This window comes from Grammomys surdaster, unplaced genomic scaffold (assembly GCF_004785775.1).
Source record: "Grammomys surdaster isolate TR1022 unplaced genomic scaffold, NIH_TR_1.0 125231, whole genome shotgun sequence".
Classification (NCBI taxonomy): domain Eukaryota; kingdom Metazoa; phylum Chordata; class Mammalia; order Rodentia; family Muridae; genus Grammomys; species Grammomys surdaster.
Window position 1 is genome coordinate 665,027 of NW_021620120.1, and position 51,243 is coordinate 716,269.

General features: G+C 38.6%; 3 protein-coding genes, 1 non-coding gene and 1 pseudogene across 4 annotated transcripts; 1 reads left to right on the forward strand and 4 right to left on the reverse strand.

Annotated features, from left to right (window-relative positions):
* Nucleotides 1-3,844: 3,844 nt before the first annotated feature.
* Nucleotides 3,845-6,540, reverse strand: LOC114637248 (olfactory receptor 12D2-like). The gene is made up of 2 exons (XM_028785466.1): nucleotides 6,348-6,540; nucleotides 3,845-4,773 (listed from the first exon to the last, which is right to left on the reverse strand). The coding sequence occupies exons 1-2, from the start codon at nucleotides 6,538-6,540 to the stop codon at nucleotides 3,845-3,847; spliced, it is 1,122 nt and encodes a 373-aa protein (XP_028641299.1).
* Nucleotides 6,541-15,746: 9,206 nt separating this feature from the next.
* Nucleotides 15,747-16,673, reverse strand: LOC114637237 (olfactory receptor 12D2-like). Its single transcript, XM_028785461.1, has one exon. The coding sequence runs from the start codon at nucleotides 16,671-16,673 to the stop codon at nucleotides 15,747-15,749; it is 927 nt and encodes a 308-aa protein (XP_028641294.1).
* A 7,263-nt stretch (nucleotides 16,674-23,936) lies between these two features.
* LOC114637241 lies at nucleotides 23,937-24,878 on the reverse strand (annotated as a pseudogene).
* An 8,689-nt stretch (nucleotides 24,879-33,567) lies between these two features.
* On the forward strand, nucleotides 33,568-33,709 carry LOC114637266. Its single transcript, XR_003713741.1, has one exon. It is a non-coding gene; the product is annotated as a small nucleolar RNA SNORA48 (small nucleolar RNA).
* Nucleotides 33,710-41,791: 8,082 nt separating this feature from the next.
* On the reverse strand, nucleotides 41,792-42,718 carry LOC114637240 (olfactory receptor 12D2-like). The gene has a single exon (XM_028785462.1). The coding sequence runs from the start codon at nucleotides 42,716-42,718 to the stop codon at nucleotides 41,792-41,794; it is 927 nt and encodes a 308-aa protein (XP_028641295.1).
* Between the last annotated feature and the right edge of the window lie 8,525 nt (nucleotides 42,719-51,243).

Below are 51,243 nucleotides of genomic sequence, written 5' to 3' on the forward strand. Positions count from 1 at the left end.
AGAAGAAGAAGAAGAAGAAGAAGAAGAAGAAGAAGAAGAAGAAGAAGAAGAAGAAGGAGAACAAGAACAAGAAGAAGGAGAACAAGAACAAGAAGAACAAGAAGGAGGCGGAGGAGGAGAAGTAGAAGAAGTAGAAGAACAACAACAACAGCAACAAGAACAACAAGAAGAAGAACAAGAAGAAGGAGACAGAGATGGAGGTGGAGATGAAGACAAAGATGAAGAGGAAGAAGTAGAAGAAAGAAGAGTAGGAGGAAGAAGAGGAGAAGGATCAAGAAGAGAAGGAAGAGGATGAACAAGAATTTCATTTGGCTCACAGTTTCTAAGTGTTCAGGACATTGTTCTTGACTCTGTCATTTCAGCTAAATATCTAACAGGATGGAGAAGGTTCTTATCTCATGCTCCACAAAGAGCAGAAGGAGGTGAGAATGGCGGCTGGAGTGACTACTAAAGGCACTTCTCTCGAAAGGAACTTCTTCAAGCTACATTCTACTTCCCGAAGTTCCACAGTCTCCAAAACACTGCTGCCATTCCTTGAAAATCATGTATTCATGCCCCTGCAGACTACTTTGACTTGAATTTTGATTTCCTCAAAGGCCCCAAAATGGTGGTTTTGCAGTATTAAATTGAGTGTGAGATTTCAGGGGCAAGGGTGGAATATCATGGCTTAAAATGATGTGTGTCAAGTTGACAAGGGATGAACTTGTGATCGTTCATCTTGAGAAGTCTTACAGGCATCACCAGGAAATTCAGAGTCACTCACTGCATGTGTCTGTTATCACCCCACACACCCCACTAGCAGTACCAAACAGGGTATCTTTCTCCTTCTCCCAGAGATTGATATGTTGTTGCCAAGCTGCCTTCAAGCTTCCCTCTGTAGCATAGTCTGCACCTCCAACCACATATAGCTTTATCTGTGAGTCTAAGCCACATCACAGAGAGTTTCCTTGGCTCATCCTGACTTTCAGAGCTACCATTTAGTGAGTGTAGACTCCAAAGACCTCCAAAAAGAAATCCTTGAAGCTTGGAGAGGTAAAAATATAAGGGCTTTTGCCTATCTATCCAGTTGGATCTATCTAATCATGAGAATTCTAATTTTTTTGATCATAGATAGGTCCAAGGATGAGGGCTGTGTCCCCAGCCACTTGAAATGTTGACCAGGAAAGCAATTCATTCAAAGCTTTCCTAAGCAACAGCAATTCCAGGCCAGCTTGGAAAATTTCATAAAACCTTGTCTCAAAAACAAAAAAAAAAGAAAAAAGAAAAAAAGAAAAGAAAAGAAAAAAAGAAATATTTCCAGGCTCTTTCTTTCCCTCTCCCTGGCAAGATTTCTCAAGATGAACCTCTAAAGCAGCAGTGAGCAAGCTGCGAAAAGGGAAGCACCCCTATTCTGTCGCATATTCTTGCTCCATGGATTAGCAAGTTCCTATGAAATGTCAGCTAGTCCCCCTGTGAAGCCCTATGAAAGTTTTTTTTTAATTTTTTTAATTTTTTATTTTTATTTTTTTACTTAAAACCCTACTAATGTAGGGAAATGCACCCTCTCCCATCCTTTTGATTAGCATCCTACTTTGGGTGTTATTTCTTTTACAGATCTTATGTTCAACATTTCTGGGTCAATTTGCTCTCTCCCTCCTGTTCACTGTTGCATCTCATTCCCTTACACCACCCAAACCCTTGATGGTTTGCTTTTATTTGTGAGTATGCAGGAAATTACTTGTCATCTGACATTTTACAATTGTCTTTGCCATTTGTCTCAATTATTTGAGATAACTTGCCTTCTCGTTTGAAAAATAAGAAATTAGGACAAATTTTAATAAATTATCCTTAACTCCTCTTTCAACTTCCAACTATATTTCTAGATGGACATCTGTAGTTGCTTATATTCTAATGCTAATTATGTTCCTCCCAAAACCTGTTTGCACGAGATTGTCTGCTTCTGTAAACCTGTCCTAAGTTGGTTCTAATTGGTAAATAAAGATGCCAACCACGAATAGCCAGAGAGGACAGACAGAAGCAGGATTTTAGGATTTCCAGGCTTAAGATATGGAAAAGGAAGAAGAGAGAGAGAGAGATTCGCCATGCCAAAAGAGTGTGGAGAAGAGGAGAGATACCATACCTGAGAAGAGTTGCTATGTGAAAGCACCAGGAAAGCTTGGCCAAGAGGTCTGCTCAACTGGGTCCAGAGCAGACAAAATGGAACATAGAAATAGTGAGTAATAACTCAGGATTAATCACATGGAGGTTAGGCAGTGGCCCACCTATTGTGCTGTTTAATGCATATTAAAATAAAAAGGCTCTGTTTGTGTCTTTTATTCAGGAAAATAAACCATTGGATGATTAGCGGGACCTGCCTCCAGGCTTTATTAATAATTATTTCAACAGCTAGCAATGGCTTCACATTAAAATCTTCAAAATATAAAGTCATTATAATGTTATCATATTTTAGAGTATATAATTAGTGGCTTTTTATTGTGTTTTATTCTTATGCATATATCATTATACTTTGTTCTTCTTTGCCCTATCCAATCCCCAGAATTACAGTTTCCTGACCCATAGATGAGTCCAATGAGAGGGGCTGTATCCACAGCAACTTGAGAAGTTGACTAGGAAACCAGCACATTCAAAGCATTCCTAAGCGACAGCCAATTCCAGACCAGCCTGGAAAATTTTGTGAAACCTTGTCTCACAAAACAAAACAAAACAAAACAAAACAAAACAAAACAAAACAAAACAAAACAAAACAAAACACAAAACAAAACACACAAAAAACAAAACACACACACAAAAAAACAAAACTCAAAACCAAACCAAACCAAAACAGAACAAGACCTAGGGAGATAGTTCAGTAATATGGTGTAGGCATAGCTTGTGTGAGATAGTGGGTTCAATTCCCAGTGCTGCCTCTTAATATTATTTTATTGATCACATTACAGAATCCTAAACTAAAGTGGCCTTATAGATAAATGTACCTATTAATATTCATCTATTCAAAACATGGGCAAAACAGGCATATTTTGTTATACCTCGTCCACTGTGTGCCATGAGAAAGGAGAGAGAATACACCAGTGGGCTCCTGAAACAGCAAAATCTTTTATTACTTCCACCACATAAACAGAGTTGCTGACCTATCAAGGTCACCAGACAAGGACTCTTGTTTCTTTTGGCAGCACTGAGCAGGGTCCAAGGCAGAGTTTATATGCATAAAACCTGCCAGCAGATGAGTGGTGTTTTTTTATAGTTATAATTTTTGCCAATGAGAACTCAGAGATTAAGGACTTTTACAAGTGTTTTATCATTGTCGGCTGACAGAATGTAAATGGTTTTGCCCAAACAATCAAATGAACTTGTTTCTTTTGTTAGGGGGCATTGTGTTTTGGATAATTATTGTCACTTAGAGACGGAGTTGTTAGCAGGTATGTTTTGGGGGAACTATTGTTGCTTAGAGAGGGAGTTGGCCAACTTAGGTAAAAGGGAGTCTGAAGTCAAAATGGCAGTACTTAAGAAAAGTTCCCTTTATCTGCTCCCAGCAATTTGCATACTTGATTTTTATATACAGACATATATGAAAAGATACCAAGTTGGGTTCGTCAATGGTTATCTCTCAAACAAATTCAGAGTTGAATTTTATAGGGAAAATTGTTCCAATTTCCATCTTATATAGAGATTGCAATTTTAAATATAATTGAGCCACATTTTCACATATATTTATTCTCTTACCTGGTCACCTTTATTATACATATCATACACAATTGTTGAGTCAACTAATTTCACACTTCAGTCAGTATTCACATTAATTGCTTGTGTTTTAATATACAAGAATAGCCTACTGAATTTCTTCAAGTCAAAGTTGTAACCTGATTTTCCTATTCAGAGCACCCTTCACTTCTTTGTTCCTCAGTGTATAGATAAGCGGATTGAGTGCAGGAGTGACCACAGTATACATGACAGCAATGACCCTGTCCTTTTCCAGCGAGCTCCCTGAATCAGGATTGATATAGATGAAGAGAACAGGAGCATAGAAAATAGTAACAACCATGAAGTGAGAGGCACAAGTGGACAGTGCTTTGTGCAGCATGCTGCAGGAACGGGTCTTGAGAAAGAGATAGGTGATGATGTAGAAATAGGAGAGAAATGTCAGAAAGAAGAGGCCAATAGCAACTGTCCCTGTGAAAGTATTGAGCAGCCACCTGTTGAGTTCAGTGTTTCCACAGGCCAGCTCCAATAATGGCTTAACATCACAGAAGAAATGATGGATATGGTTGGAACCACAAAAGTTCAATTGAGACGTCAATATGGAATGAAGCAGAGCTGGAATAAAAGGAATGGCCCAGATGGAAACAGTCAACTGGATGCACACATGACTATTCATGATGGAAGGGTAGTGGAGTGGTCTGCAGATAGCCACAAAGCGGTCAAATGCCATGACTGTCAGCAGCAGGGCCTCTGTGCTACCCAGGAAGTGGAAGAAATAAAGCTGAGTTATGCATCCCAAGTAGGAAATTGCTTTGCTTGTGGAGAAGAAGTTCTCAAGCATCTTTGGCACTGTTACAGTGGAGAAGCAGATATCTACACATGCTAGGTTTCCCAGGAAGAAATACATAGGTGAGTGGAGTCTTGGATCCAAGATGACAATCATTATGATGGCTCCATTCCCAAACACATTGACAAAGTACATGACCAGGAACGTTAGAAAGAGGATAGGATTCAGTTCTTGTATATCTGTCACCCCCAAGAGGAGAAATTCGTTGACTAATGTTTGATTTAATAACACTTAAAAAGAAAAGATAGAATAGTTTGTGGAACACTAACCTTCTTGTTCATCAGTCTTTCTAGGCAATAATTTTCTTGTCAACCCAAACACAGTTTGTGAGAGTAGGTTCTTTAACCCCACAAAGTTCTTGTGAAGATCTTATGTATGTACTTATCAGACCATTAAATATTAAGTCTAAATTTCTGTTGAGAATTCCTATTCAAGTATCTTTTAATTTATTACATTTTTTTACTAATAATGTCTTTTTATTGGAGACTCAGAACAGGTACCATCCTAACATTTTCTTTAGCTGTGAGTATTTACATTTTGATTCAACTTTCTTTTCATCTCTTTTGTTGTCCCTAACTAGGAGGAGCTTTTAAATTATCCCATCAGGCAGAAAGCCTCACAAAAGTAGGAACATTCTTGAAGGATTTTAACATGAAGAAAATATACAGGAATGAATTTGTTTTAATCACAGAGTTAATAAAAAGGACAGACAACTTATCATAACATAGCAACTCCATCTCATCTTAAGAATGTATAATGTGTAGAAACATCTTTCCAGTGATTGGTTTCTTATTCATGACTGAGCCAGATGAGATAAGAAACATGACCACATTAATTTCTGGAGTCTGACCAGATGTGTTGTAGCAAATAATGGGCTTAGGGTCTTCCATTAAAAGCCTTAAAAATAGATCCCTAAGATTTATTTTGGTCTCCAAATATACCCACCATGACCCAAGCACTCTCCTCCCTCAGTTTCTTGACGGCTGGGGTTATAATCATACTGCCATGCTGACCCGAGACACTTTTTACATTATAAATTGTATTTTATGACATTTCTATTCTCCACCTTATACTCAGACTAAAGAAAACCTTACCAGGTCACAGAGAATTCAAAAAAGAAAAATGTCTGTTCTGTGGACCTAGCAGTCTTTCCCTCAACTCATCAGGATCAACTACAAATACCTGTGGCATTAGTCTCTTTGAAATCTTGGCTTCTCTGTTACCTATTTAAGCTCATTCTTCAAATATTGAGGAGGTTTACTTGCCTCTCTGCAAGCATCACTAATGGGACCATGGTAAATAAATCTTGTGTTTTATCTTCCCAAAAGTCAGGCTTCCTTAAATCATCCTATTCTAAAGTTTCCAGGATGGTACATCTCTCCACCATTTTAGACTCTTTCCTCTCTATAAAATTAATCCCTGGCATTCCTTCCTATCAAGTGAAGTCTTGTGTTCTCCTAAAGAAATAAATAACTTTCATTTTACTTGCATAATCAAAAAAAGAAGTGTTTTCAATGACTATTAGATGTTTTGAGAAATAAGACTCAGTGATTGGGCTGTATGAAAGGTAGGCGGAGTGAGGAGTCAGGAGGGGAGAAGGAAGGAAGAGGACGAGCTAGCAAGAAGAGGGGAGAGGTAGCAGCCATGGAGAAATGGATGGATCAAGAGCAGTCCTGGGTAACAATTTATATCTAAAGGTTAGGTATTGAGTAACAATTCTAATTGTGTGGGCATCCTGTTAATTGAGCATTACCAAATATATAAATATTGGATAATCTTTAAGCATTAAGGATCTCGTTTCTACCAGGTACCGCATGGATGATGGTGGGTATCATCAGGGGCTCAGCCACGCTTTGTGGAGACAGTGTGGTGGATTGGCAGAGCCAGCCACCACACTGGTGACTCGTAGGTCTAGTTGTGGGCCTGCTTGGCTTCTGCCTTGGAACATGGTGGGTTGAGCTAAGCAGAGCCGCCCCACTGATTGGATAGCCAGCCATGCTGTGGCTATTCTAAACTTTACCCGTTACAGGAAAAGGTTTCCTATTGAACTGTACACTCAGAATTTACTAAAAAAGGTAACTTTTAAAAGTTACCTTTTAAAAAAATTATTATTATTTTTTATTGGATATTTTATTTACATTTCAGATGTTATCCCCTTACCCCATTTCCCCCCTTCCCCCAGGAACCTTGTATCCCATCCCCCCTCCTCCTGGTTCTATGAGGATGTGCCCCCAGCCAACCCCCACTCCCACCTCCCCATCTTCAAATTCCCCTATACTCAGCGTTCAGCCTTCATGGGACCAAGGATCTCCTCTCCCACCTATGCCCAACAAGACCATCCTCCCCTACATATACAGCTGGAGCCATGGGTCCCTCCCTATGTGCTCCCAGGCTGGTGGTTTAGACTCTCAGAGCTCTATCCTCAATATTAGGAAAGTACCTGAATTGCCTCCCTGAGATAAACTGGTAAGAGCAGACATAGCTGTGAGAAGTAGTTCTTCTGATTCCTTTCATTTAACGATGTGCTGGATTCACTCTGCGTACATAAAAGAAGAATGAGAATCAGTGTGTGGAGAGCCGGTGTTGTTGGGAGGCACAGAGAAAACTCTCTAAACTGCACTGGAGTTAGACAAAGGCTGATACCAGGGAGAGTCCTACAAAAGAGGAACCATACTGGGTGAATATGCAATTTGTACATCTAAAAATACAAAATTAATGAACTGGAGAAAACTTCTTAGGGGCCTGATGGCTTTATAGCTGGAAGTCAGTCTGAGAAATTATGTAATTACTACAGTCCCTCTGTGAAGGTTGACTTCAAACAACTTAGGCATTTTCTTTAATAATCATGAATATTTTTTCTGTCTATTAGCACAACAGTTTGTTCTTTTTATAAATTTAGCTCCTCTGAGACATATTATTTATGAATCTTTTGACCAGAAAACAAAGCAGAATATATATATGTATATATGTGTGTGTTGTGTGTGTGTGTATATGTATACATTTATCTAATTTTTTTTTTTAGGAAAGATAGCATTTGGAATGATCAAAGCTAATGATTCTATTCAGAACTTGCAATATTTGAGGATTTCAGGTTGGCTTTAGAGGGTGTTTAATTAAACATGGTGATAAACTGAGATGAGGTGTGGTAACACAATGCAGAAGCCCAAAAGTCTTCACAATCCTCACACATAGTGAGGAGTTCATCTCAAGACCAACTCTAGGGGAACCAACACTGAACCCTCTGTATTGATGTTTGATGCTGCAGACAGACAATCCTCTAAAGAAAAAATATTACAGAGAAATTTTCAAGTTTACTCTCAATGTATTTGCTTACCTGGCTGATTATTCACACCACAAGTGACAAAGATTCTCAGGTTTATGTACACAAACTGCACAGGTTGTAAAATATTGGAAGTGGCAGTTCATGTTGTGGCTCTAGCTTACATTTCATCTCCAGAATCCCCTTTTGCCATCAACAATTCTCCTGGTGTTTTAATGAGACAGATCTGGAGACATATAAACCCCAAGGGGGCACGTCCCCTGGTACGGAGTTCAATGGGTATGAAAATAAACAAGGTACTTTTCCCCACTTGCAAAAGGAAGGTATAATTTAGGGCAGTTTCTCCATGGTCCTCTGTTTTTCACAAGCTACATGGGCACTTGCCCTATGAGATACATAAGCTAAGTCCCCAGCTTGACTATTGCTTTTAGACACCGTCATGGAATCTTTACTAGTACTTTCAGCATAAGACCCTTCATGGTTATTTTCTCTTAGTCTTCCAAATGTTATAATATTTACATTCGTTACTTGCACAATTTCACATCTGCTATTAAAGTTTAAGTTATCTTTGTATTTGATGACTCAATCAGACACACTGGTCTCTAATCTGTAGCTCTGTTTAACTCATGGATATTTTTTTACACTCTTTCCCCAATGTCATTTATTCACTGAATGTGGAATTAGGCTACATAAGGACCTTTTCATTGAAGTAGGTGATAGCCATTGAACTTCCTCTATTGTACATATTCCTATGTGTCTTTTATTTCTTCTCTGGGACCTCTTCCATTATGTTATCCCCTTTGGTTCCTCTAGAGTCTAGATAGTTTTGCTTCTATTTCAGATCATATATACATACATGATATTCTGTGTCTATATAAAATGTAAATATAATCTAGGAACCCGAACTGCTACTGCCTTAATTCAGTTAATATGTTTATTTCTATTTGCTAGGTTTTCTTTTTTTTGGTGTATAGGATCATTTAATTATGACAAATGACAAAAATTATGACTAGTAGTGTAACAAGCAGTGACTCATATGTAGCAATATATCTATCATTTCTATTTAACAGCAAAATCATCTATGTACCTGCATATTAGGAGGGTGAATGTCCCCAGTGTCTTCAAAAGAGTACAATTTCATTTCTTCACAAAGTGTTCTTCACCAGAAATGAACACAAATCCCTCAGGATCATATTTGTGCAGATGTGTATTCTCTGTGTATATTCTTTTTAAGCCTTATATTATTTATCTATTTATTTAATTATTTTTTTAAAAAATTTCCCATTGGATAATTTATTTATTTACATTTCAGATGCCATCCCCTTTCCCATATCCCCTCCCTAAAACCCTCCATCCCATCCCCCCTTCCTTTTTTTTAAAATATCATTTTAATTACATGCAAGTATTAAGGTCAGTTCTATTTTGAGGAACTAGCAATACAAAAGAAGCAAATAGTCAAGGAACAAGCAAGACAATAAACACAAATAGTTAAAGAACAAGTAAAGCAATAAACAAAATTCTGTGAACACTTCTATGATCACTGTTTTTAAGGGCTTATCAGAATGACCAAAATATCTGAGCCGACTTCCCTGTCCTAGCCCAAAGTCATTTTCATGTCTGAAGCCTACTTTCTTGTTCTAACCTAAGATTTAGATTCCTGTCTGAAATTCCTTTTTTATTCTAGCCTAAGATTTAGATTCCTGCCTGAAATTTCTTCTTTGTTCTAGCCTAATGTCAGATTTCTGCCTGAAGCCCACTTCCTTGTCCTTGGCCAATGTCATATTCCTGCCAAGTATTGCTAGGTCTTCATGCTAACAACATAACTTTGTTTTTACTTATAACTGAAAAGATGTATATGTTTATTTATTTACACTTCTGATGCCATCCCCTTTCCCATTCCATTTCATACTGTGTGTGTGTGTGTGTGTGTGTATGTGTGTGTATTATGTAACATTTTCTTTATCCATTCCTCAGTATACAGACACCTAGGTTTGTTTTATAACTTACGTACTGTGAGTAGTGTACATTTATATGCAAGTGTCTATGTGATATGTTGACTTGGAATTCTTTCAGTCATATTCCTGAGTTGAATTGCTGGAATAATGTAATAAAAATGTTTTCAGTTCACCATTTAGTGATGAGTATTGGGGAGGAGAAGATATGAGCCTGTACTGAGAGTTGGCTCTGGCCTCAATAGCAGCCTCAGGTGGTAGTTCCCATTGCCTCCTACAGTCATGCTTTAGCCCAGTTGCCCTTGTCCAGGGTGGTATGTAAGGCTCTTTATGCACTTGCCTCAGGAAAAAGTGATTAAGGAATTTCAAATTGACTACCTTTCATTTCTCTGATTTAAAGAAATGATTCAAGAAGAAAAATTAAATTGGTTCTTTAGAATTGGAGAAAATTACATTCCGCCCCCCCAGTCTGGTTTGTGAAACTTGAATCTACTGTATTTTCAAGAGTATACATATATAATTCCTTCTTTTTCTCATTTAAAGAGTGTACTCATACAATAATGATTGTATTTTTTAAGTGTTTTATTAAATTTATTTATTTATTTATTGTCCATGTCTTTATATATGTATGTATATATTTGGGTGTACATGAGCTACAACATGTGTAGGTCAGGGAACAAGTTTCAAGAGTTGATTCTCCTCTCCTACCATATGGGTCTCAGAGATTTAACTCAGCTTGGTAGCTTGGTTACAAGTGTCTTTACTTATATCTATATTTTATAGATATTGAGTCACCTGCCTAACCAGGTGTTAAAACTGTTCTAGCTTTAATTGATTCATCGACTGTTGTTTTTCCCATACATATTGATGTGGCTCCTATAGAGGAAATAGTGCATATGAAAAGAAGTAAGTTTTTCTCTGAAAGATGTTCTTTAGGGCTGTGTCTATGGCCTCATTTCTCAGGCTGTTTCTTTCTGGATTGAGTGTTGAGGGAAGAAAAGTGTGAAAAACTAAGAAATAAAGTCTAATGAAGTTGGAGATTTTGAATGAGGGATTAGAAACTCAAAGATACCAGTAGTGATAAACAAAATGACTACAGATACATGGCATAGACAAGTCAAAAAGACACTGGTTCTGCCATCCACAGATGGTATCCTTAGATCAGTAGAGAATATATGCTCATAGGTAAAACTAATAGAGATGAAGTGCCAGCAAGTGGGGAAGCCAGGGATCCAAGCTCACTTACGTGATCACTGGAACAACAGAGTTCCAAAACTAAAAGGACATCACAGAACTGGTGAATGACATTGAGCCCACAGAGTAGATGGACAAGTCACAGCTGTGTGCATAACTCCAAAGATGATTCCACATGACACTGGCCCAGACAGCTAACACCTCATGCATACATGAGCTGACCCTTATGATAACTTTGTAGCACACAACCACAAAACAGACTTAGGACATGACTGTGAGTATGGCCATAGCAGTATAACTACAGGTTGTGAATGCAAAACCATAATGTGCACTCTATGGGGAAATGTAGGCACTGTGCGTAAATGAGTTACAGATGGACTTTAGCACCATCATGGAAATGTAGCAAAGATTCAAGTAGGAGAGATGGTTCAAGAGGAAATGCTTAAGTGAACAGAGATGATATTCTAGAGAAATAACAGCAACAATGAAGACATTACCAACTAAAACCACCAAGTTTAAAGCCAAAACAACTATTTCTACCTCAAGCTTTCTGGAAAACCCCATGAGAAAAAATTCAGTCATTGTAGTGAAATTAGCCACATTCCTTCTTGATCTCTGAGAGCAGGATGAACCATAAGGACAGACATTTCTAAAGTTATAATTCGTGTCATTTACAAATCTGATGCACTTGGTGAAGTCAATTCATGAAGGCAGGACCACTAATCCATTATCACAAAGTGTGATTTTTCTTCTTATGCTAAAAACCAATTCAGTAATTTTAACTGTCTTTCAAGCCACGTAAATGATGATTTTTAGACTGTATACTTTATTATCATCCATTCTAATAACAAAAAGTAAAATTACAACTGATTTAAAGCAACGTTTAAAAGCTTTTATACGCATCAAAAGTTCATTCACTATACATGTACACATGAAATTATTGTTAAAGAAGTTGTGAAATGCATGCTTTTTTTTTACCCACACTCCTGTATTTGAAAGTTTTTTTTTATCTAGTAATACATAATAATTGTGATTTCTATGGAGTGCATTGTGATATTTCAATAAGTATATAAGATGTATAATGTGTTACCAATTTCTTACAATGTCACTATGTAAATCTATTATTAGAAGTCTATAGTCATTTTACTATGATGAAAAAAATCTTAGTTTTCCCCTGTGTGTTCTTTTACAAAGCATAAAATTAACAGTGCATACTATGTTGATCATAGCTGTGCAACAATTATGAAGAGTCCGTGGTCATTATGCTAAATGTATAAATTGCATAGAAAGTTCTAAGTTTTCTTTAGAAATATGAGGAAAATCTATATTTTTTCTGGCTATATGTTACAAACAGAAATAAAATATCTACTAAGCATAGTCACTTAATCTAATTTTCAATTAAATAAACTTAAAACTATCCCTATTTTTCTTATACCTGGAGCAAGCATTTAACACTGGGATGTGAAAAAAATAATACTGTAAAAAATGGTTATATTACTAAAAGCAAACTAGATATTTAGTGAAATCCAAATCAAAGTTTTAAAACATTTATTCACAGAAATAGAAAGAAAAAATCTTAAAAGGAATATCAAAGCACAAAAGATCCGTAATGGACAAAGCAGTTCTAAGCAGAAAATAACATTGCTGGTCATACCACCATACTTGATTTCAAGTTACACTACAGAACTATAACAATAAAAGCTGCATGATACTGACACAAGACCAGATAGTTAAATCAAACAGTATAAAATAGAAGTTTCTGATATAAATCCGATTTTTTTTTTTTTGTTTTTTCGAGACAGGGTTTCTCTGTGTAGCCCTGGCTGTCCTGGAACTCACTCTGTAGACCAGGCTGGCCTCGAACTTAGAAATCCGCCTGCCTCTGCCTCCCAAGTGCTGGGATTAAAGGCGTGGGCCACCACCGCCCAGCCGATGTTTTTTTTCAAACATGTCAAAACTACACATTGGACAAAAGATACCCGGGTGTTTGGAAAACTAGATATCCATATGTAGAATAAAATTACACTCTATATCTTACCTTTAAAAACAAACTCCAAATGTATCAAGACTTCAATATAAGACCTGAAACTTTGAAAGAATTAGGGAGAAATTAGGGAAAACACTTTAGGGTACAAGTTGTCTTACTTTTGTTTTCAAAAATAACTTAAAGGATAAAGGATTTATTCCAGCTCACAATTTAAGGATATGACCTAGTCTTTTGGGTATACAAGGCAGCAGCAGCACATAGAAAGACATCCATACTGCCTCTATAGCCATGAAATAGAGAATGATGAATTCCTGTGTTCTGAATTTTCTGATTTCACTGTGGACCCAGGTTTGCCATATGATGTTTCTCTGGAACTGTCTTATGAAAGGATATATATATATATATATATATATATATATATATATATATATTTTGCGAAGAACTCTTTTTTAAATTAATTTTTTATTGGATATTTTATTTACATTTCAGATGTTATCCCTTTCCCCCCTTTCCCCAACCCCTCAGAAGTCCCCTATCCCATCTCCCTTCCTCCTGCTTCTATGAGGATGTGCTCCCACCCACCCACCCACTCCCACCTCCCCGCCCTTGAATCTCCCTACACTGAGGTATCCAGTCTTCACAGTACCAAGGACTTCCTCTCCCACTTATGCCTGATAAGGCCATCCTCCCCTACATATACAGCTGGAGCCATGGGTCCCTCCATATGTGCTCCCAGGCTGGTGGATATTTTTGCTGAAGCAGATACATGGGAGGATCTTTTGCTGAGAACAGACATGTGATGTTTTTCTGTAGGCAGCCTGGAAAAAGGGCATGCGATGTATTCACTTATTTGTGGATATTAGCCATTAAATAAGTAATAACCAACTTACATTCCAGAGAGTTTAGGTATAGAGGAAGGGATTGGGGCAGGGAGACATGGCTTTCTCCCTTGAGGCAGAAATAGAATAGATTTTATGGACTGAATGGGAGTGAGTGGGGATGGGAACTGGAGGATAAGGTGAGGAGAAGGAAGGGAAGTAGGGTTGAGGGAGGGAATGTGAGGAGAGACAACTGGAACTGAAATCTAGTGCAATGGAAACTTCCAAAGTATATGAAAGCAATCCTAATGAGGTTTCTTAATAATAAGGGAGATGGAATCTCAATGGGGCATCTCGTGTTATCAAATAATGTTTCTGATGGTGGGGCTGGGTTGCAGGCGATTGATTTATTGGCCAAGAAGTTCTCATGGAAATCCCAAAACAACCCAGGCTTTTGAAAAAACAATAGGTTGCTCTCCATAAACTGACATCAGAGTCCCATTGCCCAGGATAACACCCACACAAGTTATTGACTATTGAGAAGTCCAGCTGGTGCCTATTTGGAGACTTCATCCCACGTCTAGTCTTTAGTACAGGAATGTACTCTGTTGGCTACCAAAAGAGAAATGTAAACAACAAACCAGACACAAAACCTTAACATCTGTCCTGGCTGCAAGATATGATAAGGCAATAATAGTCCAGAACTTGTGTGAGTAGCCAACCATTGTCTGATTTGATTTAAGGTCACTCCATGAGACAGAACCTATACCTGACACTGATTTGGTGATGAAGAACCAGAGACTAGATAGCTCAGACCTAGGGTAAAACCAAACAATACTGCTACAAATAAACAAACAAATGAATGAACAAACAAACAAATGAATAAACAAATAGATAGTATCTATAAAGTGATTCCTAATAATATTCCGCTATACTTATAGATCAGTGCCTAAATAGTCATCATCAGAGAAGCTGCATTCTGCAGCAGACAGAAAAAGATGCTGAGACCCATAGCCAGACATTACTCAGGGAAAGAATCCTTGGAATGCATAGATCTAAATGGGATGTCTTCATCAAACCTCTCCCATCAGAGCTCAGAGAACACCTTAGAAGAGGAAGCATAAGAGCATTAGGGAATGGAAGACACCAGAACAAAACTCTCTGAATCAACTAAGCAAGGCTTATATGAACTCACAGATATGGAAGCAGCAAGCATGAAGCCTACACAGGTCTGCAAGAGGTCCTCTGCATACTTATTATAACTTCCAGCTTAGTATTTTTATGGGGCTTTTGAGTGTGTGAATGAGTGGGTCTCTGCTTCATGTCACTTCTCTTGGGACTTTTCTTTTTTTTCCTTTTTGGGTTGCCTTGTCCAGCTTTGATCTGATGAATCTTGTTTTATCCTATTATATTTTATTTTGTCATGTTTGGTTGTTAACACTTAGAAATCTACTATTTTTTTAGTGGAAAACAGAAAGGAAGTAGATTTGGAGGGGAGGTGAGTTAGGGAGAAACTGAGAGGAGAAGAGGACAGGGAAAATACAATGTAAGAGAAAAGAGAAAAAGCATAATAACTTTATTCCCTTCACTAAATGTATTAACCAAAAGGTACAAACAGTTAAACAAACAATTACTATTAATTTATCTTAAAAATGGATGGTACATACATATTTCTTAGTCTAATGACATGCAATAAAACATTAGAATAGATCTAAGATAAGCAAAAGTGATAAACTGATATCCTCAAAAACACTCAGGAAAAGGATTCTGGGCCTAGTGTCCTACATGTTCAAGTATCCTGCATTATCTGAGAAAACATCAGTTTATATCACCAGATACATTTTCTATATATTTTTCATTTTCCAATTTTCTCTATAACATACATTAGTAAAACTGTCAAATCTAGCTGTTTCTAAACTTATTCACTCCCTGGTTATTTATGCCTGAGACGAGCTCTGTAGATTTTTTCAAGTCAGAGCCATCTGCTCATCTTCCTATTCAATGCACTCCTCACTTCCTTGTTTCTCAAAGTGTAGATGAGTGGATTGAGAGCAGGAGTGACCACACTGTACATGATGGCAATGATTCGCTCCTGATCCAGAGAGCTGCCTGAGGCAGGACGGATGTAGATAAAAAGAACGGGCGCATAGAACAGAATAACAACCATGAAATGAGAGACACAAGTAGACAGTGCTTTGTGGAGCATGCTGCAAGAACGGGTCTTGAGGAAAAGATAGGAGATGATGTAGAAATAGGAGAGAAGTGTCAGAAAAAAGGGAGTGAGGGCAATGGTGCCTGTGACTGTATTGAGCAGCCAAAGGTTGAGCTCAGTGTTCCCACAGGCCAGATCCAGCAATGGTTTAACATCACAGAAGAAATGATGGATATGATTGGGACCACAGAAGCTCAAACGAGATGTCATTACAGAGTGAAGCAAGGCATGGAAAAAGCCCATGGTCCAGATAGTAACAGTCATGTGAACACAGAACTGGTGATTCATGATGACAGAATAGTGGAGTGGTCTGCAGATAGCCACAAAGCGGTCAAATGCCATCACTGGCAGCAGCATAGCCTCCGTGCTACCCAGGAAATGGAAGAAATGAAGCTGAGTTATGCATCCCAAGAAGGAAATTGCTTTACTTGTGGAGAGGAGGTTCTCCAACATCTTTGGCAGTGTCACAGTGGAGAAGCCGATATCTAGACATGCTAGGTTTCCCAGGAAGAAATACATAGGTGAGTGGAGTCTTGGGTCCAAGATGACAATCATCAGGATGGCTCCATTCCCAGTTATATTGACAAAGTAGATAGTGAAGAAAATCGCAAAGAGAATAGGGTTTAATTCTTGTATGTCTGTCACTCCCAGGAGGAGAAATTCAGTGACTGAGGTTTGATTGGACATCACCTATAAGAAAGGATAATTATTATACAACACTACCCTGGGTGTTGACCAGTCTTCCTGAGCCTAGATTTTCTTTTCTTAACCAAAGTATTTTGAGAGTGAGTTACCATTATCCATGATGCCTTCTCAAGTTTTTCCTAGTGTTTACCCATTATTATGTTAAATAACAATGTTAAATGAGTGTCTGTTTTGGGTTGTGATCAAACATCTTATTTACTGTATTATCCCTAATCCTTTCCTTTTTAGTTAGTGGCTTTGTGTAGAACAAAAGCCCATCACATTTTCTTTACGTGAACATTTTCATTTTGAGCCTATCTTCTTCTCATCTCTTAAGTTGGCTCCAACAAGGAGTAGCTTTTAAATAACCCACCAAGTAGACATCTTCGAGGTAAATACAGTTGACAGATTCCAACTAGAGTAGGATACGAGTAGATGGACTCATTCCATCCACTGACCCTTTAAAGAAAAAAAAACAAAGCATCGAAGGAATTGGCTGACATGATTACATGAAATTAAAATATTCTGCACAGAAAATATGCTAATCACAGGGCCTACAGAATGGGCAAAAATATTCTGGAGTTATACTTCAGGCAAAAAATTAGTATCTAAAGTATGTAATGGATTGCAAAAGTTAACCACAGAAAACTCTACTAATCAGTAAATGGAATGAATACCTAAATAGACATTCCTAAAAAAAAATGAGATATGAATTGCTAATAAATAGTTTAAATGTGTTCAACTTAGCTAGCTATCAAAGAAATTCAAGTTAGTCTACCTTGACATTTCTCTCCCTCCAAACACAGTGGTGATCATTAAGAAAGCAGATGACAACAAATGCTGGAGAGGAATGTGAAGTGATGCAGCCACCATGGGAACCAGACTGGTTGTTCCTCTAAAAATTAAAACGATGTGACCCAGCTATATTGAATTTGGGATGAACCCCAAGGATTCTATGTTCTACTACAGAGATGCTTGCATATCCATGTTCATTCCTGCTGCATTTATAGCGATCAGGAAAATGAATGAGCCTAGATGTTTATCAAGTAGCAATCAATAATGAAAACTTAGTATAGATTCAAAACTAAATTTTATCCATCTTTCAAGTACAATGAAATTATGGATTTTCAGGAACTGTGATAATAAGCACAGGCAAACTAGGTACAGAAATATGTAGATCTAAGTGTTTGTAATCATGGACAAAGTACAAACTAGCAAACTACAAAGAGGACCATGTGACTAGGAAAAGAAGAACTTTAAATAAACAAATATGGAATACTGTGGAATAATGTGGAAGGAAAATCCAGGGGACCAACATAAGAGGAGGAGATAGGGAGAAGACAGGAGAGGGAACAAAATCAAGCAAAATGAAATGTTTGAAAATCCCACTTGTTAATCCACTATCTTGCAAGCTAATTTTAAAAACAAAATCAATACATTTCCTTCATAAAAATGAAAAGGAGAGCTATGTTTTAACATAATAGCAACTATATTTTGTCTATGAAAAAAAGGAGAAAAATAAATGTCCTTATACAGACTTTTTGTTATTCACAACCTAGGAAACACGATGGAAGCAGATGATCACAATAGCCAAAGTCTAACTGTATCTGTGTATATTCTTCCCAACTATATTGATGATGGGCTTCAAGTTCCATAAAATATAAGCCATTAAATATTTCCAAGTTATATTTCTAATGGTATGTGAGTACATGTAGAGGCAATTGGCTGATATCATATGTTTTCCTAAGTTTTATTTATTTATTTATTGATTGATTGATTGAGGTGGAGTGTCCTGCTGAATCTGTTGGTCACCGATTCACCTAGGCTGACTTGACAGAGAGCTCCAGAAATTCTCCTGCCTCTACTTCCCCATGTCCCCATATTCAAACACAGATTACCACACTTGTTCTTTATTTCTGAGTGTTAAGGATCTAAACCTGAGTCTTCCTGCTTGGATAGTAAACACTTAACAGATGGGACCATTTCCCCAGAACTCTTTCTCTGTTGTTTGCTTGTTTGTTAGTTTTTTGAGACATGATCTCCATATAAGCACTACTCTTCTGCCTCAGCCTTCTAAGTGCTGGGATTTTAGTCCTGTGCTGCTCTGACTGGTCCAAGTTACTTCTTGCATTATACATGGTGCTTTTTTTGTGTGTGCTTCTCTTTTCCTAGATGCGCTGAGGTGTTCTTTTAATCCTAGTGACCCTAGATCAGAAAAGCTCTTCCCTCTGTGAACTCAGCAGTCCCTCCCTCATTTCACCAGGAGCAATTGCCAAATAATCATTTTAGTATACTTGAAATCCTGTCTTTTCTTGTAGTCTAGCTTCTTGGACTTATAAAATAGCTCACTCATCAGATACTAAAGAACTTCTTTTTCTTCTGGCTCCATCAGTGTAACAATGGTAACTGTGTTCTCTTGTTTGATCCCAGAAGCTTGTCTGCCTAATCAGTTTGCTCCTCAGATTCTGGAAGTGTCCAGCTCTTCTCTCATCTAAAAACATGTTTTCTCTAGTGGTCTACTTTTTTTTTTTCAAACACAACCCCTCCATTCCTTTCTTTCAAAAGTCATTTTCTGTAAAAACATATCTTTTCTTTTTAAGTGCATACTTAAAATAATAGTGTACCTTTCAATGAAAGTAAAATTCTTAAATAAATATGAATAAATTAATTGTATGACATTTAATATTTGATTACACCTTCAAAGTTTACTAAAAGGCTTTTTGAGTTGCTTTACTTTCTCCTTGATATTAGGAAAGTACCTGAATTAGCTCTCAAAGAAACACTGACCAGAGCAGACACCATTATGAGAAGTAGCTTCCCCTGGTTTCTTTCTTTTTAAGATGACCTGGATTCACTCTGTATATGAACAAAGAATTAGAATCAGTGTGTGGAGAGCCAGTGTTGCTGGCAGCCACCAAGAGAACTCCTTAGGTGCAGCAGAGCTGAACAGAGACTGACACTGGTGATTCCTACAAAGGGGAATCACCCAACATTTAGAAATAACTAGAGAAATAAAATAATTAATGAACTGGGAAAAACATATAAGGACTCTGAGGGATTCTAACCTTAATAGCTGGAAGACATTCTGAGAAATGAGGTTATCAACTGGGTAATTCTGTCAAGGGTTGCTTTCAAACAATTCCGGGTGGCTTTTTTTTTGATAGTGATCCATATTCTATGTGTCTATACAGATAATAGACATTTCTGTTTAAAATCTAGCCTCATGAAAAAATATATTTACCATTCTTTGAGCTAGAAATCGAAATAATAGCACCAAAACACATGTGGGGAAATATTTACCTATTAAGGAAAACTGTCAAGCAGACTGCTGTGTACAATCAGAACTCTGTTTTGTTAACTGTACTTTTAATATTTCAGATTTGGAGAGTGTTTAGAGAATCAAGTACAATGCAATTAGATGAGACATAGTAATGAAATAGAGAAGCCAAAGAGCCTTTATGATCTTCATACACAGTGAGAAGTCCATCACTAGAAAGGAAATCAGCCTGAACCACGCCTTTTGGTGTTTAATGTTACAAACTGACAGACTAAAGAATGAGACATTTTAATCCTAATTCACTCTCTTACCTGAATGACTGTTAAAACATTTTTTTTTCAGGTGCATGTCCATAAATTGTGCAAGTTGGAAAGTACTTGAAGTGACAGTTCATGCTGTACATCTGGTTTACAGTCTTCATCTGTATACAACTCTCTACTGGCCTGAAATTCTGCAAGCACTCTAACAAGATCGAGCTGTAGGCATAAAAGTCCTAAGAGAGCTTGTCCTTTGGGCTGAGCAGGTTAGATGTGAAAATTAATAGGGTATTTTTCCCCACTTGCCATAGGGGATATTGCTTATGTGTTTCCTTTGCTCTCCCTGTGTGTGTGTGTGTTTTAAACTTTGTTTGTTCAATAGTTTCAGGTTTATGAACAACACAGATTTTAGTGGCTGTGTACACTAACACAATTTCTTTTTTATCACTGGGCTTTTGATGAGATAAGTTCAAAACCTGTACATGGCTGTGGGAAATAGAGCCATTTTCAAAATATTAATGCTGCAAAAATGTGCATAGCTCAGATTCTCTCATAATCAAGCTTTTTCTTCAGTTTGTTCTCTTTAGTTATCTGTCATACAATACATCCCACATGCAACTTCTCCTCCCTAGAGTCCGAAGGAGGTTCCATAGAGACAACCACACACATGTATATCGTAGTATCTCCTCATTATTGTTCCACTTTGCTTACATCCTTCCCAATCATCTTCCTTTCTAGACTCATTCACCTCCTTTCATATATGTATATGTCAGATGTCTTATGATATAAAATTATCTCCTTATGTATTCTTTTTCCCTGTTACCTTTAAAAGCCTTCCCCTCGCCATCCATAGCCTCTTCTTTCTTAAATTTCATTTCTACTGTAATAAGCTTCACAGAACAAAGAGAGCTGTGTACTATAGTTTCTTGTCCTCAGCCAACACATCTTCCATAAAGTATCCAAGTATCTTCCAGTACTAGACAGTAAACCCCTGTGGAAATGGGCAAAGAAACAGCGTATTGGTGGTGTGGTTCTTATACATGACTCAGGAGCAGAGCAAGTAGCAGTTTGTTCATCCTCATCCTACGTTGATGCTTGGCTTAGTGGCCAAAATTGTTTTATGCTTAGGACACATAAAAAATTCAAATCAAACCAAATCAGATCCAGGCAGTACAACATGGGAGAAGAGATCTATATTCTGCCATGTCTCATGGTGTCGGTGTGCAAAGATGCCTAGACACCTGCCCTTCAACATTGGTGGGCTATAGACACAGAGCCATTCTTACCACAATGTAGAGCAGCCATGCCACCCACAGACATGCCTTCCAGTCCTTAGCACAGGTAAACCATAGACACTTGTCTGGCACCTCACTATTAAATCTCAGTCAGAGGAAGTCACTCAGTGGTGCATCAGCCAAGGTGTTAGCATGCAGCAGAAGCCTCTACAATGTTTGAGTATGTGCCAGACAGACGGGAGAGAAAGAGAAGTGGAGCAGCTTGAGCATTATGAAGACAGATGGAACTGAAGAGTCAAGGGTGGAGAGAAGTGGCCTGCTGTGTGTGGCCACCCTAGCCAACTGGGGCCTTGGTGAGGTTCAAGCCTGAACAGCCACTGAAGATCATGACTGGATCCTTGACTAAGCAGCAGCAGGAGGTAGTGTCAGTATCCATGGTCCATATTGTCACTAGAGAACATGGAGTCATCCCCAGTCAGGACAGTGGCAGGGTACCATTTAAATTTCCAGTAGCTGTTCAGAAGTGGCCCTGTACCTCACTGTTTGCAGTGCTCTTGAGAACTGGTGCCACATCTCACCAGCAGTTAAACTTGGAAGAGCAGGCCCTGAATGTTGATCAGGCAATACAGTAGAGCTGGCCCAGGTGGTGGGGTGAGCTTGTCCTGAAGACCTGAGTGTGGGAGAACTGATCCTACCAGCACTAGTCTGCTATATGGTGGGACAGGTGCAGTACACAAAGCTGCCCATGGGGTCACATTCACTGTTGTAAACTTCTTATTTGATTTATGATTTGATTTTCCATGTGAACCTGTGATGGACTTTTTACCATGTGATCATGTATTCTGAAAGATGTGTAAGTGCTGAGTACAAAATAAAGAGTCCAAACTGAGCTGAGGAGAACTTTTTAGACCGATCCCCCCCCCCCTTTTTAAAGACAGATGTGAGCAGACATTTTAGAATAGAAGAGATCTTTTAGGCAGAATTGAACTCAAGAAGAACTTAGAAGTATAGACAGCATTGTGAGAAAAGGCAATTAGAGTTAAAGCATTATTGTGTTATCAGAGTAGGACAAGAGAGCAAGATTAGAAGGAGAATGCAGAGTGGAGTAACATAGAAACTGTAGGTAACATAAAAAACTCATTGAGCAATGTGCAGACTGCAGAGGGCAAAGGAAAACATGAAGAAACTGAAGAGAGGAAAAGGAGCAGTCAGGCTTCTCCTTACTATGGGCCAGAACAGGTCTTTTCTTAATAACAAGGCAGTCTTAGTCTTATTAAAAGGAACAAAGCTTTCTACTTACAAACTTGGGTTTAATTTCTTTAGCATTAAAAGGGTAGAAGATTTTTCTTTCTCTATGCAATCAAGATTTGTGCTCAATTTTCATCCAGAATGAGTGAGTTCTTTCTGCACTGGTGCTTGTGTAAGTATGTAATTGTGAAAATGTATACAAGTTGGAACCAACTGGTTTGAATAGCAATGTATAAATGTGCATGCATGAGTCTGTATATCAATTTATGTGAGTTTATCCATATTTGTTTATGTGAAAGTTTTTCCTTCTGTGAGCGTTATTCTCTTTTTTCAATAGAAATTTATTGCTTCGCATTACCCCGTAGTCCGACAAGCAAGAGGCATGTGGCAAAAGGGAAATGACTCTGGCAATCAATCCTTTATTGAATAACCCCCATTAGGCTACAGGTATTAGTTGCCCAAACCAGGGGTTTTTAATCCCCAGAAAGAGTAATAAAGTTTTTAGAACATTTTAGAAGTTATCATCAGCAATTAAATATAGTTAGAGAGCTAGAATGTCTGGAGACAATCAGTCTTTAAAGTCATACCAGAATCCTACTTTGTCACCTTTCAACTTGCACCAGGTCTGGAGGCTCCAGACAGGGATAGTAGTAGATACAGACCTATAATCTCAGCTACTAAGAGTTGGAAGCAAGTGATGAGTAATTCAAGTTCAGCCTGAGCTACAGGAGACCTAATCTCAAAAATAATAATCAGTAGTAAAAATTTAAAAATAAGAACTTATTCACTCTTTACCAACAGCCCAATATTAACACACTGAAACTTTTAGTAGCTCATTCATGATTTGCAAGTAACTTCAAATTTAGATACCATAGTTTTAATAATTCCTCAAAATAAGCAAGCATAATGATATTCATCCAAATAATATGAGTTGAATGATAAACAAGTGTAAGTACTAAATATACTAGACATGGGTAGTATACACAAATTTCTATACCCAGTTACATACAAGACATATTACAGTTTAAGTTAAAGTCAATGCTATCAGCTGATACGCCAAAATCAAATTCAGTAAATGAATTCTATGATTAGAGGCACACAAATTAAGTTTCTCTTCCTTTAAAAGATCAACCCCATTAGATCTTTTTACATCATTCAATTTTTTCAGTAAAATATGTGTACATCTACTATACATAAGAATATATCTTAATTTCTCATTGCCTGGTTATTTACACCTCAGCAGAGTTCTTTAGATTTCTTTAAGTAAGAGACATCTTCTCACCTTCCTATTCAATGCACTCCTCACTTCCTTGTTTCTCAAAGTGTAGATGAGTGGATTGAGAGCAGGAGTGACCACACTGTACATGATGGCAATGATTCGCTCCTGATCCAGAGAGCTGCCTGAGGTGGGACGAATGTAGGTGAAGAGAACAGGAACATAGAGCAGAATAACAACCATGAAGTGAGATGCACAAGTAGACAGTGCTTTGTGGAGCATGCTGCAAGAACGAGTCTTGAGGAAAAGATAGGAGATGATGTAGAAATAGGAGAGAAGTGTCAGAAAAAAGGGAGTGAGGGCAATGGTGCCTGTGACTGTATTGAGCAGCCAAAGATTGAGCTCAGTGTTTCCACAGGCCAGATCCAGCAATGGCTTAACATCACAGAAGAAATGATGGATATGATTGGGACCACAGAAGCTCAAACAAGATGTCATTACAGAGTGAAGCAAGGCATGGAAAAAGCCCATGGTCCAGATAGTAACAGTCATGTGAACACAGAGCTGGTGATTCATGATGACAGAATAGTGGAGTGGTCTGCAGATAGCCACAAAGCGGTCAAATGCCATCACTGGCAGCAGCATGGCCTCAGTGCTACCCAGGAAATGGAAGAAATGAAGCTGAGTTATGCATCCCAAGAAGGAAATTGCTTTACTTGTGGAGAGGAGGTTCTCCAACATCTTTGGCAGTGTCACAGTGGAGAAGCAGATGTCTAGACATGCTAGGTTTCCCAGGAAGAAATACATAGGTGAGTGGAGTCTTGGGTCCAAGATGACAATCATCAGGATGGCTCAATTCCCAGTTATATTGACAAAGTAGATAGTGAAGAAAATTGCAAAGAGAATAGGGTTTAATTCTTGTATGTCTGTCACTCCCAGGAGGAGAAATTCAGTGACTGAGGTTTGATTGGACATCACCTATAAGAAAGGACAATTATTATACACTACTACCCTGCATGTATACCAGTCTTTCTGGCCATAGATTTTCTTTTCATAACCAAAGTATTTTGAGAGTGAGTTATTGTTTTCCATGATGTCTCCTCAAGTTTTTCCTAGTAGTTTCCCATTATAATGTTAAATAACAATGTTAAATGAGTGTTGTGGTTTGTGATTAAACATCTTATGTACCATATTATCTCTAATCCTTTCCTTTTAGCTAGTGACTTTGTGCAGAACACAAGTCCACCACATTTTCTTTATATGAACATTTCCATTGTGACCCTATCTTCTCCGTATCTCTTAAGTTAGCTCCAACAAGGAGTAGCCTTTAAATAGTCCACCTATAGACATATGCAAGGTAAGTACACTTGAAAGACTCCAACTAGAGGAGGATAAGAGTAGATGGACTCATTCCAACTACTTACCCTTTGAAGAAAAGAAACATGGCTTCGACGAAATTGGCCAATGTCATTTCATGAAATTAAAATATTTTGCACAGCAAGATGCTATCCACAGAGCCTGCAGAATGGAAAAAATTATTCTCTAGCTATACTTCAGGCAAAGAATTAGTATTTAAAGCATGTAATGGATTGCAAAAGTTAACCACAGAAAATTTTACCAATCAATAAATGGTCCAAACACCTAAACAGAAATTTCCCTAAAAAAGAGAGATATAAATGGCTAATAGTTTTAAAGTGTTCAGCTTCCTTACATACCAAAGAAATGCAAGTTAGCCTACTTTGAGATTTCTCTCACTCCAGACATGTTGGCCTTTATTAAGAAAGTAGAAGACGACGAATGTAAATGTACGAATGTAAAGTAGTGTAGCCACCATGGATATCAGGCTGAATGTTTCTCTAAAAATTAAAAATAGAACCACCATGTGTTCCAGCTATCCTGAATCTGGGATGAACCCAGAGGACTCTACATCCTACTACAGAGATACTTTCAAATCTATGCTCATTCTTGATGTATTCACAATGTTCAGGAAGATAAACTAGCCTAGATCTCCATCAAGTAACAATAATGAAAACTTGGTATATGTTCACAATGAAATTTTTTCCAATAGTAAAGTAATACAAAATGATGGATTTGCAGGAAAATACATGGAACTAAAACTGTGATGTAAAGCAGGCAAATCCAGGCACAGAAAGACAAATGTCACATGTTTTCACTTATATTCAGTCCTGGATAAATATGTAAATCAAAGTGGATGTAAACATGGGTAAAATCCAGCAAACTACAAAGGGGACCATGTGACTGGGAAAAGAAGAACTTTCGAGAAACAAGTGTGGAAAACTCTGAAACAATGTGGAAGGAAAATACAGGGGACCAACATAAGAGAAGGAGATGGAGAAGACAGGAGTGAGGAGCAAAATCAACCAAAATGAAATATGTTTGAAAAATCCCACATTGAAATTCATTACCTTGCAAGCTAGTTTAAAAATCTAAATTGACACATTTTTAATGCATAATAAAAAATGAAAAGGAAAGGCATGTTTTTAATATGGCTATAACTATACTTTGTCTATGTAAAATGCAGAAAAAATAGAAATGTTGTTATATAGACTTTTTGTTTTATTTACAGTCTAGGAAACATCATGGAAGCAGATGACCACAGTAGGCAAAGTCTGACAGTATTTGTGTATATTCTTCCCAACTATATTTGATGTTGGGCTTAAAGTTCTCTAAAATATGAGCCATTAAATATTTCCAAATTCAATTTCTAATAGTATGTGAGTGCATGTAGAGGCAATGGGTTGATATCTGATGTCTCCCTAAATCTTAAGGTTACCTATTCATCTAAGCTGACTTGACAGAGAGCTCTAGAAATTCTCCTGGCTCTACTTTTCCAGGTCTGAGTTCATAAACACACATTACTAAACCCCATTTTTTTTTTTTTTTTTTTTTTACTGAGTGTTAAGGATCTAAACCTGGGTTTCCCTACTTGGATAGTAAGCACTTAACAGATGTGGCTCTTTACCCAGGGGCTCTTCCTCTGTTGTTTGCTTGTTTGTGTGTGTGTTTGTTTATTGGGATGGTCTCCATATAAGCACAATTATCCTGCTCCAGCCTCCCAAGTGCTGGGGTTACAGTCATGTGTTGCTCTGACTGGTCCAAGCTACTTCTTCCATTATACATTGTGCTTTCTTGTGGTTCTGTTTTCCTAGTTACCCTGAGGTGTTTTTTTTAAATCCCAGAGACCCTGGATCAGAAAAGCTCTTCCTATATAGACTCTGCAGTCTCTCGCTCATTTCACCAGCAGCAATTGCCAAATACTCATTTTAGTATACTTGAAATTCTGTCTTTTCTTGTGGTCTAGCTTCTTGGGTCCTGTATTCCCCTTATTATAAAATAAGCTTACTCATCAGATACTAAAGAACTTTCCTCTTTTCTCTTCTAGCTATATCAGTGTAACAATGGCAGCTATGTTCTCTTCTGAGATCCCAGAAGCCTGTCTGTCTCATCTCTGTTTCTTCCACAGATGATGGAACTGTCCAGCTCTTCTCTCATCTAAAAACATGTTTTCTGTATTAGTCTGCCTTTTTCCCCCAAATACAATCCCTCTATTCCTTTTTTTCAAAACTCATTGTCTATAAAAATGTATCCTTTTGTTTTAAGTGCATAATTAATTAAAATAATAGTGTTCCTCTAAATGAAAGTAAAATTCTTAAGTGATTGTGAATAAATTAACTGTAAAACATTTAATATTTGACTACACTTTCAACATTTACTAAAAGGCCTTTTGAGCTGTTTTCTTTTCTTTTCAATATTAAGAAAGTCCCTGAATTACCTAAGTAACAGTGATCAGAGCAGACATTGTTTGAGAAGTAGCTTCCTCTGGTTCCTTTCTTTTCTAGATGCCCGGGATTCACTCTGCACATAAAGGAAGGATCAGAATAACGGTGTGGAGGGACCATGCTGCTGGAAGGCACTGAGAGAACTCCTTAGCTCCAGTGGAGTTTAACAGAGGCTGCCATCTGTGTGAATCCTACAAAAGGGAGATCATTCAAGCTGTAGAAATAACTAGATGAAGAAAATAATTAACAAATTGGGGAAACCTTATAAGGATTCTGAGGGATTCTAAGCTTTATAGCTGAGAGACATTTTGAGAAATGGGCTTACCACTTCTTTAATTCTGTCAAGGGTTGCTTTTAAGCAATTCAGGGTGACTTCTTTGATAGTGATGTCTCTTCTATGTGTTTACAAACACAACAGACATTCGTGTTTAAAATATAGCCCCATGTCAAGATATATTTATTATCTTCTGGTGCATAAATCAAAATAATAGCATCAAAACATATATGGGGAAAATACTTACTTATTAAGGAATACTATCAACCAGACTGCTCTGTACAATTAGAACTCTTTTTTGTTAACTACAGTTTTAATATTTAGAGCTTTTGGATTTGGAGAATGTTTAGGAAACTAAGTACTATGCAATTAGATGAGACATAGCAATGAGATACAGAAGCCAAGGAGTCTTCATGATCCTCGTACACAGTGAGGAGTCCATCACTAGAAAGGAAACCAGCCTGAACCATGCCTATTGCTGTTTAATGTTAGAAACTGACAGACTAAATTGGACATTTTAATCTTAATTCACTCTCTTAACTGACTCATTGTTAAAACATTTTTTTTTCCAGGTGAATCCCAGAAATTGCACAGGTTGTGAAGTATTTGCATTGTCTTACCTGACTGAATGTTAAAACATTTTTTTTTAGGTGCAGGTCCAGAAATTGCACAAGTTGGGAAGTACTTGAACTGACAGTTCATGATGTACATGAAGGCTTACAGTCTTCATCTATAGATACTTCTCTACTTTCCTGAAATTCTGCAAGCACTCTAACAAGACTGAGCTCTAGACATAAAAGTCCCAAGAGAGCTTGTCCCTCAGGATTAGCAGGATAGATGTGAAAATTAATAGGGTATTTTTCCCCACCTGCCATAGGGGAAATGTGCTTGCACAGTTTCTCTGTGCGTCTTGTGTTTTTTTCCTTTGTTTGTTCCTTAGTTTCAGGTACGTGAACAGCAAGAGGTTCTAGGTGGCCATGTACATCAATAATCAATTTCCTTTTATCTCTTTAGAGTTTTGAATTCACTCTCTCATGTATACAAATCCCCTGAAATGCAGTATCCATTTAATGGAAAAAATGGTCAAGAAAGGTTTTTTTTTAATTTGATGGTAGATAATTGGTTTGATTTGTGCTATTGAATAGTTGTTCCCATTTGTGATGGTTTGTATATTCTTGGCCCAGGCAGTGGCACTATTAGAAGGTGTGACCCCATTCAAGTAGGTATGGCCTTTTTGGAGTAGCCGTGGCACTATGGGTGTGAACTTTAAGACCCTCATCCTAGCTACCTGAAACTCAGTATTCTACTAGTAGCCTTCAAATGAAGATGTAGAATTCTCAGGTCTGCTTGCACCATGCCTGCCTAGATGCTGCCATACTCTCACCTTGATAATAATGGACTGAATCCCTGTAAGCCAGCCCCAATTAAATGTTATCCTTTAGCTGAAGAGGTTTGCAACCTCATAAGAACAATATCAATCAACTAGACCCCCCCCCCGAGCTTCCAGGGACTAAACCACTGACCAAAGAGTACATATGGAGCATCTAGCCGAATATGTAGCGGAAGATGGCATTGTCTGGCATCAATAGGAGGATAAGCCCTTGGTCTTAGGAAGGCTGGATTCTCCAGTGTAGGGGAATGCCAGAGCAGTGAGGTGGGAGTGGGTGGGTGGTAGGGGGAGCATCCTCACAGAAGTATGAGGAGGGGGAATGGGAGAGGGGGATTCCAGAGGGGAAACCAGAAAAGGGAATAACATTTGAAATGTAAATACATAAAATATCCAATAAAAATAAATGTTGTCCTTTATAAGACTTGCCTTGGTCATGGTGTCTGCTCACAGCAGTAAAACCATAAGACACCATTCTTATTCTCCTATCCTCATCTCCCAAGTACTGTAATTACAGAAATGTACCACTATGACTGACTGGAGATCTGTCTATTTTCTGTGGAAGGATATCATGTTTCTTTAGCATCATTTGTTAAATAGTCTCTCTTTTTCCAACATCTGTCTTGATACCTTCAATGCTGGCTGGAGAGATAGCCCAGTAGATAGAGTGCTTGCTGTGCAAGCATCAACAACAGTTTTTATTCCCAAGACCCACCTAAAAGCTAGAATTGAAGAGTGGCAACCTTAAATGCCAGTACTCAGGAGCAAAGATTGAAGATTCCCAGGGGAAACTGGCTAGCTAGATGAGCCATACCAGAGAGCTCCTGTTTAGGGAAAGGTCTTGCTCCAATAAAGTGGAGAATGATTGAAGAAGACACCCAATGTGAATTTCACCTCTTCACAAGCAATGAACAAAGACATGTGTTTCTGCATATATTCAATCATGTTTACATGTGTGCAAAAAGAAGAAAACCAAGTATTTCTGGGTGCTTGCACTTACTTCTGTGGCCTCTATTCTATTTCACTGCTCTATGCCTCTGTTCTTGTGCTAGAAACATCTTTTCAGTATTTCTCTATAGAATAACTTGAATCAAATATTGTGACACTTCTAGCATTGTTCTTTGTTCCCATTGTTGGCTCTTCATGGTCTTTTCAAGCTCTGTATGAAACTCCTTCTTTTTATTTTTGCCAAAAATATCACTGAGCTTTTGATGAGAGAAGTGCAAAATCTGTAAGCGGAATTTCTGTGAGAAATATAGCCAATTTCAAAATATTAATGCTGCTAAAGTATGCATAGACAGAATTCTCTCATAATCAGCGGTCTTCTTCAACATTTTTTGTAGCAACCTGTTCGGGTCAGTCAGCAGGGTCTCCACCGCAGGAGTGAGGATGCATGCTTCCAATTCCCGCTGTCCTTCACTGTATCCCGCTTACTGGAGCTTCAACGTTGAGGCGCCACTTTGTAGCCTCCTGAGCTGCCTCACGTTCGGGGGGCCACTTTGTAATGGCCCGTTCTGCTGCTCCGGTCCATGGGTCAGGGCCTAGCAAGAGAGAGAGTGGGGACTGAGACGCGAAGAATGGAGACAAGACAGGGAGTCTGATCAAGTCTCCTTCATTGGAAGGAAATCCTGGGTATTTATACCCTTTGCCACGTGCCTTGCCCTCGTGGACAAGCACAGCTGAAGGCACTATGTCATGTGCCTTGCAGCGTGGATATCACATGCACCTAGCTAGCAGTGAGGAGACCACGTGCACCTTGCAGCTGGTGGCACTAAACAGCAAAACAAGATATGTGAGAAAAACAAGATATTTATCAGAGTGTGCTCAGCTGTTGTAGGCTGTTGAAAACAAGTCTCTTGTCAGGGTATATGGCCTGAGATGGCTGCAAAGATGATAGCCACTTTCGGCTAGGAGTCGGCTCCCAACAATTTTTTTTTTTTTAGTTTTATCTCAAACAATAAATCCCAAATACAACCTCCCCTCCCTGAGTCCAAAGGAGGCACCATAGAGACAACCACACACATCTATATCTCAGTATCTCCTCATTATCATCCCACTTTGCTCACATCCCTCCCAACCATCTCCTTTTCTAGTCCCCTTCACTTTCTGCTTTCATGTATACATACATTATATGACTTATGAGGTACAATTATCTCCCTACATACTCTTGTTCCCTGCTACCTTTAAAAGCCTTCCACATGTCAGGAGTAGGTGATCTTCCTGAGATAGTCTGTTTAGGATTATAATCCATGACAGACTTTTTCCTATAGGCAAGGCTCAGGAGAAATCACTTTAGGAAAGATTCCTGCTATCATTATGTTCTTCCTCTTATTATTAAATCTATATAACAACCACTAGGTATTAGCCCACCTTTTTGAGAAGATCTCTGCAGATCTACGAAGATGTACTGTCTTGTAGTGATGCCATATACACAAATAGAAGACTTCTTGACTCTTAATGATGATGCTATAAGAGTTCCTAAAATTATATCAGTATTTATTAAGTTCTATTATAGTGGGACTGCTATTAGATTCTTTTCTGATATTCAAAACTGCAATGAAAACTTTGACAGTCTCCTCATGTATCACCAGTTAATTGCTTCTAGATAGTAATCAGACTTTCTACTACTCAGAGCACATTCCAAGAGGTTGTAAAACCATTAACCAAAAGGTCATAAAAGGGAACTAATGATTTATTATAGGTCTAGGACCAAAGGTAAAATATTGACTGGGTCTGTCTATACAAAACTTCACTAATAACTTAATTATGTTTTTTAACCTTCAATGAACCTGTGAAGCTGTGACAGGTGATGAATTTTTAGCCAGATAATTACTCCTAAAGGCTATGCATGTAAACATTCTATGCTTTAAATTTCTATTTCAATTTAGGATTTGATTTTACCTATGAACTTGTGATGAACTTTTTACCATGTGAACATGTAATCTAAAAGATGTATAAGTGCTGAGGATAAAGAGAAGAGAGAGGAACTGAGCTCAGGAGAAGTTTTTAGACAGAACACTCCTTAAACAGAACTGAACTCAAGAAGAGCTTAGAAGTATAGGCATAGCATTGGGAAAAAAGGCATTAAGAGTAAGAGCATTATTGTGACATCAGAGCAGCAGGAGAGAGCAAGATTAGAAGGAGAATGCAGAGTGGAATAACTTAGAAGCTCTGGATAGCATAAAAAACTAAGAGAAAAATGTGCAGAATGCAGAGGGAAAAAGGAAAAAAGAAGATGTTGCTGAGAGAGCAGAAGGGACAGGCAGGCTTCTCCTTACCATTGGCCAGGACAGGTCTTTTCTTAATAGCTAGGCATGTTTAGTCTGATTAAAGGAACAAATCTTTCCTTTTACAAATTTGGGTTCAATTCATTTAGCATTAAAAATGTAGAAGCTTTTTCTTTCTCTATACAGTAAAGATTGGAGCTCATTTTTCATCCAGAATGAGTGAGTTCTTTCTGCACTGGTGCTTGGTCTTTTGCTCCATATGCATATGTAAGTAGGGATATGTGTTTGTAAGTATATGAATGTGAGAATGTATACATGTGTGTGTGTAACTATGTAATTATGAGAATGCATACAAGCTGAGCCCAAGTTGTCTGAATGGAATTGTGTAAATGCTCATGTGTGAACCTGAATATGAATTTATGTGCTTATGCATATTTGCTTATGTAAAAGTTTTTCTCTCTGCAAGCATTATTCTCTTCTCTTGTTCAATAGAAGTTTATTGCTTCAAACTCTCCCATAGCCTGACAAGCAAGAGGCATCTGGATAAAAAGGGGAAAGGCTCTAGCAATTAATTTTTTACTTAATCTGCTCTTTTAAGATGAGGTATTAAGTGCCAATTTCTTACCTAAGAGGAACACAAAAGGCAGGTCAGCTACAGTAGCAAAGTAGCTTAGAATTAGATAAGTAAACTTTTTATCATTATACAGCAATCATAAATATCTCGTAAGACAAAGTCTTACCCTTCAGTGATGCTCTTCCCTCTCCTAGGCCTCAAGAAGAACCAACAAGGAAAAAGACCCCTCTGGGGCTGGACCCTGGCATTAACCTGATCCACAGCCCCTTCTTTCTTAAATTTCAAATATACTTGAAATCAGCTTCACAGAACAAAGAGAGCTGTGCATCACAGTTTCTTGTGCTCAGTAAATATAACTTCCATAAAGTATCCAACTATCTTCCAGTACTAAAGGACAGTATACCCCCATGGCCATGGGCAAAGAAACACCTTATTGGTGGTGTGGTGCTTACATGAGTCAGGGGTCAGAAAAAACGGCAGTTTGCTTATCCTAGTTTGATGTTTGGCTTGGTGACCAAAATTGTTTTATGACTTTGACACATAAAAATCCAAATCAAATCAAATCAAATCAAATCAAATCAAATCCAGGCAGAGCAGCATTGGGAGGAGAAGGACAGACAGAGATCTGCATTATGCCATGCTCATGGTGAGGCTGGGGAAAGATGCTCAGAGACCTGCCCTTCAGCAAGGGTGGGCCATAGACACACAGAGCCATTCTTACCACAATGTAGAGCAGCCATGCCACTCACAGATCTGCCCTTCAGTCCTTGGCACAGGTGAGCCATAGACACATCCTGGAACCTCACTATTGAAGCTCAATCAGAGGAAGTAACTCAGGGACCCACCAGACAAGGCTGCAGCAGGAGCCTCCTCAATGCAATTTTGTGGTGGACAGATGGAAGGGAAAGAGAAGTGGATCAGTTTAAACATTATGAAGACATTATGGAACTGGAAACTCAAGGGTCGAAAGAAGTATCCTGTTGTGAATGGCCAGGCATGCTACCTGGGTTCTTGGTGTGGTTCAAGCTTGAACTGCCACCGAGGATCATGACTGTATCCATAACTAAGCAGCAGCAAAAGATGGTGTCAATGTCCATGGTCCACATTACCAGTAGAGAACATGGGGACTACCTTGGTCCTGCCAGTGGCAGGGGACAATTTAGATCTCCAGTAGCTGTGTAGAAGTGGCCCTGTGCCTCACTGGTGTCAGTGCTTTTGAAAACAGGTCCCATGTCTCACCAGAAGTTGCACAAGGGACAGTAGGCCCTGAACCTTGTCCAGGTAGCACATTGGAGCTGGCCTTAGTGATAGGGTGTAGGTGAGCTGGCCCTGAAGTTGTGAGTGTGGCACAACTGATTCTACCATCACTGGACTGCTGTATGGTGGCACAGGTGCAGTTTGCCAAGCTGCCCATGGGATCATGAAAAGGGAATAGCTCCTCACCAGATACTGCACTAGGGAAAATAGATAGTTTACCTGGCCTGGGAAGCACAGCAGAGCTGATCCTGGGAATGGGGACTACAGTGAGTGTGGACTTGTTGTGGGTTTGAGGGAGGGAGAGCTGGTCCCAGGACTTGAGGTGGGGTGGGTATGGAGGTGATGCCCAATTCCTCCTTACTCTCACTACCTGTAACACTTGGGAGAGCAGGCCCTGCAGTTCACCTTAGAAGCACAGTAGAGCTGTGGATAGGACAGAGTGATCCAGTCCTGAGGGCAAGAGCATTGGAGAGCTGGCCCGTCCACACCTCTGCTGTGAGCTGGCATCAGGAGCATGGATGCTCTCTGCCGTCTCACCCTCCCCACCTGTTGACAGTTGGGAGAGCTGGCTCTGGCTTGATTTAAGAGGGCAAATAGGCTGCCCTTGCTGTTCATCAGCTGAGGAACACAGGAGAGATGGCCTTTCACCTGCCTGGGCTGCACAGTAGAGCTGGCCCTGGTTGAATGGGCACGTGTGAGCCATCCCATTGCAGGATGCAGCAATCCAGAGAGCAGGTCCTGTGGCTTGACTTGGCTGCCCAGTGGAGTTGGCTGGATGTATGGGTGTAGTTGAGCTAGTTCAGAGGGCATGATTGCAGGAGAACTGACCCTGCCTCCTGCAGATGGCATTGGGTGATCTAATCAGAGTAATGCTGGAGAGATTACTCCAATGGTGCACTGAGCAGCTCAGCTACTACCCAGGCTCAGATCAAGAGCTCTGAGTTGGCCCACCCCAAAATCAGTATCATGTACAAACATGTGGTTAAAAGCATTGGCTGTTTTGGCAGCTGAATGTGGTCCAATTCCAATCACTGACATGGTGACTCATAACTGTAATTCCATTTCCATTCACTAGGGAATGCTGGTCCTGATCCTTGCCCAGGCAGCACAGTAGAACTGGCCCTGGTGGTGGGGTGTGGGTGTTGTAGCCCTGAAGTTGTGATTGTTGGACAACTGATCCTACCACCACCACTGGTCTGCTGTATGGTGGCACAGATATAGTTAGCCAAGCTGCCCACAGGATCTTGAAAAGGGAATAGCTCCTCACCAGCTGCAGCACTGGGGAGAGTGGATAGTGTACCTGGCCTGGATAGCACAGCAGAGTTCACCCTGGGGGTGTGGGGAGCCCACCACCAGGGCCAGCTTCACTGTGCTGCCTGGGCAAGTGTCAGGGCCTGCTGTCCCTGGTAAATGGAAATGGAATTACAGGCAGTTATTAGTCACCATGTGAGACTTGTGAAAGGGCCAGTCCTGTTTATCCAAAGCTGCAGAATCTCTAATACACAGGGCAACAACAGGATAACCAGGAGGAGATCCAGTGAGGATCCAATATTGATGATGTCACAGAAGCCAGAAATCTGGAACCAGACCAATGAATCATTGCAATGAACATGCAAGTGAAGATATGTGGATAGAGGAATATACTATGGGACACGCTGTGCTGTATGACAGCTTCCACGATGCGATGTTTTATATGCTTGTGTGTGTGTGTGTGTGTGTGTGTGTGTGTGTGTGTTTGTGTGTTATTTGATATGTAGGTTGCAAGGGCAAAGTGCAGATATGAAGGATGGGAATGAGGATTTGAGTGCATAATGTGAAAATCACAAGAATCAATCGAAAGCTTTTTTTAAAGATCATTACAAACAAAGGTCTTGGAAGAAAGATTGGAAACATGAAGCCTATACTGTGCACAGTATGTATGTAGGTAATCATAATGCACCACTGAGCAGGAATCCTAATGTTACCTAAATTAGGAACCACAGCTAGCTTTCCTGAAAATAAGAAAATCAGAGTACATTGGATGCCAGAGAAGTGAGTAGAGGCACCCAGCTTCACTAGGTAACCCTGCAAAAACTCTAAGGGCATAAATAAATAAATACCCCTTACACAACCTGGTCAAGCTAAATTAAATAAAAAAAAAACCCAGACTTCTATGAATTTTCTTTTTTAAAAAAATAAAATCTAAATTTTTAAAAAAAGAGTTCATTGTTGTTTTAATGGGTGAGGAAGGGAGGGAGTATTGTCTACATGGTTGTCTGTAAACCACATTTATCCAGGTGGCCAGAGGAGCCCATCGGATGCCTTAGAAATGGAATTACAGGCAGTTATGTGTCACCATGTCAGTGCTTGGAATTGAACCACATTCAGCTTCCAAAACAGCCGGTGTTTTTAACCAATGTACCATCTCTGCAGTCCTTTGAAAAGATTGTAAAGTGAAATTGAATAGCATTAATTTGAAAAGCATAGTTTGATAAGGGTGCTGCCCACCATTTAAAAGCGATCATTGTTACATGGACAGAATCCAAACTGAAACAACTATACTGTAAGAAAATAGACACATTCACTAAATGATACTGAGAAAACCCTCAAATCTTTACATCACAACTATGGGGAATTTTGGCTCAGCAAGAAAGATTTTGCTGGTTGGGACCATCTCCATTGGACCTGCCCTAGCTCATCACCAAAGAGCTTCCTACTCAGGTACAGCTTCTGTAGCCTTGTGGCCCAGTTGCAGGAACTGAAGCAGGGAGCTTTTTACCTTTGTACAAGAACAATGATCTCTTCCATCCTAAAGTTTATTGTTTTCTTTTTTAATATCTTTACTTGTTTTGTTTGGTGGGGTAAGTTCATGGACTTTATAGGTTTCATTCAAAAAAAATCTCATTGAATACACACTGAATCCATTTTATATTGCCTTTATGTGTGTATGGGTGCATTCATATACTAGAGCATGGCCCACATTCCTGAAGAAAAAAAGACTCCTTCTCCCAGTAGCTATTTATTCCCTAGCTCTTCAGCTAGGGATGGAAATTCATGGAATTTTGTCTGGCTTAATCTTGTGAAAGACTTGTGTGTTCAATCCCAGCCATTGTGAATTTATGTACACAACTGCATTCTCATGTTTAGTAAGTATCCAGGAGACACTTTGTATACAGGCATCTACTCCTTCCCCAGAGAAAAACAGGAAGTTGTATGGGAAACATGAAGGGTATATAGCAGAGGAGTTGGATGATCGGGAATAGTGGGTGGATTGGATATAAGCACTGGGACTAGTGAAAGGGCCAGTCCGGTTTATCCAAAGCTGCAGAATCTCTAATACACAGGGCAACAACAGGATAACCAGGAGGAGACCCAGTGAGGATTCAATATTGGTGATGTCACAGAAGACAGAAATCTGGAACCAGACCAATGAATCATTGCAATGAACATGCAAGTGAAGATATGTGGACAGAGGAATATACTATGGGACACGCTGTGCCGTACGACAGCTTCCATGATGAGATGTTTTATATGCTTGTGTGTATATGTGTGTGTGTGTCTGTGTTTCTCTGTGTCTGTGTCTGAGTGTGTGTTATTTGATAAGTAGGTTGCAAGGACAAAGGGCAGATATGAAGAATGGGGATGAGGATTTGAGTGCATAATGTGAAACTCACAAGAATCAGTCAAAAGTTTTTTTTTTAAAGGTCATTATAAACAAAGATCTTCAAGAAACTTTGGAGACATGAAAACTATACTGTGCACAATATGTATATAAATATTAAATGTATGTAATATTGTATTATATATGTAAATATTATATGCATGTATATTATATGTATGAAAATGTTTGATAAATAAAATAGGTTTGAAAAAATTCTAACCACAAGAAGTACTCTCACCTTGGACTGTATTCCATCACTTAAACACTGGTAGCTAAGGCTACTCAATCCTCAGAGTGTTGATGGGACAAGAGAAGTTACTAACCAGATTTTGAAGAGTATAGACAGTCAGATGTAAAATATCTCAACATTTTTTTTCTGCTGATATACATTTGATAATGTTTACTTAATGAAACATATTATCTAAACTGTTTATAAAGCTAGGTGTGTGTCAGGAGCCATCATAGAAAAACTTAATAACTAACAGGTGATCTTCTTGAGATGATCTGCCTGGATTATAATAATCCATGACAGATTTTCTACCATAGACAAGGCCAAGGAGAAAATAATTTTAGGAAAGATTCCTGCTATTAATATGCTCTTTTTGTTATTATCACATATATTACAATCACTAGGTATTAGCCCATCATTTTGAGTAGATCTCTGAAGATTTATGAAGATGTACTATCTTGTAGTGATGCTATATAGACAAACATGATTTCTTGATTCTTAATGATGATCCTATAAGTTATATCAGTATTATATTAAATTATATCAGTATTTATTAAGCTCTTTTATACCAGGAATGCTATTATATCCTTTTCTGATAGTCAAAACTACAATGAGAACTCTGTTAGTCTCCCCATGTGTCACCAGTTAATTTCTTCTAAATACTAAGCAGACTTTCTACTACTCAGAGCACATTCCAAGAGGCTGTTAAACCATTAACCAAAAGTCATAAAAGGGAAATAACAATTTATTGTAGGTGCTAGGACAAAACACTAGGTTAATCTATACAAAACTTAATTAATAACTTAGTTATGTTTTTTAACTCTCAATGAATCTGTGAAGCTGTGACAGGTGAGGAGTGTTTAGCCAGATACATACTTCTAATGGTTATGCATGTAAACATTCTCTGTTGTAAACTTCTTATTCAACTTATGATTTGATTTTATGTGTGATCTTGTGATGAGCTTTTAACCATGTGATTATATATTCTTATAGATGTGTAGATGCTGAGAACAAAGAGAAGAGTCAGAGCTGAGCTGAGGAGAAGTTTTTAGACAGAACTGAGGATAGTTTTTTTAGTCAGGACACAAGAGAACTGAACTCAAGAAGAACTTAGAAGTAAAGGCATAGCATTGGGAGAAAAGGCATTGAGAGTAAGAGCATTATTGTGACATCAGAGCAGGAGGAGAGAACAAGATTAGGATAATACCGAGTGCAGTAACTTAGAAACTCCAGGTAACATAGCAAACTAAGAGAGCAATATGCAGAATGCAGAGAGAAAGAGGGAAAAAAAGAAGCTGCAGAGACAGAAGGAGCAGGCAGGCTTTTCTTTACCATGGGACAGAGCATGTCTTTGCTTAGTAATAAGGCAGGTTTAGTCTTATGAAAAGAAACAAAAAGCTTTCTACTTACAAACTTGGGTTTAATTCATTTAGCATAAAAGGGTAGAAGCTTTTTCTTTTTCTCTGTAATAAAGATTTGTGCTCAATTTTCAACCACAATGAGTAAGTTCTTTCTGTACTGGTGCTTGGTCTTTTGCTCCAAATGCATATGTAAGTGTAGATGTGTGTGCGTGTGCAAGTATGTAATTGTGAAAATGTATGCAAGGTGGTTCCAACTTGTTTGAATGAAAATGTATAAATCTGCATGCATGAGTCTGTATATGAATTTATGTGAGTTTATGCATATTTGCTTACATGAAAGTTTTTTCTTCTATGAGCGTTATTCCCTTGTCCAAGTTCAATAGAAGTTTATTGCTTCAAACTTCCCCCTAGCCCAAGAAGCAAGAGGCATGTGGACAAAAGGGAAATGACTCTGTCAAGTAATCCTTTACTTAATACAACCCCAACCCCACTGTTAGACTACAGGTGTTTGTTGTCTAAACCAGAGGATTTTAACCCCCAGAAAGAGCAAGAAAGTTTTTAAGGTTTTAGAAGTTATCATCAGCATTTCAGTATAGTTAGAGAGCAAGAACATCTGGAGACAGTTGTTAAAGCCACACTAGAGTCCTACTTTCTGTCTCCTCAACCCACACCAGGACTGGAGGTTCCAGGCAGGGTTGGTAGATACAGACTTATAATCCCAGCAATAAAGAGCTGGAAGCAAGTTATGAGGAATTCAAGGCCAGCATGAGCTGCAGGAGACCTAGTCTCAAAAATAATAATCAGTAATAAAATTTTAAAAATAAAAATGTGTTCACTCGCTACCAGCAGTCCAATATTAACAGAATCAGAATTAGGTTTAAAAGAAATGTTTTGTTATTGAAACTTTTAGTAGCTGATTTATGATTTGCAATTAACTTTTCAAGAAACTTTTGAGAAACCACAGTTTTAAAAATTACTTAAAAGAAGCAAGCATGATATTTATCCAAATAGTGTGAATTGAATGATGAACAAGTGTAAGTACTAAATATACTAGACATGGGTAGTATATGCAAATTTCTATACCAAGTTACATACAAGACACATTACAGTTTAAGTTAAAGTCAATGCTATCAGCTGATGTGCCAAAATCAAATTCAGCAAATGAATTCTATGATTAGAGGCCCACAAATTAAGTTTCTCTTGCTTTAAAAGATCAATACTTATATTTTTGGCTGTGAGCTTAGCCTTTAACGGCTCAGCCATCTCTCCAGGAAAAAGACATCTGGATGGGTATGGCCCTCATGCCTCACTGGACAACGACAGGGGGACCGGAGCCATTACAAGGTCCCCTTCAATTACTGGAGGTCAGGTCTCTATCCCCGCCTTCGCAAGATTAGAATTGCCACAGCCCTTCTATACTTAGAGAAGGGAGGAGATGTCAGGGGCAACCCTGCTTACACACTGAAGGCCTAAAATCAACCATAGGCCTAAAATCAGCAATAGGCCTGTCATACATGTATACTAACACCAAGTCTTGGGTCTCAGTGGAAAAACATTGAAATGGATGGTTATAAGCTAATGTAAACAGGGAGCTTTTGTGGAAATTTACAAGCCTGAGTAGTCATAGACCTTGTAAATAGGTAGCCTTGGCAGACAATACCACCTTAGATAAGGTCAAGCGAGTCACAAGCAGAGTCATAGTGACTTGTCCCCTGAACTTTCACCCAGCCGGCCGATACCCTGTTCTGAAGATATCTGTATTCCCCCTGAACACCCACACTCTAGTGTCATTCCCTTCCCCACATCCTGCCTTTCTGTGTTTATAACCCCTGTGTGAATGAATTACAATTTGAGAAAAAAATAAAAAAATAAAAGATCAATACTATTACATATATTATATATTTCACATCATTCAACTTGTTCAGTAATATAGGTGTACATTTACTATATATAAGAACATATCTTAATTTCAGAAATATATCGTAATTTCTTATTCATACTTCACAGTGCCTGTGACTGTATTGAACAGCCAAAGACTGAGCTCAGTGTTTCCACAGGCCAGCTCCAGTAATGGCTTAACATCACAGTTAACATACCTGGCTATTTATACCTTAGCAGAGTTCTTTAGATTTCTTCAGGTCAGAGCCATCTTCTCACCTTCCTACTCAATGCACTCCTCACTTCCTTGTTTCTCAAAGTGTAGATGAGTGGATTGAGAGCAGGAGTGACCACACTGTACATGATGGCAATGATTCGCTCCTGATCCAGAGAGCTGCCTGAGGTGGGAGTGACATAGGTGAGGAGAACAGGAGCATAGAACAGAATAACAACCATGAAGTGAGAGGCACAAGTAGACAGTGCTTTGTGGAGCATGCTGCAAGAATGAGTCTTGAAGAGAAGATAGGCGATGATGTAGAAATAGGAGAGAAATGTCAGAAAGAAGGTACTGAGGGCAATGGTACCTGTGACTGTATTGAGCAGCCAAAGGTTGAGCTCAGTGTTCCCACAGGCCAGCTCCAGCAATGGTTTAACATCACAGAAGAAATGATGGATATGATTGAGACCACAGAAGCTCAAACGAGATGTCATTACAGAGTGAAGCAAGGCATGGAAAAAGCCCATGGTCCAGATAGTAACAGTCATGTGAACACAGAGCTGTTGATTCATGATGACAGAATAGTGGAGTGGTCTGCAGATAGCCACAAAGCGGTCAAATGCCATCACTGGCAGCAGCAGGGTCTCAGTGCTACCCAAGAAGTGGAAGAAATGAAGCTGAGTTATGCATTCCGAGAAGGAAATTTTTTTACTTGTGGAAAGGAGGTTCTCCAGCATCTTTGGCACTGTTACAGTGGAGTAGGAAATATCTAGACATGCTAGGTTTCCCAGGAAGAAATACATAGGTGAGTGGAGTCTTGGGTCCAAGATGACAATCATCAGGATGGCTCCATTCCCAGTTATATTGACAAAATAGATGGTGAAGAAAATTGCAAAGAGAATAGGGTTTAATTCTTGTATGTCTGTCACTCCCAGGAGGAGAAATTCAGTGACTGAGGTTTGATTGGACATCACCTATAAGAAAGGACAACTATTATATAATACTATCCTGCATGTATACCAGTCTTTCTGGCTATAGATTTTCTTTTCATAACCAAAGTCTTTTGAGAGTGAGTTATCATTTTCCATGGTGCCTTCTCAAGTTTTTCCTAGTATTACCCATTATCATATTAAATAACAATGTTAAATGTGTCTGCTTTGGGTTGTGATCAAACATCTCTTAATTTACTACATTATCTCTAATCCTTTCCTTTTTAGTTAGTGACTTTGAGTAAAACACAAGCCTACCATATGTTTTTTTATGTGAACATTTCCATTGTGACCCTATCTTCTCCTTATCTCTTAATTTGGCTTCAACAAGGAGTAGCCTTTAAATAGTCTACCAAGTAAATATCTGGGAGGTAAATATACTTGAAAGATTCCAACTAGAGGAGAGTAAGAATAGAAAGACTCATTCCAACCACTGAATCTTTAAAGAAAAGAAACAGCACCAAAGGAATTGGCCAATATCATTACATGAAATTAAAATATTTTGCACAGCAAAGATGCTATCCACAGAGCTTGCAGAATGGGAAATATTTTTCACTAGCTATACTTTAGGCAAAGTATTAGTATCTAAAGTATGTAATCAATTGTAAAAGTTGACCACAGAAAACTCTACCAATCAATAAATGGACCACATACTTTACTAGACTTTTGTCAAAAAAATATGAATGTCTAATAAATAGTTTTAAAGTATTCACCTTCCTTAGGTACCAAAGAAATGCAAGTTAACCTACTTTAAGATTTCTCTCACTCCAGACCTTCATTAAGAAAGCAGAGGACAACAAATGCTGGTGAGGAATGTAAAGCGGTGTAGCCACCATGGAAACCAGGCTGGTTGTTTCTCTAAAAATTAAAAGTAGAACTATTATGTGACCCAGCTAAACAGAATCTGGGATGAACCCAAAGGACTATGTTCTACTACAGTGATACTTGCAAATCCGTGTTGCTTCCTGCTGCGTTCACAATGGTTAGGAAAATGAATCAGCCTAGATATTCATCAAGTAACAATGAATGAAGAAAACTTTCTATATATATGCAACAAAATTTTATCCACCTGTAAAGTAAAATGAAATTATGGATTTTCAGGAAAATATGTGGAATGTTTTAAAACTGTGGTCTTAACTTGGCAAACTAGGCACAGGAAGACAAATACCATATATTTTCTCTTACATTCAATCCTAGTTAAATATGTAAATCCAAGTGGTTGTAAACATAGGTAAAAACCAGAAAATTAGGAAGGGGACCATGTGATTAGGAAAAGAACTTTAAAGAAAGAAAGTGGAAGACAGTGGAACAACATGGGAGGGAAATTCAGGGGACCAACATATGAGGAAGAGACAGGAAGACGACAGGAGGGGGAGAAAAATCAACCAAAACGAAATACGTTTTAAAATCCCACATGGAAATCTACTGTCTTGCAAGTTAATTTAAAAAGCAAAATTAATACATTTTAATTGCATAAAGATGAAAAGGAAAGCTATGCTTTAATATAGTAGTAACTATACTTTGTCTGTGTAAAATGTAGAAATGTTCTTATATAGACGTTTTTCTTATTCACAATCTAGGAAACTTCATGGAAGCAGATGATCACAGCAGCCAAAGTGTCTTACAGTAATTGTTTATATTCTCCCCAACTATATTTAATGTTAGGCTTCAAGTTTCCAAAAATAGGAGCTATTAAATATTTCCAAGTTAAATTTCTAATAGTACAAGAGCACACGCAGAAACAATGCACTGATATCAGATGTTTTCCTAAATATTTATTTATTTATTTATTTATTTATTTATTTATTTATTTATTTATTTAGGGTATCCTGCTGAATCTGTCAGTCACCTAGGCTGACTTGACAGAGAACTCTAGAAATTCTCCCGCCTTTACTTTCCCAGGTCCCTGTTCTCAAACACATATTACCACATTCATTCTTTCTTCCTGAGTGTTAAGAATATAAACCTGGGTCTTTCTGCTTGTATAGTAAGCACTTAACAGATGGGGCTATTTCCACAGACCTCTTCCTTTGTTGTTTGTTTGTTTGTTTATTGGGATATGGTATCCACCATATAAGCACAATTCTCCTGCCTCAGCCTCCCAAGTACTGGCGTTATAGTCCTATGTTGCTTTGACTGGTCCAACTTAATTCTTGCATTATGCTTTGTGATTTTTTTGTGCATTTGTTTTTCTATATGCCATGAGGTGTTTTTTTCAATCCTAGAGACTCTGGATCAGAAAATCTCTCTCTGTGTGGACTCTGCAGCCCCTCCCTCATTTCACCAGCAGCAACTGCCAATTTAGTGTACTTGAATTTCTGTCTTTTCTTGTGGTCTAGTTTCTTGGGTCCTTTATTCCACTTACCTTAAAATAAGCTCACTCATCAGATACTAAAGTACTTTTCTCCCCTCTGTTCTAGCTCCACCAGTGTCACAGTGGTAGCTGTGTTCTCTTCTGAGATCCCAGAAGCTTGTCTGCCTCATCTCAGTTTCCTCCACAGATGTTAGAACTGTCCAGATCTTCTCTCATCTAAAAACATGTTTTCTGTGTTAGTCTGCCTTTTTTCAAATACAATCCCTCTATTCCTTTCTTTCAAAACTCATTTTCTGTAGAAATGTATCCTCTTGTTTTTAAGTGCATAATTAATTAAAATGATAGTGTTCCTCTCAATGAAAGTAAAATTCTTAAGTAATTATGAATAAGTTGACTGTAAAATATTTAATATTTGACTACACTTTCAAAGTTTGCTAAAAGGCTTTTTGAGTTGTTTTCTTTTCTTTTCAGTATTAGGAAAGTACCTGAATTACCTCCTTAAGATTCACTGATTAGAGAAGACATAGCTATGAGAAGTAGCTTCCTCTGGTTCCTTTCATTTAAAGATGCACTGGATTCACTCTGTGTACACGAAAAAAGAATCAGAATCAGTGTTTGGAGAGCCCCTGGTGCTGGGAGGCTCTGAGAGAACTTTTTAGCTGCAGTGGAGTTGAACAGAGGCTGACACTGGTGTGATTCCTACAAAGATGGAATCACCCAAGCTGTAGAAATAACTAGGTGAAGAAAATAATTAATGAACTGGGAAAAACTTATAAGGATCATGAGGGACTATAAGCTTTATAGCTGGAAGACACTCTGAGAAATGCGGTTACCACTTGTGTAATTCTGTCAAGGGTTGCTTCCAAACATCTCAGAGCCGTTTCTTTGATAGTGATTCCAATTCTATGAGTTTATAAAAAGACAAACATTCGTGCTTAAAATCTAGCCCCATGTCAAAATACATTTATCATTATCTGAGGCAGAAATCAAAATAATAGCACAAAAACACATATGGGGAAAATATTTACCTATTAAGGAAAACTATCAACCAGACTACTCTGTACAATCAGAACTCATTCTTGTTCACCACACTTTTAATATTAATCATTTTCATATTTGTAGAACTAAATGTTCTCCAAAGTTGAATCAAGTACAATGTAGTTAGATGAGGCAAAGCTATGAAACACAGAAGCTAAAGAGCCTTCATGAGCGTCATACCCAGTGAGGGGTCCATCACTAGAAAGGAAAAGAGCCTGAATCCTGCCCACTGTGTTTAATGTTACAAACTTACTGACTAAAGAATGGGACATTTTAATCTTAATTCACTCTTACCTGACTGACTGTTAAAACATTTTTTTCCAGGTTCATGTTCATAAATTGTGCAAGTTGGAAAGTATTTGAAGTGACAGTTCATGCTGTATATCTGGTTTACAGTCTTCATCTGTATACCACTCTCTACTGTCCTGAAATTCTGCAAGGGCTTTAACAAGACTGAGCTCTAGACATAAAAGCCCCAAGGGAGCTTTTCTCTTGGGCAGAGAAGGATAGAAATGAAAATTAATAGGATACTTTTTCCCATCTGCCCTAGCAAAATGTGCTTGCACCATTCCTCTGTACTCCATGCGTTTTCCCTTAGTTTTTCCATTGTTTCATGTACATGAACAACAGAGGTCTAGGTGTCCATGTACATCAACAATAAATTTCCTCTTATCCCTTTAGAGTTTTGAGTTCAATCCCTCACATATACAAGTTCCCTGAAATACACTATCCATTTAATGAAAAAATGGTCATAAATGTTTTTTTAATTGATAGAAGATACATTGTTTTGATTTGTGCTATTGAATAGTCTTTCCCATTTGTGATGATTTATATATGCTTGGCCCAGGGAGTGGCACTATTAGAAAGTGTGGCCCTGTTTGAGAAATGTGGCCTTTTTGGAGTAGGTGTGGCACTGTTGATGTGGGCTTTCAGACCCTCATCCTAGTTACCTGAAAGTCAGTATTCTGCTAGCAGCCTTCAGATGAGGATGTAGAACTCTCATCTCTGCCTATATTATGCCTGCCAAGATGCTGCCATACTCCCACCTTGATGATAATGGACTGAACCTCTGCACCTGTAAGCCAGCCCCCATTAAATGTTGTCCTTTATAAAAGTTGCCTTGGTCATGGTGTCTGCTCACAGGAGTAAAACCCTAACTAAGACACCATTTTTATTCTCCTGTCCTCATCTCCCAAGTGCTGTAATTACAGAGAAGTACCACTATGACTGACTGGAGATCTGTCTATGTTCTGTGGAAGGATATCATGTTTCCTTAGCATCATTTGTTAAATAGTATCTCTTTTCTCCAATATCTCTCTTGATACCTTCAATGTTGGCTGGAGAGATAGCCCAGTGGATAGGATGCTTGCTGTATAATCATAAGCAACATAGTTTTTATTCCTAAGATGCACCTAAAAGCCAGAATTGAAGAGTGGCAACCTGAAATGCTAGTACTCAGGAGCAAATCAGAGAGCTCCTGTTTAGGGAAAGTTTTGCGTCAATACAATGGAGAGTGATTGAAGAAGACACCCAATGTGAATTTCAACCCTTCACATGTAAATGTACAAACACACAGACACATGTGCCTTCACAATTTCAACCATGTATATACCTGTGTAAAAATGAAAACCAAATATTTCTGGGTGCTTGGGTTTACTCCTTTGACCCCTATTCTATTTCACTGGTCTATGTCTCTGTTTTTGTACTAGGAACCTCTTTTTAACCATTTCCCTATAGAGTAGTTGAGATTAAATATAGTAATGCTTCCAACATTTTTCTTTCTTCCTGTTCTTGGCTCTTAAGGGTCTTTTCAAATTCTATATGAAATTCCTTCCTTTTATCTCTGCCAAAACTATCACTGGGCTTTTGATGAGAAAATTGCAAAATCTATATATAAAATTTCTATGAGAAATATAGCCATTTCCAACATATTAAAACTGCTAAATTGTACATAGCTGAGATTCTCCCTTAATCAGCAGTCTTCTTCAACTATATTTTTCTTTAATTTTCTCTCATACCATACATCCAAAATGCAACCTCCCTTTCCTAGGGTCCAAAGAAGGCTCCATAGAAACAACCACACACATCAATATCTCAGTATCTTCTCATTTTTGTCCCACTTTGCTCACATCCATCCCAATCATCTCCCTTTCTAGTCCCTTTCACCTTCTGCTTTAATGCATATTTACATTACATGACTTAATGAGGTAAAATTATCCCTCTACATACTCTTGTTCCCTGCTAGCTTTAAAATCTTTCCCCCACATCAGAAGTGAATAACTAATAGCTAGTAGGTGGTCTTTCTGAGATAGTGTGTCTCGAATTATAATCCACTGCAGAATTTCTCCTATAGAAAAGGCCCAGGAGAAAATCATTTTAGGAAAGATTCCTGCTATTCCTGTTTTGCTTTATGCTTTTCCTGTTTTGTTAAATATATATAACAATCACTAAGTATTAGCCCACCCCTTGAGCAGATCTCTATAGACCTATGAAGATGTACTGTCTTGTAGATGCTATATAGACAAACAGATGATTTCTTAATTCTTTTTTATTTTTTTTTTTTTTTTTTTTTTTTTTGTTTTTTGTTTTTTCGAGACAGGGTTTCTCTGTGTAGCCCTGGCTGTCCTGGAACTCACTCTGTAGACCAGGCTAGCCTCGAACTCTTGAACTCAGAAATCCGCCTGCCTCTGCCTCCCAAGTGCTGGGATTAAAGGCGTGCGCCACCACCGCCCGGCCGATTTCTTAATTCTTAATGATGATCCTATTAGAATTCCTAAAATTATATCAATATTTATTAAACTCTTTTATAGTGGGACTGCTATCAGATTTTTTTTCTAATATTCAAAACTATAATGAGAACTCTGATAGTCTCCCATGTGTCATCAGTTAATTGCTTCTAGATCATAACCAGACTTTCCACCACTCAGAGCATATTCTAAGAGGTTGTAAAACCATTAACTGTCGGGAGCGACCTTGCTTAAACATTAAGTCCTTCATCAGCCATATGTGCTTACTGGCACAAAGTCTTGGCCTCTGTGGGAGAGCACTAACCCAGTTAAGAACAAATAGCTATAGATTTTGTGAGTAGGTAGCTTAGATCAGAACAAATGACCATAGATCTTATGGACAGGTACCTAGCAACCTGTTCTGCTCTGTTTCTTCTGTGAAATTTTGACCCAGCCAATATCCTGTTCTTGAGAACATCTGCACTCCCAGAAATAAAGAGACCCTACGTCACCCCCTCCCCATATCCTGCATATATAACCGGGTGTGGGAACAATAAAAATTTGACAGCTTTATCAGACTTTTTGACTTGCTGTCCATTTCTTGCATCCCTTGTCTCCCGTTCTCTCTTTCAGGTGGCCCCCCCAGTCCCAGTTCACCACCCCACCGGGGCAATTAACCAAAGATTATAAAAGGGAACTAATGATTCATTATAGGTTCTAGGACAGAAGATAAAATATTGCCTGGGTTTATCTATACAAAATTTCACCAATAACTTAGTTATGGTTTTTAACTTTCAATGACTCTGTGGAGCTGTAACAGGTGATGAATGTTTAGCCAGATAATTACTCCTAAAGGATATGCATGTAAACATTCTATGTTGTAAACTTCCATTTCAATTTATGATTTGATTCTATGTGTAAACTTGTGATGAACTTTTAACCATGTGATCATATCTCATGTATAAGTGCTGAGGACAAAGAGAAGAGTCAGAACTGAGTTGAGAAGAATTGTGCTGTGAGAGGGTACTGAGCTTAGCAGAAGGTTTTAGACAGAATTTTTTTTAGACAGAACTGAACTCATGAAGAACTTAGAAATACAGGTATAGCATTGGGAGAAAAGGCATTGATAGTAAGAGTATTTTTGTGACATCAGAGCAGAGGAGAGAGCAAGATTAGAAGGAGAATGCCTGTGGGATTGTGGAGTGTGTGGGTGTGGATCCTGTAGGTTGAATTATGGGTCCCACATTTGCTTCTCCCAAAGGGCTAGGGCTTCAGGTCAGAGATGCAGAGGTGCAGGAAGTTGCTGGCTGGGATGTGAGAAGCCTCAGGACTCCGTTTGGGGATGGGGAACACAGTGTGAGGTCCTGCAGGGGCCAGAGCTTTTAAGTTGGGGGTCCCCAGGCCAAAAGGTGGCCAGGGACCATTTGGTTCTCAGGCCCTTGGGCTCTCAGGTGCCACTGAGAAGATGCAGAAGGGTGGACTGAAGTGGGGGCATAAGGGCTAGATCTGCCTGCAGCTGAAATGGGGGAGGGGGATAATCTCTGGCTGTGTCCCTTGGGATAATACTCTTGGTTACAGCAACTTGCTTGGCTGGGTCATGTCTGGCTCGACTCACTTGTTTGAGTTGGTGGCCTTTGTGGCAGGAAGCATAGAGAGGTCTTCTGCAGGAGATTAGGTGGTGGCTTGGTAGTTGAAAACCTTCTCCATGATTCCCCACTGCAGGTCCCAAAGAAGAGAAATAGTCCATGATCTTAAAATGTTTATTTTTATGGTAGAAAATGGACAAAACTATATCCTGGTATTCTCAGGGTGGGCCTGAGGTTAAATACCTTTTGTAAGGAGGAGGGTCTGGAAAGGAATGCTTAATTAATGGCTATGCCCTCTGGCCTTTAGGTATCTCATTAATATAGAGTTCTATCTTGAGTCTCTGGCCTGTAGTCATGCCCTCTAACTGTGGAGGGGCCAGTAGGGGTCTTGTCCTACTTGTCTGAATGGCACAGATTGATGGAGGTCTTCAGCCTTCCTAGAGTCTAGGAGTGAAATGTATGCTGTCCCTGGCAGGGAAACCTGTGGGGTCTCTAACCTGCTGGGTCTCCAGCCATCCCTAGCCATTACTCAACAAGAAGCCATGCTGTCCTTCCACAGTCCTACAAATGGTGAGTGGAATAACTTAGAAACTCTAGGTAACATAAAAAACTAAGAGAGTAATGTGCAGAATGCAGATGGAAAGAGGAAAAAAGAAGATGCTGCAGAGATAGCAGAAGAAGCAACTAGATTTCTCCTTACTATGGGCCAGAACAGGTCCTTCTTTCTTTCTTTCTTTCTTTCTTTCTTTCTTTCTTTCTTTCTTTCTTTCTTTCTTTCTTTCCCTTCCTTCTTCCTTCCTTCCTCCCTCCCTCCCTCCCTCCCTCCCTCCCTCCCTCCCTCCC

Coding starts and splice junctions, on each gene's coding strand:
- LOC114637240 (XM_028785462.1), bottom strand. CDS start 42,718: ATGTCCAATCAAACCTCAGTCACTGAATTTCTCCTCCTGGGAGTGACA.
- LOC114637237 (XM_028785461.1), bottom strand. CDS start 16,673: ATGTCCAATCAAACCTCAGTCACTGAATTTCTCCTCCTGGGAGTGACA.
- LOC114637248 (XM_028785466.1), bottom strand. CDS start 6,540: ATGGCTGGCTATCCAATCAGTGGGGCGGCTCTGCTTAGCTCAACCCAC. Junction 4,774..6,347: donor CATCATCCATGCGGTACCTG/GTAGAAACGAGA, acceptor TTTCTTTTTAAG/TGTTATTAAATCAAACATTA.